At 36.7% G+C, this 72,089-nt stretch overlaps 2 protein-coding genes and 1 non-coding gene across 3 annotated transcripts; all 3 read right to left on the reverse strand.

The window, feature by feature from the left end:
• Positions 1-27,394: 27,394 nt before the first annotated feature.
• Positions 27,395-38,096, reverse strand: LOC141641147 (uncharacterized). The gene is made up of 3 exons (XM_074449820.1): positions 37,531-38,096; positions 27,931-28,320; positions 27,395-27,476 (listed from the first exon to the last, which is right to left on the reverse strand). The coding sequence occupies exons 1-3, from the start codon at positions 38,094-38,096 to the stop codon at positions 27,395-27,397; spliced, it is 1,038 nt and encodes a 345-aa protein (XP_074305921.1).
• Positions 38,093-38,905, reverse strand: LOC141641148 (protein FAR1-RELATED SEQUENCE 5-like). The gene has a single exon (XM_074449821.1). The coding sequence runs from the start codon at positions 38,903-38,905 to the stop codon at positions 38,093-38,095; it is 813 nt and encodes a 270-aa protein (XP_074305922.1).
• An 8,803-nt stretch (positions 38,906-47,708) lies between these two features.
• Positions 47,709-47,815, reverse strand: LOC141645528 (small nucleolar RNA R71). Its single transcript, XR_012545008.1, has one exon. It is a non-coding gene; the product is annotated as a small nucleolar RNA R71 (small nucleolar RNA).
• Positions 47,816-72,089: the final 24,274 nt, after the last annotated feature.

The raw sequence follows: 72,089 nt of genomic DNA on the forward strand, positions 1-72,089 counted from the left end.
GAGTTAACCCTTGTGAAGTATTAACTAAGAATTTATATGAAGAGAAGTTTTCATCAAGTAGAAATTCTTGAAGTTAGTGGGAGTAATATGAAGTAAGTACCTATCTTAATCGTTAAGGATAGAACTAGGATCGAAAGAGAAGATGTTAGACACTAAAATAGATACAAACTCCAATAAGTAAAAATCAAGGAAGTTGGTCGTGTGACTCCAACATATTCCTTCTTGAATATCTATGACATTGACATTGCATTCTTGCTAATCACCACATCATAAGTATTTGATACAAATTTGTGAATCATGTTAGAAATTGCCAGATTTCATGATTATGAAATATGGCAAAAGGATGTCAAAACCACCTTTCTAAATGGGTATTTAGAGGAGGATGTGTTCATAACACAATCCGAGGGTTTTGTAAATCCTTAGAATCCTAACATTGAATAATCGTATGACCACAAGCAAGAATAAGTTCAGAAATTTCCATGAATGGAACTAGAGCAGTTGCCATTTCATCCATGAAATATGAATGTTGTAGCATACTCATTTTAGTTTTGTATTTAGAAATGTACCTCAATAATCGTTATGATGTGCAATATGTCTAAATAAGAGTATAATTCAAGTTTTTGTATAAAACGCAAAGGATTTCTCAATTATGCAATTAAAACAAGCGTTGTGCCCTAACATACCACGATTAACTTTATGGTGAGACCATACAAATAAAAGTAATTATATTCAAACTAAAAATAAAATGTCATATATATACAAGACTCGAGTTGGTGACCCCAAATTATTTCTCATTTCTCGATTGAAAATCGCATTAAAACTAGTTTTGACTAATATCCCACACTATTTGATTGTGAATCTCATGAAATGTGCGAATCTTGTATTCAAAGCAAGATGGTTCGTGACTTTTCTTGAAAAGTATAGCGAATAGAATAAGTTATTCTCCTAATTACACTTCATTGTATGGTTGAATACAATTTCAATCAGAGAAGGTTGTTACTTCTTCATCTCTTTTACCAACGAATTAAGTAGATACTTGGTATCCACTTAATGAGGTGAGAAGAGAAACTCTTGAATATGTTCAATGAATGTTTAAAAGGTATCAAAACCTACAGATTATAAAACCAAAGTATTAGTACTTTGTTAAAATGGGGAACAATAAAGTGATGACTTTTATCTGCACCAAAAAGAGAGTGATATGGTATCACAAGTTCACTTTCATTACGATATGATTGAATCTTTACTATAAAGTTGGAAGTAGTTTCTATCACAATTTGTCTAGTATTTATTTATTCCACTAAAACAAAACATAGTTAAAGCAATCAAGTACAATTCATATATGATATGATTAGGCATGGTACCTAAGTTGTAGCTTGTTTCGGAAGAAAGCATATGGCTTTGTAACCCAACTATCACAAGAACAACAGGTTTTTGGCTCGTGATGCTGTCTTTTGAGAAAAGAGGATTATTTCTTAAAGACAGAGTGGGAGAAAATGTTCAAGAGCCACAAACTGAGAATAAGACGTAGGAATATGTTCCTTCTTGGTCAAAATCAGTTATTATTTCTTTGAAACCTAAAGTAGACTTATTAAGATGTTTTATCTAGTTTAAACTCCACAAGAGTCGGAAGTGAGCATAAACATGAACATGTTCATTTAGCTTGGTTAATTTATTGCAAAGAGTTTTGCACGCTACAACAAAGTTTCATTGAATTCGGATTCCGTAATGGTTGGATTTTAAAATCATCTTGCATGAGTTTTGAAAATTGCAACTATCCTAAGGTAGGATGAAAACTTAAGAAGAAGTCTTAAGTAGATGTTAAGGAGTTAAAGTGTGTATTTTGATCATGTGATAAACCTTTCTTGAGTTGTCGATTAGTTTTGTTTATACATGGAGTTTAGTGGGAGTAATGTGGTGTTACTAGTCTTATATGTAAGCGACATATTGATCATTGTGAATGATGAAAGAATTAGGAGAAGAATAATACATTTCTTAGGTATCCAGAGCTATAAAGATAGATCTAAGAGGATATTAGCGTTAAAGTTAATATTCTTATGTTAATAAGAATCTTGACAAGTTCAAAAGTATTGAACATGTAGAAATTGAATCCACATACTTTCGCTGCGGGATTAATTCATTACGCTCAGATGTCTCACCATTCTTAAACTTCGTATACTTGGAGTATGACGAGAAGTTACAAATCGAATCCTTGAGAGAAGTATCTATATAGCCACATAGTTCATTAGTTAGTACTCAGGAAGTACTAAAGATATGAAGCCAAGCATTTAGAAATGAGATGGATTTATGTGCAAGGAGTTACACAAAAACCATATTCTAAACATTTAAGGATGGTTAGAGAACCATCTTGGCTATATTATTTAAGGAGGATATCTGCTAGAAACGTCCTAGGCAGTAGAACAATGAGATATACACAACGGAAATTGAGTACTCTTGCAATAATGAGATATGCAAGAAGAAAGGGATGATATTAAGAATCGCTATTTTGTGAATTGGAGGAACTATTGTAGTTCGTTCCAATAACCGAAGGTCCTATCCCTACACACTGTGTGGACAATGGGAGTTATTCAAAGGCAAGAAAGCCTATGTCCAGATTGGATCTAGACACGTACTCAAAGAAGTTCTTATAATACAAGATTATACACAAGAATGGGAAATAGTATATAGTAAGGTTAGGGAAAGTGCAAAGTGTTACTAAAACTTGCTAACCAAGGCCTTTTAATAGGCTAAGCATGATAAGTCATGCCATTTCAATTAAGTTGAGATATATAGTTATATACAAGGTTAAGTATGGATTATAGATTATGTAGTAATTGATATGGTATCAATTTTACATATGTAATAATACATTCATCGTTTGAGTTTTATTAAAAACTCTTTTTATATAATACTTTGTTTTCCAAATAGGTTGTCGAGACAATATTGAACACTATTTAAGTGAACTGGATTAACATGGTAATGGCCCCTAGTCACTTAAATGAGGTGACGTCTCCAAGTGACTAGAGTGTGACGCGATTGATGGCAAGTTCAAGTGTCATAGAGTCATAAGAGATGACTAGTAGATCACATAGGTAGACTGTATGAGGCACTCTGTCGGGCAGTAACCGCTTATAGAGTTCTAGTAATTCATATAGCCTTGGTCGTGGCGAGAGCTACTATTGTATTCTTTTAAGTCAATTCTTTGACTAGAGACTATTCACCCAAGTTGGCACAGTTTCTGAGTGACTTTACATTATGCTCTACGACTTTCGTAAGTGAGGTCAAATGGGCATCTTTTGGGTCATGATGAGCTGTGGCTAGACAAAGGGAACAGTGCGATAGGAATTGTCCACCCCCTTTTCAGGGTTATTTTGAATCTCAGGGCCACTCTCGGAAGGTATCTATGGTAGATAATTAAAGTCAGACAGTTACTCTCAACATTGAGGAAACCACTCTTGATATGATCACTTGCAAGAACGACCTCCAAGACACCTTGCATTGAGTGGGAGATTGTAATAGGACAAGAGTGTAACACCCTCATTAATTCAGTAGCCTTTAACTAGACATTACCAAATAAATAAGGCTGTTACCATCTCGGTTTCCCGAGGTAAATGATACAAATTAAAACAAACCAAAGTACTTTAATAACTTTAACTAAAATAATGGTTTTATTACATTGCCAATTAATTAAATTTAAACCGTAACGTTACAATATACTACGCAGCGGAAATTACATAAACAAAGTCGTATAAGTCAACTAAGTGAACTAGACAGCAACTATGGTCCAAGTCGAGCTCACGTCCCAATGCTCCCAAGTCAGCTAATCTTTAGTATCTGTCAAATCTGCTCCTCATTATGGTTCATCACAAAATTCACGAATACACTCAAACCACGAGGTTGAGTAGGATAATCACACAACATTAAATATACAAACTTAATAGATGTAAACACGTGGAATAAATACCACCACCAATTTCCATCATATCCACACTAGTCGTCCCGGTCCCTGACCGAGGCTCCACCACACCGTCGTCCCGCCAACTCCCGGCCCGGGGATAAACACAAATGTCGTCCCAGTCCGAGACTGAGGATATCTCATAACTCATCGTCGTCCCAGTCCGAGACTGAGGATAACCTCATAACAATCTCATATCCCGCAATATAAACACAAACGTCGTCTCAGTCCAAGACTGAGCATAACCGATAAAATAGTATGCCAATACGAATAATTCAATCCAATAATAAACAACCACAATAATCCAAAAATAATATTTTACGCATCCATTCAATCCCACAAAAGAAAGCGAGTTGAGTAAATCAACAAATAAAGTTCCTCAATAAAACCGTCACCTAATACAAATAATAATTATAATTACTAATTATATACTTTATTCAAATAATTTCATTAATTATAAATTAATTAATTAATTACGTTAATTATAATCTCATATAACATAATTCAAAAACCTGTTTCAATAAACCAAAACCCGATTACCCATTAAAACCCGTATTAACCCGTCTTGATAAATAAATACAAAATCACTCACCCAACCCATTCACGTGTGATACACGTGAAAGCAACCCACAAACACCAACCCCATACTCACGGCAAAAACCGTGTTCAACACCCCATTAAAACCCGTCCTTCACGACTCATCTAGCCACCATCAGCTCCACGCAAGCCTGCCATCTCCTAGCCCGCACCACGGCACATCCTGACGACCACTAACCACCAGCCTAGCCACCCCATCCTCCCTTTAACCCGACGCAAACAACAACACAAACAACGTCTTTACCCTTAATAACCCTCACGGCCACCAGAGACCACCACCTGCAACTACCCCTGACCCGACACAACCAGTCATGGCCAACCACCATGCCCTAACTACTCTACCCACGACACCCACAACAACAACACCTACGACCACATACAACAACAGCCAAGCTTTCGAACTTCCGGCAACCACCACGCAAAACAACTCCTTTAACCACCCACGACCACCCTCTGTGGCCGACTCACCTTCCACAACCCAGCCAAACCCAATTCGAGTCCAACAAACCAAAGCAACCGTGTATAACACAGTTCCAACGTGTTTAGCAATACCCAAACCTATCGCGTGTTTTCGGCGAGACACCACCCAGACCACCGCCCTTGGCCACCAGAACACCACCACAAAGGTCGAATAACCACCAGGGACTCATCCAACCCAGGTCCAGGTCAGAACGAAGCAAGGTAAAGGGTCAATTACCCATGTTATACCCACGGTTCATCCCCACAACACCCACGTACAACCCAGCAAAACACCCCTCCCTTGTCGGTCAACGGCGGTCAATTGTGGGTCCGGTCACACCATGGGGCTCCACGGTCATGGTGACGGTCTTAGTTCGTCATATGGTGGTCTAGTTTACGAGTTATTGTAATTATAAGATGCATACATTATATTGTGAGACGGTTGTATAAACTTATCTTGAGACGATCTCCTAGCTAGTTCTTCTTCCTCTTTTCTCTTATGTGAATTCTTCAGATTTATTATGAATTATAAGGTCTATAGTTTCATCTATTTATATAGCTAGGTTAAGGTTATAAGAAATTAATTAGGAAATAAGTAATTTGTCATATTATTAATATTATACAATTACTCTTATTATTACTATTATACAATTACATACATATACTATTATTATTATTATCTTTATTTGACTACACGAGTAACTAGCACACGGTCCAATTAACAAATCCCGAATCATTCATTATTTTTATCATTAATTATCGTCTTATTTGCAATTATTAAAATAAATACCTTTTTAATTAATTATTCGAATTACATAAATTATTCCTATAAATAATTATCAATTTACGGGGTATTACAAAGAGAATTGATGACGCACACTTGTCTCGGACAAGTGGGAGATCGTTGGAATTTGTGTCCTCAACAATAGTGGGATCACATTATTGAAACTCATGATAAAAATACGTAAAGGATGATTCAATATATATATATATATATATATATATATATATATATATATATATATATATATATATATATATATATAGAAGGGTTCTTCTAAGTCCATGACATCTTAGAAGTCCTTAAGTCCTTATATAGACCTTTGGATGAAGGAAAAGGAGGGATAGGATTAGATCTAAATGGAGGGCCATAAATTCACCTCCACTAATTACCTCCTTAATCATTCAACCCCCCCTCTTATTCTAACATCCTACATCATTAATCATTCACCCTTCCCCTCTCTATCTCACTTATCTCACTTCTCTCTCAATAAACAAAACCAAAATAAATCTGAGAAAAAAAAATCCTCCTCCGTCCTTCCGCCGACTGCCGCCCAACTACCACCCTTATGCCGCCAACAACCACCATCGCCTCCTTCTCCGTCCTCATATCCCCTTCATCATGCTGCCTCCTTCTCCGTCATCATATCCCGACAACAACCAAGCCCGACCCGAAGAACCGACAACCACCACCGTCTCCTTCTCCTATCCCGACAAAAAAATCCTCGTCCTTCCTTCCGCCTCTCGCCTCCGACTACAACCCTCCTGCCGCCAACCACCACTGCCTCCGACTACCACCCTCCTGCCGACAAGCCTTTCTCCTTTTTCTTTTTCTTTTTCAGATCTGAAAAGTTAAAAGTGGTTTTTTTTTTAAAAAAAAAATTTGCAGATTTGTTTTGTTTTTTTTTTCTTTTTTTTTTCAGAATTTTTGTGTTGATATTGGTATCTATTTGTTGCATTTTTCCAGATTTTGTGTGTTTTCCAGATTTTTCGTGGTCCGTTTGTGTCATGTTTTGATTTTGTTATTGTTATTGTTTCCTTTTGTTTGTTTGTTGTTGTTCTTGATAGATCTCGTTTTTTTTAATTGAATTGTTTTATGTTTTTTGTGTTTATTGTCTTTCTCCTTTTTCCTTTCCCCCTCCCTGCTCTTTTTTTCGTTCTTTTTTTAGTCCATTTTTCTTTTTTTTTTTCGTTTGGTTTTATGTTGTTTTTCTGTGATTGTTTTTTTTTTGTTGGTGTTGTTTTTTTTATTGTTATTTGGTTTTTTGTTTTGTTATTGTTATTATTGTTATTTGGTTTTTATTATTGGTATTTGGAATTTGGTATTTGGTTATTGTTATTATTGTTATTATTTTTTTTTCAGATCTACTTTTTTCAGTCCACTATATTTTTTTGTTAGATTATTTATTATTGTATTGTATTTTCTAATTTTTGTTCTTTGTTGTTTTTAATTTCTAATTTATTATTTTTCAAGTTTCATATTTTGGGCTGAAGTTATACAATAATCAAAATAAAGTTATACTATTAACTACTAAAGTTATACATTGTATAAATTGAAGTTACACAAATTTTGGACTAAAGTTCTACATCTTGTCTATTAAAGTTATACACTGCGTGCATTAAAGTTATACATCTTGTATATTAAAGTTATACACTGCGTGCATTAAAGTTATACTTCTTTTTTCAGATTTGTTGATTTTTCTTTTTTAGAACTAGATGGTTTTTATTTTTTATATCTATTTGGTTTTTATGTTTTCAGTTTTGTTGGTTTTTTATTTTTGGACTAAAGTTATACAATTTTGGACTACAGTTATACAATTTTGGACTAAAGTTATACAATTTTGAACTAAAGTTATACGTTTGGACAAAAGTTATAAGTTTGTTGGATTAAAGTTATAGGATTTTGGACTAAAGTTACACGCTTTTGGACTAAAGTTATACATATGAAGGACTAAAGTTATACATATGAAGGACTAAAGTTATACAAATAAGGACTAGAGTTATACAAAAATTGACTAAAGTTATACAAATATGGACAAAAGTTATACAAAAAAGGACTAAAGTTATACAAATATGGACTAAAGTTATACAAAAATGGACTAAAGTTATACAAAGATGGACTAAAGTCATACAAAAAGAACTTGTACAAAAATGGACTGAAGATATACAAATAAGGACAAAAGTGGACTGAAGTTATACAAATAAGGACTAAAGTTATACAAAAATGGACTAAAGTTATACAAAAATGGACTGAAGTTATACAAATAAGGACTAAAGTTATACAAAAATGGACTAAAGTTATACCAAAATGGACAAAAGTTATACAAAAATGGACAAAAGTTATACAAAAATTGATAACTTTAGTCAATTTTTGTATAACTTTAGTCCATATTTGTATAACTTTAGTCAATTTTTGTATAACTTTAACCATTTTTGTATAACTTTAGTCCTTATTTGTATAACTTTAGTCCATATTTGTATAACTTTAGTCAATTTTTGTATAACTTCAGTCCTTTTTTGTATAATTTCAGTCCATTTTTGTATAACTTTAGTCTATTTTTGTATAACTTTAGTCAATTTTTTGTATAACTTTAGTCAATTTTTATATAACTTTAGTCCTTATTTGTATAACTTTAGTCCATATTCGTATAACTTTAGTCAGTTTTTTTATAACTTTAGTCCTTATTTGTATAACTTCAGTCCATATTTGTATAACTTTAGGCAATTTTTGTATAACTTTAGTCTATTTTTGTGTAACTTTAGTCCATAACAGTATAACTTTAGGCAATTTTTGTATAACTTTAGACCATTTTTGTATAACTTTAGTCCATAAAAGTATAACTTTTGCCCATAACTGAAAAATTTATAATAACTTTAAAAAAACGACATTTGTAAAAATTTAAAAAAAAAACAAGACGAATTCTAAAGAAACAAAGGGCAAAATGGGGAAGAAAAATTTTACAACCCCATGTACCAAAAACCGGTCCCTCCCCCTCTCTATAATGTAGAAGTTGTTCTCATTTTTAGATGATGAGAAATATACTCAAGTATGCTTATATCTCTAAACTTTCTCACATAAATTAGTTTATGTAATAAAAATTTGTTCTTAGATCTAATATTACTAAGTGTGTAGTAATTTTATTAGATCAAAAAATTAAGGTTCACTACTCTTATTATCTAGTTAATAATACTTGTAATATTGAGGGATAGTCTTGGTGCAACTAAGAGGAGGTATTCTATAATAAATACTTGAAGATTTTGGAGGATCATCCTTTTACTAATAGCTCAAGATCTACAAGAGAAGGAGTCTCTTGTGGTGCCCTATTTCGAACCATACAATAATGTAAGGAGAATTATTTTTCTTCTTAATCTTTTTATTTTGTTTAAAATCATCTTGCATTCTTCTAGATCCAAGAGATAAATTAATGAGTAATTTATAAAATCTATTAAATAAGTTTAATAGGGGTTTAAGAAACTTTTAGTCACAAATTGGGTTTGAGATGAGATGTGGTCTAAACTAATCAACAAGATGAATGTAAATTAAGTAAAGCAAATAAAGGGATTGTAAACAATTAATTAAAAGCACTAGGGTGTCATGGGCTCATAGAGGATTCATGGAAATAAATTTTACAAACATGATCTCAAATAGATGCAAGTACTTATTGTTGTGATGGGATCGAGTTAAGGTATATCCTACAATCCTTAGGAGAATTTAGGTCCCGGAGCCGAGTCGTCTAGGCTGTACAACACCTATAAGTCGACTTAGTCTCCCCCTATTCAACTCTATGCATGGTCTAATGAGGCTCGAGTTGGTTTATGTCTTACAAGCTTCATTTAAAAGGTAAGAGATGGGTAAAAAATACAAGGATTCATAGGCTCGCATTTCATCAATCATAACATGTGCATAGGTTGAAATCACAACAAGCAAGCAAATTAATTATGAAAACATATTAGATTAAGCATAGATCAATTTCCATGTTTGTTTCCCTTAATTTCCCATTAACCCTAGCTAAAGAACTACTCACTCATGATCAAGTTTAGCATACTAATAAGGTTGTCAATCATACTAACAAAGCAAAACATGATGAATAAATGATGTGATTAACAATAATTAAACAAGGGTAAAAAGGAATTATACCTATGAAGATGATCCAAATAATAAAGCAAAGAATAATAGAAGTACTTGATGATTGATGGAAGGTTGTCAATCCTCCAATAAACCCCAATAATCTTCTAATTACCCAAATAAAACTAAGAATAATTGAGAGAATTAAGAAAATATTATGATGTGATTAATATTGAAATGTGTATTACAACTAAATTAAGAGATGATTAAGGATTGATTAAGAATTGATGATAATCTAGGTAGTAAAAAGGGGTATTTATACTAAAATTAAGTACATGGATTAGGGTTACGAAGGGCTTAATTGACTATTAAGACCTTAAGAGAAGCTTGAGGAAATGCAACTCCCAAGGGACATGCGCGGATCATGCTTGCAACTCCCACCAGGATCCGCTCATACTCACCTGAAGCACGGGCTGTCCTGTAAGGAGATCCGCTCAGGCTGGCAGTCAGGACGCTCGACTCAAGCTTTGGTACGCTCGGATTCTGCTCAGGGACGCTCGGATTGTTACTCTGATCCGCTCGTCCTGAGCTCGGGCCGCTCGGATCGTTGGACAGGATTCCTCTCTTGTTTGGCTCCTTGTCAATCCGCGGGGATTGTGTTGGGGATGCAAGGATCTTTTCATCATTGTCCATTTCACTCTATTTATTTGCTTAGGCCTCTAGTGTCGGTCTCCTCTTCGATGCTTGGTCATTAGATGCAATCCATTTAGCTCCATTTAGCTCCATAAATGCAAGGTTAGCAATCCTCTCCTACCAAGGACACAAAACCTCAAAGAATATGCAAAATGGGAAACTAAAGATAAGAAATGACCCTAATATATGCTAGAAAGCATGGGAACGAGGTTAATTCGGGGATTAAATGTGCTCAAATATGAGTCACATCACCGAGCATGAAGAAACCAACTTTTGTTGATGTACAACTGAAGGAATGAAGCCCAAATGAAGTTAAGAGCAAGCTTAGGATTCTCTATTGCAATTAGTCGAGGATATTAAGAAGCATTAAGAGGGGTTCTTAGGATTCCGTATGCTAATTAATCGAGACTTTAAGGAGAAAAATCGGCTTCGTACGACCCCGATCGGGGTTGGGTGTCGCCGATCAGGGTGGCCCCTATTTATGGCGTTTACGTTTTGCTCCTATAAATCTTATTTAACGGGTGTTGAATCCGTCATTTAGGGGACACTTCAGACACTTTTACACTTTAGACACTTTTACACTTCACGACACAATTTTCAGTTATTAGAATAGTTTGAGATCTCATTTTTAGCTTTCTTTAGTTGTTACAAACATTTTCGTTAAGCATTTGAAGTTATAATACAAGTTGCATTTCAAGTTATTTGGGTTTTATCTTGTTCTTCATCTCCACGTTGCATTTCCATTGTTTTGGGAATCTTATTTCTAGTACTCGTTTTGTTAATTTTCCTTGTTATTTTCATTGCTAGTTAGTTCGTTATTTCATCATTTGCTAATCGTTATTTCGCCTATTTCATTATTTCGTTATTATCATTATCATCATGTTTATTATATCATATGTTATTAGCTTAGTTTTTTTATATGTGTGAGTATTTCATTAGTCTAGGGATTAGGGGAGCCATGCATATATAGAAATTGCAATCGTTGAAATAGGATGCTATAATATAGTATAATTGTTTCTATCTCATGCTTGAATTGTATTGTTAGTCTTTGAATATTGATCACAATCCTAGATTAAATTTGTTAATTCGTTTCTAAAAGTCAAGTGTAACACCCTCATCTACCAAGGAGCCTTAACAAGAACCTCCCTAACAGATACGGCCTTTACCATCTCGGTTGCCCGAGGAATAGTATCTCTCATAACGTCAATAGAAGAATTATTTAAGTTTATTACAAGTTTAACTTAACAAAAGAGAAGATACAACTGATATCAAACACTATCAACTATGGTGAGACTATTCCATGCCAAGACTCGGTGAAAGACTCGTCCCTCCAACGCACCCAGATAAGCTCTGCATATCAACACCTGCTAAGACTGACTGCTCACCATAATGAATCACGGCAAACACATATTAAGAAAGAAAGACAAACAAAACATCACAAGGTCAGTAACCGAAGAACTATACACAACACAAGGTACAACATACACACACACCCATCTCCAACTCCAATCATCCATCAATCATCTGACTAACCCGAAGGTAAAGTCCAAGCCAGAATATGTGCAACTTCAATCTCGTCTTCTTATTGTGTTGGTTTCAAATTTGAATTTAAATTTGGACTAAAGTTACACGTTTTGGACTAAAGTTACACAATTTTAGACAAAAGTTAGACAATTTTGGACTTAAATTATATAAAAAGAACTAAAATTACAGTATGACAAATTATATAAACTTGACTTAAAATTAAATAAACTCCAAGTAATTTCTTACTAAAGTTACACAAATTTGGACTAAAGTTATACAATTTTGAACAAAAGTTATTCAAAAATGACTAAAAATACAATCGGACTAAATTATATAAACTTGACTTAAGTTACACACTAAAAAAATACTAATATGTCGTAAACTTCTTAAAAATAAAAAAAGTTAAAAAAATATCCGGAAAAAAAACTTTAAAATCACTTTTTGGTATAAAGTTGCACTATTTTGGATTAAAGTTATACTTGTAAAACACTGAAGTTATACTCCAAAAACTACTGAAATGTCGTAAACTTATCTTAAAATTACAAAAAGTCAAAAAAATATATTTCAAAATCACTTTTTAATATAAAGTTGCACTATTTTAGATTAAAGTTATACTTATAAAACACTGAAGTTATACTTTAAAAACTACAGAAATGTCGTAAAATTGTCTTAAAATTACAAAAAGTAAAAAAATATACGTCAAAATCACTTTTTAGTATAAAGTTGCACTATTTTGGATTAAAGTTATACTCGTAAAACACAGGAGTTGCACTCTAAAAAATATTGAAATGTCGTAAACTTGTCTTAAAATACAAAAAGTAAAAAAAATATATTTCAAAATCACTTTTTAGTATAACGTTGCACTATTTTGGATTAAAGTTATACTTGTATAACACTGAAGTTACACGATTGAGTATTAAAGTTACACTCGTAAAAACACAGATGTTATACTCGTTAAAAGTTACAATATTTTGACTAAAGTTACACTCACTAATTATGGTGGATTAGTGAAGGAGTAGAAAGTGTGTTAAACTATGCCCTTAACCACCCTTTTTGGAGGTTCATCTTAGCCATCCATCTTCAACATCTAAGGGCCTAGATGAGAACTTATGGACTTATAAGGATATGGTGGACTCACAAGATCTCTTATATATATATATATATATATATAGAATCAGGATCTCGTGCGAACCAAATTATGGTGCGAACTGTACGAACTCTATTTCAGCCCTTGATCAAATTAGATCAAAGGTTTAAAAAAAAACTTACTCCACTAGTTACTACCACTCTCCTCTATTTCTCCTAAACTAATCCCCAGACCCCTAACCTCCCTCAACCTTATCCACCAGTCCACCACAACTTGTTGTCAACTTCGGCCACCATTGTCGTCGAAGTTCCGCCGTAAAATTCACCGATGCACCACTATTACTCCACCATCGCGAGCCATTTCATTTTGTTTCCCTACTCCACCTCGTCGTCCTGCTGGCCACACCACCACCTCATTTTTCAAGTCGGCAAAGTCGACTATATCCGCCACCGCCCTCGTCTTTTCCGACCACCGAATTCACAGATCTGGTCGACTACTAAGATGAACACTCAAACCAAATCGAGACAATACTTCGGTCCGCCACTTTCAAAACTTCTCTTACCAGATCTCGCACAACAACACAAACATCTAAAAACATTTTTTATCGTATTAAACATCATGAACAACCTTTTTATGAGATTGAAACAACCAGCCAAAACCCATGTAAGGCATCTCAAAATGGCAGCTCAGTTGGTGACATAAATTAATGAGCTCTGATACAAGTGGTATAATTAAATTAGATCAAAGGTCATAAATCGAGGCAATACTTTGGTCCTAATTCACATAAATCCATACTTTGGTCTGCCACATCCACCATAAGTGTGACGGTCTTTGTTTTTCTTGTGTTTTTCCATTCTTTTTTCTATATTTGGTGATTTAAATCGTAGATCTAGTCAAATTGAAGTGGAATTTCAAAAAAATAATCAGATTCCCGATCAAGTTGGAATATTTAGTCATAAAGTGTGCTCGTCGGCTGGAAACGACTCGGGTGGACAGCCAAAATGTTTGCTGGTCGATGATAACATGGTGGTCGGCGATTGACGGATGGTGTACTGGTGGTTCGTGGGTTAGGTTGTGGGCGCGGTGTTAGTGACGGCTGGTGGTGGTGGTAGTCGCAATTGTTATATTTTGGGTCCGGTGGTGGTGAGGGGAGCTGGGGTTGTTGTGTGATTGCTGGTCAACGGCGACATGTAATGATGGATGAAGAAGATGGCGGTCGTGGTGTTAGTGGTGTGATGTTAGTTGGGATCAGCTTGGTGATGACGGTGACTGAGGTGGTGGTGGTGGGGGCATTGGGGATGGTGGTAGGCGCCAGTGGTGGTGGTTGTGGTAATAGTGGATACACAATATACCAGTTCGGATACGTATGATATTACAACCGGATACGCATGGTAATGGTGGTGACGGTGGTGGCAGCGGTGGTGGGGATGATGGGGTAGTGCTGATGGCGATAGGGGTGGTGGGGCAGTGCCGACGGCGGTGGGGCAGTGCTGATGGCGGTGGGGGTGGTGGCAGCGGCGGCGGTAGGTGGTGGTGGGCTGTGGTAGTATGGTAGGAGGGTGGATATACAAAATACCACCCCAGATACACACGGTATTAAGACGGGATACATGTGTATCCGGCAGTATAACCATGTGTATCTGGTATTAATATGGTGCGTATCCGGAAGTATAAACTTGTGTATCCAGAAATATTATAATGTGTATCTGGCTTTAATGTCATGTGTATCCGCAAAAAATATAAAATGTATCCGCAAAAAAAATTAGTTTAAAAAAGTGTAAAAGTGCATCTATAATTTTAGTGTTGAAAAAGTGTATCTAGTTATGTTATAAAATGTATCTAATAAGAAGTGTATCTCATAAGGTAGTAAAATGTATCTGAAAAAAAAAAAAACAAAAAAACAAAAAAAAAAAGTTATAAATAAGCTAGTTCGTACGGTTCGCACCGTAACTCAGTTCGTACCTGAACCCGCCCCTATATGTATATGTATATATATATATATATATATATATATATATATATATATATATATATATATATATATATATATATATATATATATATGTTGGAGCTGGTGTCTTCCACAAATTAGTGTGATAACATTTGTAAATCTCTTACAGGTTCACAAGGGTATACTTCGTATATTTAATCATGAGATTAACGTTTACCTAATAACGGTTGGCTTGCTAGAAAGTTTGACGTTATTATCATACAGATGGCGGTGATCAACTGGTCCCTAAAGGTCACACCTATAGGACGTATTTGAGAAATGTGGTTATAGAAATATAATCACATTGATGCCCAAAATGACTAAAAAGTTAGTCAATGTGTTGATGAGATAATTATTTAATGAAAATTAAATAATATTAAGTTGGGACGAATTAACTGTCAATTCGTAAAATAAATATAATAAGTTATATTTAATTAAATATATATAAGGTTAGTTTGGACGAATTAATCTGTTAATTCGTAGTTAAATATAATCAGTTGTATTTAATATGGCACGTGTGAATCATGTCTCATTGGCAAGATGACTCGAATTTCCTTCAAAGGTGTTGAAATGCGCGCTAGTGACCTATTAGGACTCATACATACGGACGTATGTGGACCTATTAGGACTCATACATACGGACGTATGTGGACCTATGTCAATTACCGCTAGAGATGGCTATAGATATTTTATCACTTTCACGGACGATTTGAGTAGATACGGATATGTCTACTTAATGAAGCATAAAAGTGAGTCCTTTGAGAAATTCAAGGAATACCAGAATAGGGTACATAACCAACTGGGTAGAAAGATTAAAGCACTCCGTTCAGATCGGGGTGGCGAATATCTTTCAAATGAGTTTGATCAACACCGAAAGATCGTGGAATCGCTCTACAGTTAACTCCACCTGGAACACCTCAATTAAATGGTGTGTCCGAACGCAGAAATCGAACCTTACTTGATATGGTTCGATCCATGATGAGTCACACTGTCGTGCCTGATTCATTATGGGGTTATACGCTTTTGTCAGCTGCTCTTATACTTAACCGAAGTCCGTCTAAAGCTGTCGACAAGACTCCATATGAAATGTGAAAGGGAACGGTACCTAACTTGTCCTTTATTCGGGTTTGGGGCTGCGAGGCTTATGTCAAGTGGAGACACGAGGATAAGCTCGGCCCGCGATCGGTCAAGACATACTTTATAGGTTATCCAAAAGGAACATTTGGTCATTACTTCTATTCGCCTACTGAACAACGAGTATTTGTTGCGGCTAGTGCGACGTTCTTAGAGAAAGAATTTCTCGAGAACAAGTCGAGTAATAGAACCTTCGAGCTGTCGGAGATTCCAGAACCAACAACCGAGGAACGGATGGAGGAAGTTGTTCCTCCAACTGATGACACGGCTAATATTCCTGAGGAACCTAGGAGGTCGGGTAGAGTCTCTAATCCTCTGGACAGATACATTGGTATGGTCGAGGAGAATGACGTTTTACTCCTGGAGAGTAATAAACCCGCTACCAATAAAGGTGCCATGACCTTTTCCGACTCAAAGATATGGCTCGAAGCCATGCAATCCGAGATGGACTCCATGTATGAGAATAACGTATGGAATCTAGTTGATTTACCTAATAAGGTAAAACCTCTACAGTGCAAATGGCTTTACAAAATAAAGCGTTCTGTAGACGCGCAACCAGATACCTATAAGGCACGACTAGTGGCAAAAGGTGTTACTCAAGTGCACGGATTTTATTATGATGAGATTTTTGCACCTGTAGTCATGCTACGTTCCATTCGGACAATCTTAGCGATTGCCGCCTTTCATGACTATGAAATTTGGCAAATGGATGTAAAAACCGCCTTCTTAAACGGTTACTTGGAGGAAGAGTTGTACATGGTGCAACCCGAAGGTTTCATAGATCCTGAATATCCTAAGAAAGTATGCAAGCTTAAGCGTTCCATTTATGGACTTAAGCAAGCTTCTCGGAGTTGGAATCATCGTTTCGACCAGGTGATAAAAGAGTATGGTTTTACTCGATCGGTCGAGGAACCATGCTTATATACCAAGTCGAGTGGGAGTAAGATTGTATTCTTGATATTGTATGTCAATGACATACTCTTGAGTGGGAATGACATTCCTCTCATATCTTCGGTTAAAGGATGGTTGAAGAACCATTTCCAGATGAAAGATCTGGGTGAGGCACAACACATTTTGGGAATCCGTATCTACCGAGATAGATCACGACAGACGTTATCACTTAGTCAGGAATCTTATCTAGATAAGGTTCTTGAGAGGTTCAGCATGACCAACTCCAAGAAAGGAAACCTTCCTATGACGACTGGGATGCAGTTGAGCAAGTCTCAGTCACCCACGACGCCTGAAGGTATTGAGCGCATGAGTCGTGTTCCTTATGCTTCTGCAATAGGATCGATCATATATGCCATGATATGCACACGTCCAGACGTGGCATATGCATTGAGTATGACGAGTCGGTACCAAAAGACTCCAGGTGAGACACACTGGATACCAGTCAAAAATATCCTCAAGTACCTACGAAGGACTAAGGATTGGGTACTGACTTATGGAGGCGATACTAAGCTATGCGCAACCGGTTACGCAGATGCTAGCTTCCAAACGGATCGAGATGATTCAAAATCTCAGTCCGGGTTCGTCTTCACTCTTAATGGTGCTGCGGTCAGCTGGAAGAGTTCCAAACAGAGTGTTGTAGCAGATTCTACTACTGAATCCGAGTACTATGCCGCTTCGGAGGCGGCAAAGGAAGCGATATGGATGCGTCAATTCTTACAAGGGCTTTCCGTAGTTCCTAGTTCGAATGACCCGATCACCATTTATTGTGACAATAGAGGTGCCATCTTCCAGGCTAAGGAGCCAAAGTCTAGCAACAAATCTAGACATGTACTTCGGAAGGCTCACCTGATCCGTGATTACGTGGAGCAAGAAGAGATAGTGATTGACAAGATTGCGACGGATGTTATCGCAGATCCTCTCACCAAACCGTTGAATTATGATAAGCATGTAGGGCATGTTAATTCCATGGGAATTAAACATGTTCCTAAGTTGTAGTACTTGATTATGGATTTGATACATTATCTTTTTCATATATTATTTACAACTTCATCGTATTATATATAATATTTTGTTTTTCATGTGGATTGTACTGACAACATTGAACGCCATAAAGTGAACTGAATTACATTATATTTGTTTAGGTCCGTAATCGCCAATGTGAGCTGATAACTCCGGCTATTATATTGTGCAGTCGATTGATGGTGGGTTCAACGAGCCATAAGTTAAACGGTTGACTAATCAATCACAGATACGAGATTATGACGATACCTCGTAGGACAATTTTTATTTTGTGACAACGTAATGGAGTCCTAAATGTTTTATAACATTCGGTGCCAGGTCGTGGATAGGACATCTATTGTGTACCTAGAGTCGATTCTTTTGACTATCAACTGTCTCTTGAGATTAAGGCAGTCTTTGGGTGACTTTGGTTTCTTTCTCACAGATCTCCGTAATCGGGGCTAAGTAGATTTTTTCTGGGTCATTTCATACCGTGCTTACATCTGCAAGATTTGAGTTGAGGAAAATATCCATCCCTTATCGGTATAGTTATTTCTCGGGGCCACTCGAGCGATTTGTAATCGAAATGCATGGCCATGCTCGAATGTTGATTCGTTTATCAGTTAAGTTACTCTCTAGTCGGGAAAACCACTCTTGATACTGATCGCTTGTAAAATACGACCTTTGTGAATTCGGATTTGCAATTTTTTTTACATTGAGTGGGAGAAATTTTAAAGGATATGAGAATCGGTTATCGCACATACACTTGTGAGGACAAGTGGGAGTTTGTTGGAGCTGGTGTCCTCCACAAATTAGTGTGATAACATTTGTAAATCTCTTACAGGTTCACAAGGGTATACTTCGTATATTTAATCAGTTGATTAACGTTTACCTAATAACGGTTGGCTTGCTAGAAAGTTTGACGTTATTATCATACAGATGGCGGTGATCAACTGATCTCTAAAGGTCACACCTATAGGACGTATTTGAGAAATGTGGTTATAGAAATATAATCACATTGATGCCCAAAATGGCTAAAAAGTTAGTCAATGTGTTGATGAGATAATTATTTAATGAAAATTAAATAATATTAAGTTGAGACGAATTAACTGTCAATTCGTAAAATAAATATAATAAGTTATATTTATTTAAATATATATAAAGTTAGTTTGGACGAATTAATCTGTTAATTCGTAGTTAAATATAATCAGTTGTATTTAATATCAACAAGCTGAATGTGTCATAGTGGTAATAGTGAGGGTACACAAGCCAAGAGGTCATGGGTTCGATCCTCACTAGATGAAAATTTAACACACTTTATATATTTTTGGAAAGACCAAAAATAAGGAAATTTTTATTCATTATTTTGGTCATTATTGGCCGAAAATTAGGAGAATAATATATTTCCTAATTGAATTGGTAATTCGGTCTATATAAGAGAAAATGGGAGAATTATTTCTACCCTAATGCTTTTTCTTGACCTTGCCTCCTCTTTCTCATCACAAGAACAAAAACACAATAAAATTTTACAGAAAATTTTAGATTGATTTCTAGCATAATCAAAGGGCATATCTCAGATCGTCTTGGGTGCAACTAATAGGCGAATATCAATTTTGATATTGTTCTTAGGCCATATTTGCTAGGACCAAAGGTTATTTCTGAATCCTTTACTTTTGTTTATGTATTTTATTTTATGACCATTGATCATCTGCATTAAATCGTTATAATCCTTCTAGTTTAAGGGAAGTATACGAGACTTATTTCCCACAATATATATATATATATATATATATATATATATATATATATATATATATATATATATATATATATATATATATATATATATATATATATATATATATATATATATATATATATATATATAGGATCCTATGAGAACGAACACTCGGTGCAAACGGTGAGAACGAACTACAACCACTAGATCAACTAAAATCGTACGGCGTTAATATTAGGAGTTATTAATATTATTTCACAGAATTATAACACGTATATATCGTGATTTTTTAGATCACTCTTTCTCTTTCCTCTCATTTTTTCCAGTCTGCTTTCTCTCTCCATTCAAAAGCATCAGAACACTCATTTTTTCCCCAATTTCAGCAGTTCGTTAAATTACGGTGGATCGATCGACGATGATAATGGACAATGATTAATCTTCTGCATCTATGTCATTCTATCATCTTCAATCGCCATATTTCTTTCAAATTTGTAAGTATTTTTGGTGTAATTTGATCATAATTTTCAGTTGTATTCATCGATTTCTTCGATTATTTTGTAATTGAGCTTAATTATTTTCCGTATTTTTACTTCCTTGTGCTTGAAATCAATAATGCAGGTTCAGTTGTCTTTGTTCTGATTGTCGAGCGTTTTTGCGATTAGGTAATATTCTCGCTATTTTGCGATTAATTGATTTTTTAATTTTGTTTCTGTTTGTGTTATATTTTGATTTCATTTGTGTATGAATTACGTTCTGGTGATTGCAGGTTGCTTTTCCGTTTCAATTAAGGTTCATCGTTGCCTATATTTCTTCAGTTAGGTATTGTATTAACCCTATTTTTTTACCATTTGATTTTGTCTTTGTGCTGTTATATTCATCCAATTTGTGCATGCCAGCAGTTATTTTACCTTTTTTGCTTGAAAATCGTCTTGCATGTAACCTTCGTTATGTTGATTTCACAGCAGTACAGTTTTGACTTTCATTTTATGTGAGATTTCATGGGTTACTGTAGTGTATTGTTAGTTGTATATTCGTGAGTTTTCACTGATTTTTTATACACCCAAGGGCTCCGTATCAACTAGGTACGTCCTAAGGGGTTGTAGTCATGTTAAATTTTCTGCTAGGTACGTCCTTATTTTGTGTGTTTCGTGGTGATATGTATTGATGTTGTATGAAACTACCTTTCATCAGTATTCAGTTGGTGGTGTTTTTGTGGGTTCCACTTGTGTTAGACACTTAGGGAGTTATTCATGCTCTAGATGCACTATATTAGGTGTTAGCTACATTAATTTAGCTTACAGGTACTGTTTTCTGTGTGACCGTGGATTGATACCTAGTTTTGATTAATAAAGTTGTATGTTGCGGATGCCTGAATTATTTTTTTTTCATACTAGGCTTGTTAAGGATGGTGATGATGTCCTATGATTGCATACAATTATTTCTGGTGTCCTAAAAAAACAAAAAACAAAAAAAAGACACTCCGTTTTTTATTTGTATCATCGTATACGTTGCTGCATTTTAGTGATTAATGGGTACGTCATAATTATTTCCAGTTACATCTTCCATGAATGTAGGTGTAATAATGAAGCGATCTAGGCCAGAACCATCTACGTTAGATGTAGGTGGCCCAAGTAATCATCAAGAAGCCCCTAGTACAAGTATACAATAGGCTGGTTCTGATTCTACCGATCCGATGATTTCTCAGTATTAAAGACAAGAATGAGTCCCAAACTTCTCCTACAATTCATCAATAGTGGCCTGTCTGATAATCAGATTTCAGATATTCAGGATATGGGATTTGGAGACATCTTGTGTCTTAAGACTGACATGCTCCCTGGGCAGCTGGCGTACTGGCTTGTTTCCAGCTTTGATCCATTCACGTCTTCTCTCTTAAACATGCAACTCCCTATTCATGACGAAGATGTTCATCTAGCCACAGGGTTACCCATGGGTGAGATAGCAATCTCACAAGCGACCCAATTTGAGCAGATTGAAGTGTTTGTAGAGCTGGTTAGTGAATGGAAATCCCAATATGAGGGTGTTGACAAAGTGACCAATAGCCATATCTTGTCTAAGATGGCTGAACAAAGACAAGGTGGGGCAGATTTTAAGAGAAATTTTATTGTGTTTATCGTGTCTGTTTTACTTATGGGAGTTAAGGGTAACGTCCCAAGTATTCGGATACTCAAGTGTTTGAGGGATGTCTCTCTTATACCACATATGAACTGGTGTGACTTCACTCGAAGAAACTTAATTGCAAGAGTCCAACAGTGGTGGGCTGATAAAGAAAAGGAAGACAATGGGGGCTGCAAGAAGATTTATAGAGGACCTATACTGGTTCTAATCTTCATTTATCTGGATAGGTCGGTTTTCAAAGCTAGAACAGTTGACCGCGTGTTCCCAACGTTATGCACATGGACAAAGGATGCGATATCTTTTCGTATATCTAAAGCAAAAAAGGAAGCTCGTCGGTTTGGTTCTGGGTTCGTTGATAACCAGTTGGTAAAGCATCCCGGGTGCTTTGGGTCTAGGTTTGTGGAACGCAGTACCAGACCAAAACCTGATGTTGTGATGGAGCAAGATGTCGTCGAGAATGATAATGATGTGCCCAACAACAATGAGCCCAACAATCATGATGATAACATAACACGTGTCAGTACTTGTATTGTAAGGATGGCAACCACAGCGAAAGCCCTTGCTACTGCATTTTACAACTTTGAAGATGCAATCAACAGTGCTAAACTTATAATGTCAAATTCTGTAGTTGTCGGCCAGTTTTCTGCCATGGTAGATTCTTTACTAGGCGGGTTTCAGTTGACACCACCTGTTATCCCTGAGGCAGGGGTTGGGGCAAATGTAGACTGCGGTAAAGTTGACCCCACTGTTGGTTGTAATGACATTCGCAACAATGATCCCGGTACTGCCAAGAATTCAGATGTACACCCTACAGTCCATGTTGCTCATGAGACGGCCGCTACAGTTGGTAGGTCAGACTCTGAGAAACACGGTGTTCGGGCCACATCTTCAGCAGAGGGTACTAATGATGACCCATGTTGAAATGACCCTGTTTTTGTGGCAGCGGCTATCGGGTTAAGTAACACGTTCAATGAACCTACTGCACCAAAGAGAAGACGTGGTGCTCCTGAGTGTCCGACATTCAACCTTTTTCAGTCTCAAGACATATTAGATTCCTATGCTTCACAAGGACCTCCCAACAAACCTGTTGCTTCTCCTCGAACAGAACCTACTCATGGATTCCCGTTAAACTATTCTAAGTCAGTTCATAATGTGGCGAAACCAGATAATAAGAGGGATATCATTGTTCCACATATATTCAAGTCACCTTATATTCAACGGAATATATCCATGCTTGCTGACTTGAGCCAATCTGAGAGGGATGTTTCTGACTTGGTGTTTAGGGATGGATCTGATGAGAGGTACAACTCATATTGGTTCCTTGATCTGTATTTGCATCTCATATTGTTACCTTGATTTGACGTCTAAGTTGTGTTAATTGTCAAGCGTACCTATAACCTCTTATATCGTATATACAACTCTGACTAGTGTACCTACCTGTTATCTTTTTGTTTCAGTGAGGTACTGTTCCGGAATCACCGTTTCCAGCTAAGACGATGTGATTTAACGACCTTTATTGCCAACACAAAGACAGTTGCAAATGTAATCAATGTATGGGCAAGTATTTTGAATAAGAGAGAGGAAATAAGAGTTGCCTCCTCCTCTTTACAATTGTACGCGTTCTTTACTCACAATGTAAGTTGTCTTATGCTCTGCTTTTAGATTGATTAAAGACGTGTTTGCTTTTTCCTGTGTTTAAATTTTTACGTTTTTGTTTTTTAAATAGGGAATTATATGTGAAGATATCACCGAGTATGATAAAGTGAAACTGGTGAGCTTCCAAGATATTTATTGCATCTAAAGTTAAATTAGCATGTTTGGCCATTTTTTGTGTGTTCACTAAGGTACATATATGGTTTTTCAAATTCAGATGATGTTTTCTTTCACACTACGTGAGCCGCTACTGATCTGTGTCAACTTTATTGCCCGTAAGATTGAGGTCATCCACCCAATGCAACCTAAATCAGTAGATCGACTTCGCTGAATATGTCCATATGGTGGTGAGCATTTGATTTTGTTGACCCTTTTAAGTGTTCAAACGATGATGCCTAATTAGTTCTCCAAACATGTTTGCTAATTTTTGTTTGGCTTTTTTTTAGAGGGACTTTATTCGTTGCGTCCTGATCCCTCGTTCGAGCAGATTCAAGACAGTACAGTTTTTCAAATGTGAAGAGTTCGTACCCAAGTCACATGTGCTTAATATTGTGGATGATGGCATTTACCTGATGTGTTACATGGAGATATATACAGGCTGTCGTCAAATGCTCAAGACCCAAGTCATAAACGTAAGTTACATCTTTTTGTTGCCTAAATACGCTATATACTTCAGTAGTTACATTAACCACAATAAAAACGTAATATATCTTGCACTTTACAGGTTAGGCCAGCAGCTGCAGTTGGCAAGATCCTTTTTAGGCAGAAGTAGAAATATTGTTTTGCTCTCCTTTCATGTGCCCAGAATGATTTGTCACAACAACTTTCGATAGCTGCAAGGCGTCTTAACGTCAAGACTGGGTAAGCGAACATTTAAAATTAGTATAAATGTTCATGATCTGTTAGTGTTTTTCGATATCAACCAATTATGTGTTTTCATCCATCTTATAAAGGAAGCAAGCGGTTGAACAACAAGTGGTATATTCTGATACGCAGCTCTTGGATTGCGTGTTCCTTCCATCAGAGGGAGATGCAACTAAATAGTAATAATATGCTTACAATATCAGCTTGAATTTTTGACTTTTTTGTTAATTCCACATACTGACTTTTTTGTATATACCGTATATTTGATTTTGTAGTGATGTAGTAGTTGTGGCAAACTTTGGGCAAGTAACAAAAGAAGGCATGTCCTCTTTGAGGCCTCGGAAATGGGTCGCTGATATGGTATATTTTCATTTTATTAAGACCATATTTGTCTCTTAGTATTTTTATTTAGTATAAAACAACATTTCATTTTTTTTCATTTTAGGTAATTGATATGTTCGGGATCTATTCAACTTTACTCAAGCTAGAATTGTTGTATATCCCAACAACCGCACGAGTTAGTATAATCTTTTTAGCTGTTTCTCAATTAACAATTTTTTAACGAATAATGTGTCATAGGAATATGATGGGGTTTTTTGTTCATTGCAGCACCTTAATCCACAGCGAGATAGAACACTTAGTCGCAATTACATTAAAACATCCTATATGTCAAACGATGGGACGTGTGTTAAAGCTGTAAGTACACCATCTGTTTTCTTTGGATATCTAATAACTGCATTTTGTCTATTTGAATATAACCCTAAATTTGGTCATCTTACACAAATTTTTAATTTGGCTTACAGATGTTTATACCCATTATAGAAGATAACCACTGGTTTCTCGTCGTGTGTGATATGGAGGAGAAGACGAACTATATCTTAAACTCACTACGTACCAAGGATATTCTGCCTGATACAGAGATCGCTGCGGACGTGGTACATATCATTAGTTACTATCTTTTTGACTATATAATTTTGTTATGTTATCTCCATATCTAGTAGGTTCATTTTTATTCTCCTTGGTTAGGTTAGCAATGTCACTACGATTTTATGCCATTCCAAAGGGTACAAACACTTTGTAGGTGTTCCCCTCTTTTCATTTGAGACTCTTAATGTTCCTCAACAGTCAAACCTGTAAGTTCATCATTCTTAATCCTTTCCACTATCGTTATCATCGGTTATTTCCATTCAGTCAGCCTTTAATGTTAATTATTGTCGCTATGCTTTTGAAGACACGATTGCTGTGTCTATGTATTGAAGTGGTTAGAGGCTGGCCGTGACCGATCCCTGTGGACAGCTGCGAGCAATTTCAAGGGTTTGCCTTCATTCCGAAGGACAATTGCGTTAAGCTTGTTACGATGGCAAGAGAATCATAGAGAGGTCTTATATTTTATTCCTTTATTTCTTCCCCCTATTTCCAGTTTTACCTTAATACAACCATTTAAATCATGGATTATCAAATTTTAATTATTGTGTTTGATATGCAGATTTTTTAATGGACGACAAGTGTTTGTTTGGAAGATGCGTGGCTACTAGCAATCAACCAAGGAGTACGTGTGGTTCATTTTCTGGAAGGCATAATGGTCTAAAATAAGACTTATTATTGGTGTGTCATGTAAAGGCAAACTGAGCCTATTCAACCGCTATGTCCATTAAACACCAGTTTATGTCATTTTGCTGCATGGCATAATTGTCTAGAATATATTTTCACGAATGCTCAGATGTTCTTAACTCAGCAATGTGTAATGGTAGGGCATGGTCCCTCATTTTGACCGACTTTTTCATGTTTGTGGTTTGTCTAGAGGTGTAATGAAAAATGTAATCTGATCTTGTTCAAGAGTTATGTCAATTGGACCGACTTTTATGCCAATTTGCTAGACATCATTTTGGATAATCCAACTTACTTGGAGTTGGCAATGTGCAAGAATGGTTACACATTCCGGTTTTTTGGTTGACGGTTTTGTTTTAAATACTTTTTGGAGATAATAAAGGTGTAACTCTGGCCTTGGTTCATTGTCGAATGTTGGCTTATAACTGGTATGCAGGAATTATGTTACTAGTTACGCCATCTTAAAACTGACACACACCAATTATATTTCCAGATACGTCAAAATCATTTACATACTAAAGTATGATATTTACTCTCAATTGAATAACCGAATGTTCATTAGTTAAAGGATTCCACAATTTCAACTTTGAATCATCGTTTATTAATATTTACGCTATTTATTTACTCAGAATACTACTAGGTACGCTTTTCACGTAAATCATGTGCAACAATCATGTTAATATACACGCTTTTTTTATTTTCACATAAACTCACAAACAAGTGTATCCGTGTTAATCTAAGCAACCTCTAGGCGCTACGTGTGTAAATATATTTATTATGTGTAGACAACCCAGTAAATATATTTACACAACTCTCCAACAAGTGAACACGTTTTTTTCGTTGTTTGAAAATGAAATCGTCAGTTAATGAAAATAGCAGACAGTACACTTTTACACATTCACATAGCAATAATAAGAAAATTCAATAACTCTTTATAGCAGCACCTATGAATGATCATCCATGTATTGTATAGGTTAACATGCATAAACAAGTGTTTACATTAACTATCCTGGCAGTTACACTTTGCGCCTTGACAGATGCACATATAATCCATGAAGATACGCCAGTAGTTTGTGATATAAGAAGAATAAAAAATAAATATAAAAATTAAAAAGGAAATATAAAAAAAATAAAAAAATTGATGAAAAATCAAATAAAACAGATCAAAAAATGAAGTCTCCAATCCTTCTGCCATTAATCATTATCTTTGTGTCTGTAATCCGCAGCTCTTTTCGTTGTTCAATCCTGAAACGAATAAAGGCTATCAAAAATTAAAGGTTACAAATTTTATTAGATACAACAATATTATTCCTTATTCAAATACCATACAACAAATTATTCCTAAGGCTGACGAGGAGGGCAATTCACCTGTAAGTCGACTAGATAGCAGTAATATGCCATTCAACAGTGATGTCAATAACAATTCAAAATCTCTGTGAGCCTTGCTAATATTTTCATTTGTGAATAAGCTGCTTGTACCAAGTGAAATTGTCAAAGGCAAGTTCTAGACTTGGATAACTAGAGAGTAAGGGTTATGTGCTATACCAATAGGACTATCCATATTCTCTAATAACGAATGCACCAAAATTAATAGCGTACCTGTTCGATGGAATCATACTCTCCCAGGACAATTCCGACTATTGTGGAATCCTAATTCTCCACAAGCATTACATTTTCTGGGTCTTTGTTGTGTTCTTACATAGCCTTTTCCTTTTGGGACATCATTCGTTTTCCAGACCCTTTTGTCTTTGACTGAATAGGAGGTAAGACAACCACTTCTGCTGGTATTTTTGTTCCTAAAAGCATCTCAAGCTCCCTATTCTTATTTCTCAGTCTATCACCCGTGTTACTACTACTGCTACATTCAGACGTACTGTTTTGTGCGTTTATCTTGTCTTTGAAACCTTTCAGAATGCCCAATAATTCATCCACATACTCAGGCTTCTGTTCAGCGAGTGTCACACATGAAAACACCTCGGACCATAGGGTACCAATTTTGTGTCGTCTAACATCTAATGCGTTACAATCTTCAATTAAAGTGTGTGGCACATTATTACAAATCGGCTGACATGTTGCCAATTTGCTCCACCTACTTAACAGATACTGATCTGGTACATTGTCGATGCCTTGTTCTTTCAACACATAAAGCGCATGACGGCACAAAATTCCATGTCTCTCGAACTTTTTGCAGGAGCAGTTCAATTTCTGTGGGTTAATATCCGTATACTACCCCTTAAATTGCAGGACTATAACGTAAAATTTACATGCAATTTATGGTCATAAAACGATAAAACAAAACATAGAAACGATAAGGAATTAGAATCAACCTCGGGTCCTTATAGTGCGGCGTAAAGACAGAAATCAAGCAAGATTCCCTCCTAATTGTTGCACCCAAGACTTTGTCCGAGATATGCCCTTGTGCTAGAACAGTGTTCTCCGATTGCCTTGCAATATAGGGAGAACTGTTGTGAGTTTTGTCGAGATGAGAGATCTCAGGTTTCAGAGAAAAGCTTGATCTCCAAAACCCTAGTTTTGTTGTATATGAAATTGTCTAGGTTACAAAAGAGAGGGATGCTCTCTTTTGTTAGCTCGGCCAGCCGTGGGTTTTTAGGGGGAAGTGGGCTTTCCACTTTCTCCTAATATTTTAACCTGTGGTCCGATCAATTCCGCTAAAATGTATATGACGGGTTTGATTATAAATCATATCGGTTATCGGAAATTAAGGCATCGGCTAATAATACGGGTTAGCTGAATTATTAATTCGTGTCCGACAAAAACAGTATTGTATAATTATTTTAATATACATTTAATTAAATATAAATCACGTATATTTAATTTCACGAATTAACTGGTTAATTCGCCTTAGCCCATGATATTTAATCCGTATTAAATATAATATCTCAACATCACGTATTTGACTAATTATTAGTCAAATAACTCGGACTAACTGGTTAGTCAATTTTTGGCATCTATATGACAGTATTTTCATACCGTCACATCTCTCGAACGTATCCTATAGGTGTGACTTTTAGGGACCAGTTGATCACCGCCATCTGTATGACAATAACGTCAAACTTATCTAGCAAGCCAACCGTTATTGATAAACGTGGATCAACTGATAATAATACCAAAGTATGCCCTTTGATCCTTTTAGAGGTTTACAAGTCCTTGCACTAACTGTTAAGGACACCAACCCCAACAAGCTCCCACTTGTCCGTACAAGTGTATGTGCAATGACGTTATCCGCACTAACTGGAGGACACAAGCTCCAACAAACTCCCACTTGTCCGAACAAGTGTAGGTGCGATAACCGATTCTCATATTCATTTAAAATCTCTCCCACTCAATGTAAAACAATTTGCAGATCTGGATCCACAAAGGTCGTATTTTACAATCGATCTGTATCTAGAGTGGTTTCCCCGACTAGAGAGTAACTTAACCGATAAAACGAATCCGTATCCGAGCATGGCCATGCATTTCGATTCTGACTCCTCGAGTGGCCCCGAGAAATATCGAGTACCTGATAAAGGCTGAATATTTCCTTCAACTCGACTCCTTCCGATCTAAGCAAAGCATGAAATGACCCAGAAAAAAATCTACTTGGCCCCCTGTTACGGATGACCGTGAGAAAGAAACCAAAGTCACCCAAAATCTGCCGTAGTCTCAAGAGACAATCGATAGTCAAAGAATCGACTCTTAGGATCACCATGGAAGTCCTATCCACGACCGGGCAACGAATGTTATAAAACATTTAGGACTCCACGTCGATGTCACATAGGTGTCCTACGAAATATCCGTATAAATCGCCTCGTGATTGGTCGACCAACTTTGTTGACTTATGGCTCGTTGAACCCACCATCAACCAACGTCACGAATAATTGCCGAGTTATCGGCTCATTTGGGCAATTAAGGACTAACAAGATATGATGTTTGTTCAATTCACTTTGTGGTGTTCAAAATTGTCGTACAATTCCACATGAAAAACAAAATATATATATAAAATATCAAAACGATGATGTCGTATAGAGTACAAAGGAGAATGAATCTGATCCATAAAAGAGTACTACAACTCAGGAACACGTTTGATTCCCATGGAATTTACGTGCCCTTCATGCTTATCTTGTCGTAATGCTTTAGTGAGAGGATCCGCTATGTTATCATCTGTAGCAATCTTTTCTATCACTACTATCTTTTGCTCCACGTAATCCCGGATTAGATGAGCTTTCCGTTGTACATGTCTAGACTTGTTGCTAGACTTTGGCTCCTTAGCTTGGAAGATGGCACCACTATTGTCACAATAGATGGTGATCGGGTCATTCGAACTAGGCACTACAGAGAGCCCATGTAAGAATTGACGCATCCATATCGCTTCCTTTGTTGCTTCGAGACGCGGCATAGTACTCGGACTCGATCGTAGAATCTGTAACGTTTTGTTTCGAACTCTTCCACCGTGATCATGCAGCGCCATTAAGAGTAAAAACGAATCCAGACCGAGATTTCGAGTCATCTCGATCCGTTTGGAAGCTAGCATCTCACAGAATCGGTTGCGCATAGCTTTTGATCGCCTCCATAAGTCAATGCCCAATCTTTAGTCCTCCGGAGGTACTTAAGAATGTTCTTGACAGCCAACCAATGTGGTTCACCTGGTTCTTTGTTGGAATCGACTTGTCATACTCAATGCATATGCCACGTCCGGACGTGTGCATATCATGGCATACATGATTGATCCTATTGCCGAAGCATAAGGAATCCGTGTCATGCGCTCTTTCTCTTCCGGTGTCTCTGGTGCCTGAGACTTGCTCAAATGCACCCCTGGGGACATAGGAAGGAACCCCTTCTTGGAGTTAGTCATACTGAATCTCTCTAGGACTTTGTCTATGTAAGACTCCTGACTGAGAGATAACATCCGTCGTGATCTATCTCGATAGATACGGATGCCTAGAATTCTTTGTGCCTCTCCCAGATCTTTCATCTGGAAATGGTTTTTCAACCATACTTTCACCGAAGTTAAGAGAGGTATGTCATTCCCAATCAGGAGTATGTCGTCAACATACAATATTAGGAAGACAATCTTGCTCCCACTCGACTTGATATATAGACATGGTTCCTCGACCGATCGAGTGAATCCATTGTCTTTTATCACTTGGTCGAAGCGATGATTCCAACTCCTTGATGCTTGCTTAAGTCCATAAATGGAACGCTTAAGCTTGCACACTTTCTTAGGATTTTTAGGATCGATGAAACCTTCGGGTTGTACCATGTACAACTCTTCCTCCAAAAAGCCGTTTAAGAAGGCGGTTTTCACGTCCATTTGCCAAATTTCATAGTCATGAAAAGCGGCGATCGCTAAGATAATCCGAATGGAACGCAAAGATAACTACGGGTGCAAAAATCTCATCGTAGTGCAAACCTGGCACTTGGGTGAAACCTTTTGCAACTAGTCGTGCTTTATAGATATCTTGTTGACCTTCCACGAAATGCTTTATCTTGTAAAGCCATTTGCATTGAAGGGGACGAACCTTAGCAGGTAAGTCAACAAGATCCCACACGTTGTTCTCATACATGGAGTCCATCTCGGATTGCATGGCCTCAAGCCATAGCTTTGAGTCAGAACTCGTCATGGCACCTTTATAGGTTGCGGGTTCACTACTCGTTAAGAGTAGAACGTCATCTATGTCATGTTCCTCGACCATACCGATGTATCTGTCCGGAGGAATAGAGACTCTTCCCGACCTCCTAGGTTCCTCAGGAATATTCACCGCAGCCGGGATTGTAGGAATTGGTTCCTCCAATAATTGCTCGGTGTTTGGTTCTGGAATCTCCGACAGGTCGAAGGTTCTATCACTCTTTGCATTCTCGAGAAATTCCTTCTCTAAGAATGTCGCACTAGCCGCAACAAAAACGCGTTGTTCGGTTGGCGAATAAAAGTAATGACCACGTGATCCTTTAGGATAACCTATAAAGTATGTCTTGACCGATCGCGGGCCGAGCTTATCCTCGTGTCTCCACTTGACATAAGCCTCGCAGCCCCAAACCCGTATAAAGGACAAGTTAGGGACCGTTCCCTTCCATAGTTCATATGGAGTCTTGTCAACATGACTTTAGACGGACTTGGTTAAGTATTAGAGCGGCTGACAAAAGAGCATAACCCCATAATGAATCGGGTAAAACCGTGTGACTCATCATGGATCGAACCATATCAAGTAGTGTTCGATTTCTCCGTTCGGACACACCGTTCAACCGAGGTGTTCCGGTGGAGTTAACTCGTAGGGCAATCCCACGGTCCTTCGGTGTTGATCAAACTCGTGAGAAAGATACTCGCCACCACGATCCGAACGCAGTGTTTTAATCTTTCTACCTAATAGGTTCTGCACCCTATTTTGGTATTCCTTGAATTTCTCAAAGGATTCACTTTTGTGCTTCATTAAGTAGACATAGCCATATCTACTCAAATCGTCCGTGAAAGTGATGAAATACCTATAGCCTTCTCGTGCGGTGATTGACATAGGACCACATACATCCGTGTGTATGAGCCCTAATAGGTCGGCAGCGCGCATTCCAACACCTTTGAAGGAAATCCGAGTCATCTTACCGATGAGACATGATTCACACGTGCCAAATGATTGAAAATCAAAGGCCGAGATAGCTCCATGTTTGATGAGCTGTTTTACGCGTTTCTCATTAATGTGTCCCATACGGCAGTGCCATAGATACGTTTGATCTTTGTCACCAACCTTTAACTTTTTATTCATTACGTGTAATATTTCATTGGTCTGATCTAAAACATAAATTCCATTCATGGAAACTGCCTTGCCGTAAATCATATCGTGTAATGAGAAAATGCAAGCATTGTTTTCTATTACAAATGAAAAACCAAGTTTATCAAGCGCAGAAACAGAAATAATGTTTTTAGAAAGACTGGGTACATAATAGCAATCATATAATGATAACTCAAATCCGCTAGGAAGCTGGATCACATATGTCCCCTTGGAGATGGCAAACTACTCTTGCTCCATTCCCAACACGCAGTCCACCTCACCCTTTACGAGGGGTTCGATGTTTCGGAGCCCCCGCACATGATTACACAGATGAGAACCACAACCAATATCAAGTACCCAAGTTCCGTAACTTGCGTGGTTAATCTCAATCATATGAATAAAAGTAGAAGAGAGAGAAGACATACCAACAAAGTTTAACACGACCGCCTTTAAGTCCTCATGATAAACAGGACATGTGCGTCTCCAATGCCCAGTCTTGTGGCAATGATGGCATTCCATGTTATCACTCTTGCTCTTTGTCATGCCTGATGAGTTACTCGCCTCACCAGGACCACTCTTCCCTGAACCCGACTTCTTGAACTTCGCCTTACCTACTGTTAGGTTTGCCGGAGCTTTGCCCTTACCCTTTCCTTTATTTGACACAACGAGAACATCCTGTTTCGAGCTCCCACTGCACTTCATGTCCTTCTCGGTCTGTACGAGAAGGGAGTGCAGTTCATGGGGAGTTTTCTTCAAATCATTCATATAGTAATTCGCTCTGAATTGCGAATAACCATCGTGGAGTGAATGAAGAATACGGTCGATAACAATATTCTCGCTGATGTTACAGTTAAAGGTCTCCAGTTTCTCGACATTCTCAATCATGCTGAGAATGTGTGGGCTAACCGGTTGGCCCTTCTGGAGTCTCGCATCAAAGAAGCGAGTGGTATGCTCATAGGTCACGATTCTCGGTGCTTTCGAGAATTCCTTGGTGAGCGTGGTGAAAATCTTGTTTGCACCTTGGGCTATGAAGCGTTTCTGCAAATTGGGTTCCATTGCAAAAATGAGCACGTTTTTAATCGCACCCGCTTCCATGACGAAATCGTTATAAGTAGCGATCTCGTTAGCTCCCGCCGTGGGAACTGGGTGTGGCGGCATGGGCTCAAGTAGATATTTGAGCTTTCCGTCGGCAGCGGCAAGATTCCGTAATCTTTGCCGCCTCCCGATCCGCGGTTGGATCCATCATTCTTCGATCGAGTAGACCGATTCATCCGATTCATGAAGATCCTAAGCCCGGACTCACGGTCCAATGTGGCACTTGGCATTGGGTTATCACTTGAACCAGCCATTTGATGTTTAGCGATTTAAAACGTGATCTACACTCGAAAAAGAAAGAAAAACAAAACGAAATAAGCAACTCATCGAGGTGATTTAAGTCTATTTTAAAATTCATTTTAAACATGTAGACTCTCGCACTTGCATAATTGATCTCCCTCAAGAATGATACAAGTGATCCCAAGACTCAATTTCCGTAAATTGATAAGCCAACTGTTTAGCTAATTCTTCCTTAAGAACTCTTGGTCGATAGATTTCCGTAAATCCTATCTATAGTCCACCATGATCACAGGGATCGTTTAGTGACCATAGTGTTGAGATAAAATAGGTCAATCGGTTCCAACTTACCCGACGTAGAAGGGGTCATAGTATGCCTACCGACGAAGAAGGGACTCATTGGAGTTTGACCTATAAAGACCGTTCTCAATTTTGGTTTATACGAGGAAGATCCCATCAACTAAATTATAATTCATTTTTAAGTGAACGAATAACTAGCGTCTGTCGTGAATGAATTAATTTAGATGATGGCTTAAAACGTGTGACATGAGAATGTCAATGAAAACTAACTCGTGACCTCTATATGTGTCAGTTTTCATGCAATAAATTAGGTGGTTTGGTTTTTAGGCGGAATATGATGCATATTATCGTTGCGAAAAATAAATAAATGAATGCAAAAACGTAAATAAAAAAGTCCTAGTGTGGCCTATCCTAGTAAAAGAACATAATACAACTTTGGAATCCACCGTTGGACCCGAAAAGCTTGTCTTGATGTTCCATCTTGATCCAAGTAGCGGGAGTGAGCATCTGGTCTCCATCTTTGGTCTTCTCAAAAATTACAATTAAAATTACAAAATATAAACCTATTTACATTCTAATTAAAACTGTAATTACAAGCGAAAAAACCAAAACGGAGATACAAGATCTCAAAATACAACCAAGACCGTGTTCCATCATTACGGTAACACGTTCTACTAAGGCCACACTAAGTTACAATCGCTTGTAAAAATAAATACGTAATTAAAATGGCATTCACGGCATTCATAAATTAACGATAAATAAAAATGCATCAACTAAAACAAATTCATTCGTGACATAATTCTGTAATTATGTTAAATTTATCCAAACCACCTTTTAATGATTAAAATTCGTGTGATAAAACCGCTTCTATCATTTAATTTTAATCTATTATAATCCGTCATTTTAAAGACACTTTAAAACAACTATATGGTACGTGAGTGAACCGATTCACTATTAAGCGAGTGTACTATATCCGGATAAAGTACATATTTAAGCCAAAAGAAAATTTAAATCAAAAGAAACAAATTTTCAAAGCTGTTAAAGACGAAATCCCTCGATCCAGGGACATAAGTGCTCGATCGAGGGACAGGGGAGCTCGATCGACTGAACTGCAAGTTGATCGAGAGGAATGCTAATCAGGAGGTGCTCGATCGACTAAACTGATGGTCGATCGAGTACCTATATCAGCAACACTACTCGATCGAGTACGAGGACAACTCGATCGAGCAGAGGGGTTTTGAAAAGGGGTCGATCGAGTACAACAGGGACTCGATCGAGAAAAGGTTTTAGACACAGGGTCGATCGAGTACATCAGGGACTCGATCGAACAAAACAAGCAGAAAAAACCACTCGATCGATTGAAACTTTATTCGATCAAGTACAAAAATTTCTGAAAAATCCCAAACCCTCGTGAAAACTGATTTTCGAGGAAAAATCAATTAAAATTTTGATCAAAACGCATCAAAACAAATTTGATAATTGATAAAACATGACATATTGTTATAATCTCTGTATAAAACAACAATATGCATAAAACCAAATCGAGAAAGATGATAAAACCGTGTAATACATGACACGGTTTCAACAAAACAAAACGAAAAAGATGAAATTGCCGTGTAATACATGACACGGTTTCAAGCAAATTCTGCCGTGTATACTGGGCACGGGTTTTTAAGCACAAAAACATCGAGAGCAACCGTGTAAACAAGACACGGTTCCCAAAGCAACCATAAAAAAACGCAGCAAATTTAAAAAAAAAATCTGCCGAGTGAAAAATAGGCTGCCGAGACAAATTTTTAGCCAAAACAAAATCGCTTCAAGATCGTTTTATGAAAAACACATGAAAAAATTCACGTGGCCTCTCTCTGATACCACTTGTGGGTTAATATCCGTATACTACCCCTTAAATTGCAGGACTATAACGTAAAATTTACATGCAATTTATGGTCATAAAACGATAAAACAAAACATAGAAACGATAAGGAATTAGAATCAACCTCGGGTCCTTATAGTGCGGCGTAAAGACAGAAATCAAGCAAGATTCCCTCCTAATTGTTGCACCCAAGACTTTGTCCGAGATATGCCCTTGTGCTAGAACAGTGTTCTCCGATTGCCTTGCAATATAGGGAGAACTGTTGTGAGTTTTGTCGAGATGAGAGATCTCAGGTTTCAGAGAAAAGCTTGATCTCCAAAACCCTAGTTTTGTTGTATATGAAATTGTCTAGGTTACAAAAGAGAGGGATGCTCTCTTTTGTTAGCTCGGCCAGCCGTGGGTTTTTAGGGGGAAGTGGGCTTTCCACTTTCTCCTAATATTTTAACCTGTGGTCCGATCAATTCCGCTAAAATGTATATGACGGGTTTGATTATAAACTGTTATCGGTTATCGGAAATTAAGGCATCGGCTAATAATACGGGTTAGCTGAATTATTAATTCGTGTCCGACAAAAACAGTATTGTATAATTATTTTAATATACATTTAATTAAATATAAATCACGTATATTTAATTTCACGAATTAACTGGTTAATTCGCCTTAGCCCATGATATTTAATCCGTATTAAATATAATATCTCAACATCACGTATTTGACTAATTATTAGTCAAATAACTCGGACTAACTGGTTAGTCAATTTTTGGCATCTATATGACAGTATTTTCATACCGTCACATCTCTCGAACGTATCCTATAGGTGTGACTTTTAGGGACCAGTTGATCACCGCCATCTGTATGACAATAACGTCAAACTTATCTAGCAAGCCAACCGTTATTGATAAACGTGGATCAACTGATAATAATACCAAAGTATGCCCTTTGATCCTTTTAGAGGTTTACAAGTCCTTGCACTAACTGTTAAGGACACCAACCCCAACAATTTCATCTTGTCAGAAGTAAAGTTAACATAGTAAACCTTATCTTTTTCACGATCATAATGGGAATGTTGTCACTGGTAGTACTCTCTACAATTTTAACACCACAGGTGAAACAGGCAGCTTTCCATTCATTTTTGAATTCAAAAAACATCACTGGAGTGTAGAACTCAGAAGCGTGCTTTTCTAAAGAGTGAGGTGTTTCTAGATCAGGGAAGGAGTTTTTTGACTCGGCTATTAATTTGGACTGTTTCCATCGTTGAGCGTCCATATCGCTTTCAAACCTCATAAGAAACTCAACCAATGTTAAGTTTGGGTTCATGAAATTTCCGAAAAAGCTATTCTCGGACTCAGATCTGGACGTGGTTCTCATTAGTCCACCCCTAAATAAATCCCTGAAATATGCTGGGATCCAAGAAGCCCTTTTGTCAAACATCGTATCTAACCATTCATTGCCGGACAGCCCGTCTGAGGATACAACTGAGCACCACCGTTCCTCAAACTCAGACGGTTCGATGTCTTCTGCCCAAACACAGGAGTACAACTCTTTTATGAAGTTAGTATCTCTATAGAGTGTAGATCCGATCTTGTCAGGCAGTTTTTTCATGATATACCACATGCAATATCTGTGCTGATTTTGTCCCCGAACACTGTTTTAACTCCTGCTTTTATGCCTCTATCTTGGTCAGTAATTATGCACACAGGATACTTATTGATCATTGCGCTCAGAAAATTCCGAAACAACCATACGAAATCTTCATCAGTCTCTTTTCTTATAAGTCCCGCTCCAAATGTCACACATTTCTTCTGATGGTCAACTCCCGTGAAAGGTGTAAATATCATTTTATATGTGTTCATATTAAATGTCGTGTCAAAAGATGTCATATCACCGAAGAGACTGTAATTCTTTATAGCTATAGGGTCAAACCAACAAACCCTAGATAGTCGTCCACGATCATCAACATCAAAATCAAAGTAGTAAGAACTACACATGGCTTTCTTGTGCATGAAATTCTCAATCATCATTTGAGCATCGTACCCTTTAATAAAAATTTTCACATCCCTCCAAAATTTTTTGAAATCCTCGAGTGATGCCCCTATATTTTGATATCCTTTCACGTACTCTTTAAACATCCTAAAGCTTTGCACAGGCCCCTTATTTACTTTAGAATTTTCAACAATCATAGTTTTATGTATAAGGGTTAATTCTTGTGACTCAGTCAAATGCACCACTGTGTTTGGAGTTGAGAGAAGGTGGGTGTGACCTTCATGAAAGTCAGCAATCACATATTGTCCTTTTTCATTTCTCCGAAGAAAAATCTTTGCACTACATGAAATTCTAGTCCTCAGTCTCTTTTTTACCTTCCCTCTAGGTTTACTTTCACTAGCCTTACTACACTCACAATATTTAGTCATCACAACCCCATCTATGTTTCGTTATGTCGACTTCCTCATTTTAAATCCAGAATTAGCAGCATAAGTCTTATAGAATTCTAGCCCATCCTCTAGTTTATCAAAAACCATACCCAAAACAGGTTTCAATTCTGGCGCACATACAGGTATTCTTTTCTTAGAGGTTTTCTCGATGATTGGTGAGCCTGTATGCACGCTATATAGTAGAATAATATGGGTATAAGCAGAGAGTTCAAATAACTGATATGCAACAAATATAATTTCAGGTACACTAATTACTTCAGAAGCACAAAATCATTTAGAAAACAAAAAACCACAGAACTTAACACAGAAATTTGTGCCAGGTCGCTGACATATCGTATTTTTATAACTGACTACTTAATGTAGACGTCCATCAGGCTGGTAATTCTAGATACGCTGCTGAAAAACACAACCGCATCAATTATACTAATGGATACGCTAATCATATATGCAACACCGTCTAACTATACATTGGTTAAATAAGGGTTGTTTCGTTATCCTACCAGGTACGCTTTTCATATAAGACAGTTGCATCAATTATACTATTATACTTGATATTGAACTACACAGAATACTCTAGGATATCCATTAGTTTAACCAACTCTCAAACAATTTGCAGCCCACATACACTAACCAGACTGGTAAGACAACTGTTCTTATCCTTCAGACTCATCGATTTATAATACCAAACAGGCTAAAGAAACATGATCAGCAAGCGTAATAATCTGTCTTCCTATGCTTAAATTAGTATGAATACGCATCGAATATATCAATAGATACATCAATCAGACGATTTTAATGAAACAATTTATAAAAAAGGTTATATCAATTGATTTGCATATGTACATACCTAGATGAGATGATGATTGTGCGATATCATTGCTAATAGCTGGAACAATCGCATCAGTATGTTCCCCCAATTCGCTAGAACCCTCATCCATAATTTTCTACTATTAGAATAATACTGGAACGCCAGTCGAAATCACAAATCGTGTGTGCATGCATCAATCACACAAAATCAATGAGAAAAATATCATAATCGTACATCCATTAGATGATCAACGCCATTGATTATGATCAATTTCGTCAATTTTGGCCGCTGTAGTTTGATGATTTTCGCGGAATTTTCGTTGTTTTTCGCGGAATTCTTTTTTTTTTTTGATTTGGGGGAAAAAATTTGGAAGTAGAGAGAGAAAAAGATGTTTTTGATTTTTTTGTCAAGTTAATCACGTAGGTGAGCCCGTGTTATTTTTTGTTTACAATCCTATTATTGTAGGTCGTTCTCACCGTTTACACCGAATGGTTGTTCTCACCGGATCCCACCTCTCTCTCTCTCTCTCTCTCTCTCTCTCTCTCTCTATATATATATATATATATATATATATATATATATATATATATATATATATATATATATAGAGAGAGAGAGAGAGAGATAAAGAGTAGAGATCATGTAAGTTCACATATATATATATATTAAGTCCATAAGTCTTATAGAGAGCCATTGGATGGAGGGAAATGAAGGGATAAGATGAACTCACCCAAAGGTGATTAAAAGCCTAATAAACACTACTCACTAATCCACCTCATTAATCACTAATTTACTATATATTTGTTTTCCACTCACCCATTTCTCTCTCATCTCACACATTTCACCCATCTCCTCTCTCAAACCCCAAAAAAAAACACAAAAAAACCAAATAAATAAAAAACCCAAAAAAACCAAATAAATAAAAAAAAACCCAAAAAATCCAAATAAATCAAAAACCCAAAAAATCCAAATAAATCAAAAAACCCAAAAAAATAAAAAATCCAATTATATCAAAATCTCTCTTCCTCATACACCACTACCTCACCCAACACCACCCACCCACCGCCCACCGTCTCACCACCACGATCTCGTTTCACACTCAGGTTAACGTTTTTTTTTCCTCCAGATCTTGTGTTAAATTTGTTGTTTGAAGTTGTTTTATTTCTATTTGTTAATATTAATCTTAGATATATTAAAGTTATTATAATTCATATTTTGACATTTCAAATATCGTCTTGTTTTTTATTTTTTTAAATCTCATCTCGTTAAAATTCGTCTTGTTATATAAATTTTTCAGTTTTTGCATTTAAATTTCAGTGTATATTTATTTATTTTTTCAAATTTCAATGTTTGACTTTAACATCTTCTTTTATAAATTATTGAAAATCTCGTCTTGTTAAATTTCGTATTGTTATATAAAATTTTCAGATTTAGTATTAAAACTTCAATGTGTATAACTTCAACGACATTATGTATAACTTCAATCCACATTATGTATAACTTCACTGGCATTACGTATAACTTCAATCCCCATTATGTACAACTTCAATGACATTGTGTGCAACTTCAGTGACATTATGTGCAACTTCAGTTGGCATTAGTGACAATGTGACATTAACTTCAATCTCATCTTGTTATTGTGTTGGTTTCAAATCTGAATTTATATTTGGACTAAAGTTATACAATTTTGGACTAAAGTTACATGATTTTGGACTAAAGTTACACAATTTTAGACTAAAGTTATACAAAAAAGGACTAAAGTTACACTATTATGGACTAAAGTTACACTATCAATGAACTAAAGTTACACACACAAAAAACTAGAGGTACATAAACTCAAGTTATTGTGTTGGTTTCAAATCTGAATTTATATTTGGACTAAAGTTATACAATTTTGGACTAAAGTTACACGATTTTGGACTAAAGTTACACAATTTTGTACGAAAGTTATACAAAAAAGGACTAAAGGTACACTATTATACACTAAAGTTATAATATTAAGGACTAAAGTTACACTCTTAAAGCACTAGACTTACATGATTTTGAATATATATAAATTTAATTTGTATAATTTTAAGTCAATGTTGTGTAACTTTAGTCCATATTTGTATAACTTTAGTTCAAATTTGTATAACTTTTGTAATTTACAGGTAAAACTTTATTTCTTGAGAGTGAATTTATTAAATTTTAAACAAGTTTATATAAATTGTCGTACTGTAACTTTAATCCTTATTTGTATAACTTTAGTCCAAAATTGTGTAACTTTAGTCCAAAATTATGCAACTTTAGACTCCGTTTGGCATGACACTTCAGGTAGCTTATTTGACCAAAATTTCAGCTACCTAATTTTTTTGCAAGTGTTTGGCAAGTAGCTTATTTGGTCAAATAAGGTACCTGAAATGAAATGCTACCTCAGGTAGCATTTGAGAAATCAGGTACCTGAAATGACTTATTTCCATTTTTCACCCCTTTATTCTATAATATTAAATAATTTTCATATCCTTTTACGTCATTTCACCAAAATCAGCTACCCTTTCAGCTAGTTTGCCAAACACAATTTATATAATCAGTTACCCTATCAGCTCCTAATTTTCAGCTACCTTATCAGTTACCTTTTCAGGTTTCAGTTAGCTTTTCAGTTTTCTGCTACCTTTTCAGGTAGTTTTGCCAAACAGAGCCTTAGTCCAAAATTGTGTAACTTTAGTCCTTTTTTGTATAACTTTAGTCCAAATTTGTGTAACTTTAGTCCAAAATCATGTCACTTTAGTCCAAATTTAAATTCAGATTTGAAATCAACGCAATAACAAGACGAGATTAAAGTTGCACTTATAGCCATTGAAATTGCAAATAATACCACTGAAGTTGCACATAATGAGCATTGAAGTTGCGCATAATGAGCATTGAAGTTACACAAAATGTGTAATAAAGTTTCAATAATGGCCATTGAAGTTAGACAGATTGAAGTTTGAATGGTGTAACTTTAATGTTTATCTAACTTTAAAATAAACAAAAAACTAACCAACACAATAACAAGACGATATTTGAAAAAAATTCTTCAACACTGAAAATTGCAAAAATTAGAATTAATATATCCAAATTCACATTGTATAACTCCAATATTTGTGTAACTTCAATTTATACAATGTATAACTTTAAATGTTAATAGTATAACTTTATTTTGATTATTCTATAACTTTAGCACAAAATATGGAAATTTAGAAAAAACGGAAATAAAAAAACGGAAATACTAAAAACTAATTCTAGATCTGAAAGTATTGTAACACTTCAAATTGTAAGAAAAAAAACAACAATAATATTGCAAAAAAAAAAACGATTACAATCCGAAAAAACCAACAATACTAACTTTAAACCAGCAATTCTAGATTTGAAAAAAGAACATAATCTTAAAAAAAAAATATGTAACACTAAAAAAATAACATTACCAACAATAAAAAAATGGAACTTTAAAAAACGTAATTTCTAAACAAAAATTAATCAATAAGTCAGAAAAGTAGATTCCATTTTATTTATTATGTTGAATTTATGTAAATTTAATATTTTAATACAAAGTATATGTAACTTTAATTTTACAATGGTGTAACTTTAGGCGTAAATAGAATAACTATAGTCATAAATAGTATAACTTTAGTCGTAAATTGTATAACTTTAGTCTCATAGCCTAAAAATGTCATTGAAGGACCAAATTTTGTAGATCTTAGATAATGTTTAAAATTTACTAAATCTATTCAGTTGAACATTAGATCTGAAAATACATATAACAAGACATATTTAAACAATACGAGATTAAAAAATTGAACCAATAAAATAAATCTTAAAAACAAAACCAATAAAATAAATCTGAAAAATAAAAAAACCGTAATTTCTCAACAAAATCAACAAAACGTAAAGTAAATCTGAAAAAAAAAAACGAACACCAACAGCAACAACATCTACATCACCAACCATCATCACTTAATTTAACAATAACAAAAAAAATAACAAATAACAATAACAACAACAAAAATCAAAAATCAAAACATAACACAAATCATACTACAATAACAATAATAAATAAGATTTGGAAAAAAAAAGAGATGTAAGTATAAGAAAAAGGGGCGGTGGTGGAGTAGAAGAGGGAGGCCGCCTGGTGGAGGAGAGGAGGTTGTGCAGTGGTGGTGTTATTGTTGTTGTCATGGGGCGGCAGGAGGCGGTGGTGGCAATGGTGGTGTTGGTGTTAGATCTGGGCAGGGGGGAGGTGAAGGAGAGGAGGTTGTGCAGTGGTGGTGTTATAATATTCTTTTCTCTTCAGGAATTTTTGTCCACAGTAAAGGCAACCCCTCTAATAGAGGTGGTAGAGGTCGTGGTAACTCTTCATATAGAGGAGGAAGGAGTTCTGGTTATACCATAACTCAATATGGTAATAAAAGGCTTATAGCAGCAGACTTATCTGGAGGCAGTCAAACTGAGCTCGAGGAGTTCATAAAGTGGAAGCAGCTTCAAAAAAAAAGGAAAGGATGTTCCCAGCTCTTCTTCTAACCCCTCACTTTCCTCAGCTGTTCAAAATACTGCTCAAAAAGAAGATGAAATGCTTCAAAATGAAGATGGAAGAGTAATACTCTTACTTAATGAATCTGATAAGAAATGAGAAGATAAGCCATGGATACTCTATGACAGATATCTAGGAGGACATGGTTATACCATGGAAACATACAAACCTCAGCATTTCTATGAGACAATAGTCTCTAGTAATGGCTGCTTTTTTACCCATTTTACTGGGACAAATAAGGAAATTTATAATTTCTCTAAAATAATTATTGGACAAGTAATATCCATGAACGACTAGGGAATATCTCCATTAACAGAAAAAATTGTTGTAATAAAAAGTACACCAGTTAAATATAACTATTGGGATTATATCCAGGGCTTTGATAAGGTATTTCTTTATGAAAATGATAAACGAAGTCATACTTGGTTTATCAAAATTAGTTCTGAGATTTATAATCATGATCTTCCAATATGGTTGATTAATTGGTGGCGCTTTTATGGCACAGATTATATTCTCCCATCCATTCTAAAAGAATATTTTGATAAATGGAGGATGGTAATACCGTCAGCCTAGGATAATAATATTGTTCCTGAAAATATGAGATTTTTCATAGAATTATCTATTCCTTGGATATGGAAAACCAGACCCGTAACAGGTTATAGCCAAAGTTTCTTTTTCCTCAAACGAAGATCATATTCTCGGTTTTGGGAGATGATGATAAGTGTTGGAATATGTGTCCTCCGACAATAATGCGATCACAACTGTCGATCATGATGATCACATGTTTAAGTCTCGTTTTAAGAATACATGTGGGAAGTATTTTTACAGTCAACTAGTCCACACATATCGGTAATGATTGGCTGACAAGAGTTTGACATTACTGTCGTGCGACGGTGGTGATCAGTTGATCCCCTTAGGTCATACCTAAAGGATAACACTCTTAATTGATTATTTAATTGATCGTATGACGATACGGGTGATGTGACCATAATTTGAGCACATTTAGTCCCCGAATTAGCCTTGTTCCCATGCTTTTTAGTGCATATATGGGTCATTTATTGTCTTTAGACCTTTGTTTTGCATATTCTTTGAGGTTTTGTTTCCTTGGTAGGAAAGGAGTGCAAACTTGCATTTTCATGGCAAAATGAAGCTAAATTCATTGAATTCAATGACCAAGCATCAAAGAGAAGACAAGACTAGAAGGCCTTTGTACATACTATAGTAGATGGGCAATGATGAGAAAAGATCCTTGCATCCCCGAGGAAATCCTCAAGGATTTTATGAAGAGAAAGGAAGAAAAGAAGAAAGGAAGAAGCTGTAAGACAATCCGAGCGGATTTCCAACAATCCGCCCGTCCAGCAAAGGCAATCCGAGCGTCTTCCCCAGCTGGACGCCCGTCCAGAACCACCATAATCCGCCCGTCCACCCCAAGAATCCGCTCGGCCAGAACCTCCAAAATCCGCCCGTCCCGTGCCCGGGACGCTCGGATTGTGTGTCAGCCATTTCGTCTTTTACATGTTTTATGAAGGATGCGCATATTTTTCCAAAAACCGGCAAAAAGGAGACCGGAGTCTCTCTTGAGACCGGCGATTCCTCAAGGATTTAATCGTCATTTAAGCTCTTAGTAAACCCTAATTTATGTAACTAATCCCCACTATAAATACCCCATTAGTCTAATTAGATTAGCATGTTCTTCTTAGGAATCTTTAGTGTAGTTAATATCAATCAAATCTCTCTTTAATCTTGTAATCAACATTTAATCAAGTTTTAATACAAATCTCATTTCCATAATCTCTCTTTTGTTCATCTTTCATTTTGGGTAATTGAAGATTATTTGGGTCATTATTGGGAGATTGACAACCTTCCAATCAATCATCAAGTACTTCTATTATTCTTTGCTTTATTATTGGAATCATTAGTAGGTATAATTCTCTTAATCCCTTTTTAATTATTGTTAATTATCTTCATTTATTCATCATGTTTTACTTTGTTAGTATGATTGACAACCTTGCTAGCATGTTCAACATGATAATGAGTGAGTAATTTTCTTAGCTAGGGTTAATGGGTAATTAGGGGAAACCAACATGGGGGATGATTCATGCTTAAATTAATATGTTTTCATAGTTTATTTGCTTGCTTGTAGTGATCTCAACTTATGCACATGTTATGTTTGATGAAATGCGAGCATATGAATCCTTGCATTTTTTACCCATCACCTATCTTTTCAATGAGACTTGTAAGGCATAAACCAACTCGAGTCTCATTAGACCATGCATATAGTTGAGTAGGGAAGATTAAGTCGACTTGTAGGTGTTGTACAATCTAATCGATTCGGCTCCGGGACCCAAACTTTCCTAGGATTGTAAGATATAAACCAACTCGATCCATCACAACAATAATTGCTTGCTTATAATTTGAGAATATGTTTGTATGATCAATTCCCATGAATCCCCTATGACCCCATGACACCCTAGTGCCTTTTATCAATTGTTTACATCCCTTTTTAATCATCTTGCTTGTTTACTTTCATTGCTATTTTAGTTTAGTGATCTTCTACTTCAAACCCCAAATTGTGACACCCTTGGGATCCGACCTTTACTTGCCTCTTTACTAATTGTAGAGTTGTTTGTGAAGTTATAAGTTGTGTTTTGGTCTAGGTGCTCCTAACGACAAGTACCGAAAACTAAACCTCACAAGAGATTACGACCAAAAATGGCGCCGTTGCCGGGGACGGTGTTAACTTGATTTAGATTTTCTTATATTGTTATTATTTATGTCTTTCTTTGCCTTGGGGAAGTAAAAATCTTCAAAGTTTGTTCTAATTATTTTCGAGTTGTTTGATATTTTGCATGTCTAGAAGATCACAAGGTAACTTGTTACCCTTTGATCACGAAATTGAAAGGACTTTGACAAACAATAGAAGACTTGCTAGGAAAACTTTGAGAGGTATTGGTGAGGTTGTAGATATTCAACCAAACACTATTGAGTTCATCAACCCTTTTGTAAGAGAAGGTGAGGAGAACCCAACACAAAATCCAACACAAAATCAACCCACAATGCCTAAATTTTCATCACATTCCGTACCAACCGAGGAGAACCTACCTAATGGTACTCCCACACCACAACACTTAACCGGAAACTTTATTGCCAAATCCGCATTTATCCAACTAGTCGAAAGAAGCTAATTTGGGGGGATGCCTAGTGAAGACCCTCACTCTCACATGGAGACTTTTTGTGACTATTGTGTTGCGATTTCTCAAAACGGTGTAACTCAAGACCAAATTCGATGGGTCTTATTTCCTTTTTCTCTAATTGGCACCGCGAAACAATGGTTGAAAGGCCTTAATAAGGCTACTCTCGGAATTGATTCTTGGAAGAAGTTGGCTCTAGCTTTCTACAAAAAGTTCTACCCACCGGAAAAGACTAACATGCTAAGAGCTCAAATTACGGGCTTTAAGCAAAGAGATGAAGAATCTTTGTATGAAGCTTGGGAGCGATTCAAGGGAATTTGTCGCTCATGTCCTCATCATGGACTTAGCGAGTGGTTCTTGGTACAACAATTTTGGAATGGTCTTTATGAAGACCCAAGAAACATCCTCAACATGGGATCAAATGGTATGTTCACCGAAGTTGACGACAATCAAACTTGGAACAAGATTGAGGAAATGGCGGTCCATAACTCACAATATAGTAGACCTCGCAAGGCTACTAGAGGAGGAAAGCATGAAGTGGACTCTATTACTCAATTGGGTGCTCAACTTAGTGCTCACATTGATACCATCAACTTGAAGTTTGAAAAAGCTATGGCCAGACTCGAAGAACCCTAAAAATCACCAAAGCATCATGTTAATGCCATGACGGCATCTTCATCAATCCCAAGTGGGATATGTGAGAATTGTGGAACTTTGGGATATGACCAAAATGAATGTAGGGGAACAAATGAACAAGTGAATGCTTTTCAAGCATACAAGAGTGGTACCCCTTATTCAAATTATTACAATAAAAACACCAAATTCCACCCAAATCTCTCATACAATAGCCAAAATGTTCAAAACCCTAAACCAACATACACCCCACCTCCCGTGAGAAACCAAAATCAAATACCCTTTTACAACCAAAACCAAGGTTACCAAAATCAAACTCCATACAATCAACAAAATGACCAAGGTTTTGATGTTCAAAAAGCGGTCCTCCAAATGCAAAAGAATCAACAAGAGTTTTTCATTCAAATGCAAAAGGATAGTCAAGCAAAGGAAATCACCATTAACAACATCCTAGCCCACACCAAAATGTTGGAAACCCAATTGACTCAACTAGCATCTTCAAGCTCACAAAGACAAAAGGGGCAATTACCACCTCAAAGTAATCCCCCGAGACATGAAACGGTTAGTGCCATTCACTTGAGGAGTGGTACGAGGTATGAAGCACCAAAGAAGCAAGTTGAGGATGAAGTTGTGGAAGCTAGTGACAAAGAAGAAGTTATGCAAAACTCCAAGGATGGAGAACCATCAAAAGAACAAGTTTCAAAGAAAAGTGAAGACAAGGCCAAGGAGAAGGAGCCCATTGTGATTAGACTTCCTTTTCCAAGTCGTCAAGCCAAGCCCAAATTTGATGACCAACTTGGGAAATTTATGGATATTGTGAAGAATTTGGAAGTCTTGATTCCTTTCACGGAATTAATTAATCACGTGCCGGCCTATGCAAAATACATGAAAGACATCCTTACGAAGAAGAAGTCAATCCAGAAGCTTGAAACTATCGCCTTCACTAAGGTGAGTAGTGCAATACTTCAAGGGAGTTCACCTCCAAAACTTAAAGATCCGGGAAGCTTCTCAATACCGTGTACCATTGGCGACACCACGATCAACAAAGCCTTATGTGATCTAGGGGCTAGTGTGAGTGTTATGCCGTACTCGGTGAGTAAATGGCCGATAGATCGACGAAGACACCATTAGGGATATGGGAAGATGTTCCCGTAAGAGTTGGGAAATTTTTCATCCCGGTGGACTTTGTCATTGTTGACATGGAAGAAGACTTCAATATTCCGATCATTCTAGGAAGACCTTTCTTGCACACCGCGGGTGCGGTGATAGATGTGAAGCATGGAGAGCTCACTCTAGAAGTGGGAGATGAGAGCATAACTTTTAATCTTGACAAGACCATGAGAGCTCTTTGTTTACATGAACCATGTTTTATGGTTGATCATTATAGCCGGAAGGATGATAGGAAGAAGTCGGAATTCCAATGGAAGAAGAAAGTCGATGATGCTCCATTCAAAGAGCAAGTGAATTGTAACAAAGAGAGCTTGAAAAGCTCACCAAAGTCAAGCAATGAAGAAGATGGCCTCATTGGCCAAGACAAGAAAGTGGGAGAGTTGTCTCTATCAACTCAAGAGATCTTTAGTGACCAAGTAGATGAAGTTTGTGGTCTATGGGACGATGAGTTTGAAGGGATTTTCAACCCCTATATTGGTAATTCTATCGATCAAGACCAACATGAAGGACAACAAGTGCAAAGATCTATTGAGGATCTTTATCATGACAATGAACAAGCTTTTGACTACTTTTTCAAGGTGTTGAGTAACATCAACAACATCTTGGACATGCCCCCATGACATCTCACTAAGGATGAGAGTTTGGTGGAGTCCTCTCCAAACCACCATTTGTAAATATTTCTAACTCTCTAACTTGCATTTTAATTTTTACATTGCATTTTTGTCATTTTCGGATTTTTATGCCTTGATCAAGATATTTATCATTTTTGAGAGAAGTGAGGGAGGGACTAATGATTTTATTGATGTGTAGTGCTTTAGCTTAGTGTGGGGATAGCAATTGCCTAGGCTACTTATGCCTTTGTAGTGCCCCTACAATGAAGAACACGGGATTTGAAGAAAGAAAATGACAAGGGATATGCAAGTGCACGGACGGAACTGAATCCGGGTAGACCAGATGGAATTCGAGCATCCCTATGGGTAATCCGCTCGTCTTATGGGAATCCGGGCGTCTGTTGAAGAATCCGTCCGTCCAAATGAGCTGCAAAGTTGAAAATTTTGCTCTGTTAGAGAATCCGTCCGTCCAAATGAGCTGCATAGTTGAAAATTTTGGTCTGTTAGAGAATCTGTGCGTCCCAGCTGAGAAGACGCTCGTCTGAAAGAATCCGCTCGTCTTTGCAAGAAGACGCTCGTCTTTTTGCCAGTGCAGAACAACCAAATTCGCTGTAACAGAATCCGCTCGTCTTTAAGGGAATCCGCTCGTCCTGAACTGCAAGAATCCGCTCGTCTTCACTGAAAGACGCTCGTCTTTAGACGAGATTTCCTGAAGCCAAATAGAGCAGAATCCGAGCGTCCCGAAGGGAATTCGCTCGTCTTCCCCCTGCAGTTTTGAAATTTCGAGTGTTTTAAATACCCTTTTCCACATTCATTCATTCATTCATACATTTAAACACTACCCAAAAACCCCAAAACCCCAAAAACCTCATCCTCTCCATCACCAAAAACAAGATTTCCTCAACCAAATTCAACAAAATCAAATTCAAACTTCCTTACAACAACAATTAATCACTCCTTTTACAATAATAATCAATCCAAGCACCAAAATCTTCAACCTTTGAGTCGATTTTTGAAATACAAAGGCAAATCCTTTCATCTTAAAATCGATTTGGGTATAATTGAAAATTGAAGATTTTCAATCTTTTCTTGGTATAATCATTATTGGCAAGAACAAAAGGATCAACAAAGGCACTCAAGGCAAAGGCACTCTCAAAGAGGCAACAATGCCTTCAAGCAAAGAAAGCTTCAATGGCTATGGTGGTTGCTAGTGCAAACTTGGAAGTTCAACAACAACAAAATCCTCCCTTGGAAGCAACAACAACAACAACTCCGGAAATTGCTCAATTATCAAACTATCCGGAGGTAATTTTAATTTCTAACTCCCATAGGGATACATTTGCCAAGAATGCTAAGAAAGCCATTCTACCCACCAAATTCATATGTAAAGATGCCTTGAACAAATTGGGTGTCCTTGAATAAACAAAAGCCTTATTTGAAGCCATGGGGTTAGGAAAATTGTTTACTACAAGAGAATTGACATACCCCTCCCTTACCTTGGAATTCTTAAGTTCATTGAAAGTGACTAAGGTAGAGACTAGAACATACATCGAGTTTCGCCTTGCCAATGTGAATAGGCGCATCACCTTTGATGTTTTGAGTAAAGCATTAGGTCTTAGTGATACACCTTATTATCATAAGATGCCCGAAAAATATGACCTCGCTTCTCTTTGGGAGGCGATTTCCGGGAAGAAATTTGAGAACTTGCATGCTTGTCGCGCTCTATTAGTCCACCATCCGGGCATTAGAGTGTGGCACAAGGTCATCGGGAATACCATAATTGTAAGAAAAGACACTAATCACTTTACAAAGCTCGATTGTGTTCTACTTGAGTCGGCCTTAAATGTTATAAGGGAATTCACCAAGCCTTACAATGCTCTAAGGCTTTTGGTGGAAAGATGGCTCAATGTTGATTGTGGTAAGGATGGCACCACTTTTATCGTAAATGGAGGTCTAGTTACTCTCTTGGCCAAGTACTTTGATCCAAATTTCAACAAGGATAACACCTACGTGGCGGTCAAAGGGGGTCATCTCATTGACATGGATGCCATGATTAACAAGTACAAATGGGCCAAACATAACTCTCTTGACACCAACTATGGGTGGCTCACCAATGATGCTAGATCTTTCACTTTGCCTTCCAAGATATGCCGATTAAGTGTTCATCGAACAAACTACCTACTTCCACTCTCAAAAGGCGCCGAATACATCATCCGTCAACAAAGGGGCGAGATGGAAGAGCCCTCCTCCTCCATTGTCACACCACCCTATCCATTCAAATATCAAGAGTTCAAACCCGAAGGTGTTGAAGTGGGCAATGACTACATGACTCTACTTATTCAAGAGATGCATAAACAAGCTTATAATGATCGAGTAGATGCATACTTAGCCCAATATCCACCCCTCTTTCATTTAACTAGGCAAGGACTACTTGACCCTTCATGTCCTTTGCCTATTTGGGCGGATAGGGAAGTCTTCTTTCCAAGTACATCTAGGGGTGAAATACCGGGTGAAGATGAGAATGTCAATGATGAGGTTGTTGATGATGAGGGCATTGATGAAGAGGTAGATGATGAGGAAGAAGAGGCTAATGAAGATGATGAAGGAAGTGAGCAAGGAAGTGAAGAGGGGAGTGGAGATGAGTCCACTTCTATGGAGGAAAATGATGACAATGATGATATGGTGGGGGACTAGCAAGCTTTGGAGGCTCCTACCCTCTTGAGGTTTGTCTACTTCTTTCTTTGTTTTATTTATTTTTATCTTTATCATAGTTTGGAGAGTCCTAGCAACATAGAGGACTAACACCTCGGCCCCATTGAGGTGTTCTTATTTTATTGTTCCCATTTGGAAAAATCCAAAATGACAACATTTAGTTTCATGCATTGCATCTTGTGTGCATGAACTACCCCATAATTTAAGACATTATAAATAATGTCTATCTCGGTTTGGGGAAGTACATGCATACGCAACGGGAGGTAATCTAAATTATGCTCTCCGTCATAAATAAAAACCCTTGCATCGTGTAGTGTAGATTAGTATAGCTTGCATTTAGTATAGAATTCATGCATCATCCTTGCATAATTTTCTATCATTTTGGCCATTGAGGACAATGCCCATATTAGTGTGGGGATGGGAAATTCTAACTTAACTTTTATTCAAAAAATCCAAAAAATCAAAAAATTTCGAAAAATCAAAAAAAATTGAAAAACCAAAAACAAGTTCATTTCCTTTGTAGTGTAGTCTTGTAAATATTGTTGTATATATTGTGTTTGTTCTATCCTTGTTCACATTGATCGACTACGCCACATCCGAGACATGAGGATATTGAAGACTGCATGGTATAATCTTTCCAATCTCCTTTTTCCTCTTTATGTTAATGACTATGTGGCTTTATTTTGATTGATGCAGTATAAACAATCACTACTACAAATACAGGCAACCACAACGGCCCTTTAACAACGCTTATTCACGAAAATCATCAAAACACGTTGTAGAATTGATTCCGCGAATTTTACCAAACTTAATTACAACGGTTCTGTGTTGTTAACCGTTGTTATTAGTTTTAACAACGGGTCATACTTGAAAAACCGTTGTTAATGAAAAAACTAATAACAACGGTTAAATTTTAACCGTTGTTAATAATTTGGCGCCAAATTAGTGAAAAGTAATCACAACGGTTATATTAGAACCCGTTTTTAATACTTTTTAACAACAGTTGTAGACTCAATAACCGTTGTTATTAATGTTATGAAAATATTAAGAACAACAGATTGCTTTATTCTGCTATACGCTACAAAACACAAACACAAGCTAATACTGCTACTATATCATCCTCCATTCCTCCCTGATCGTCTCTCTGTCTTCATCTCCGTCACTCTTGTCACCGTCTTCTCTCCCTCATCGTGTTTATCAATCAGGTATATATATGTTTCTTAGCAACGCTTATAGATATAGGATTTTTTGGGTTATTTTCTAATTTGTTGATAATTTAGCTTAATTGCTTCCTGAATTTCGTTTATTTGTTTGCCTATTATTGTATTTTCTGAATTAGTTGCCTATTATTACGAATGTAGAATAATGACTTGAACTTGGATGATTGATGCAAATATGAGTGACCGCACCTACAAGGATGGTTTAGCTGAATTTTATGAATTCGTTTCGAACAATTTGAAAGGTTCTTCTAGTATTGCATGTCCTTGTGAAAGATGTGGTAATATTAGCTATATGGCTTTTCCGGACGTTAAAATACACCTAGAAAAGTGGAGATTTAGTCGATCCTATACACGTTGGATTTTTCATGGGAAATCATTAGAGGAAGAGAATAACTCTGAAGAAGATGATGTTGAGGTACACAAAAGGCTAACTGATGATCCTGAGTTTGCCGAGTTTTTTGAGTTGGAAGAGTTGGAAGTAGAGAAGTTGAATGTTGGGTCTATAGATAATGAAGAGAATGATGATGAGTCCATTGCTTTTGAAGATGTAGGTGATGACACTAGTAATTGGGATGACCTTAACAACATGTATGAGAAGTTGTGTGAGTCTGAAGCACCTCTGTATCCTGGTTGTAAGTTCACAAAAATGTCGGCTGTGGTGAAGTTGTATAATATCAAGGGGGCAAATGGGGTGAGTGACACGTGTTTCGCTAGTTTTTGAGCCTTGATAAAGGAGTTGCTTCCTGATGGTAATGTTCAACCTGTTAAGACATATGAGGCGAAAAAACTAATAAGAGGAGTGGGTATGAAATATGAGAAAATACATGCATGTCCAAATGATTGCATATTGTATCGGAAATTATATCAAAACTTAACCAATTGCCCTAAATGTTTGGAGTGGCGTTATAAGGATAAGGAAGGGATCCCGGCTAAGGTGTTGTGGTATTTTCCATTGATACCAAGAGTCATAAGGATTTATGCGAATCCCGATGATGCAAAAATGTTAACTTGGCATGAAACAGGAAGAATAATTGATGGAAAGCTAAGACACCCGGCAGATGGTAAGCAATGGAAATCGTTCGACGCTAAGTATCTCGAGTTCGGCAATGAACCTAGAAACTTACGTCTAGCGCTCCACGATGGAATGAACCCACACGGAAACATGAGTAGCCAACATAGTACTTGGCCAGTAGTGTTGGCTATTTATAACTTACCTCCATATGTGTGCATGAAAATAAAGTATTTGATGTTGTCGTTGTTAATTTCCGGCCCTAAACAACCTGGAAATGATATAGATGTATATTTGGAACCTCTTCTAGATGATTTGCGATTGTTGTGGGATAGTGGGATAGAAGTATTTGATGCATATAAGAACGAAACTTTCAATTTGAGAGCGATGTTATTGTGTACAATAACTGACTATCCGGCTTATGGCGACCTTTCTGGGCACACAGTTCATGGGAAAGAGGCTTGTCCATTGTGTGGGGAGGATATCGAGTCTGAATACTTGAAGTCTTCTCGTAAGTATGTGTATATGGGAAATAGGAGGTTCTTGTATCATGACCATTGTTATCGCAAGATGCAGAAAGCATTCAATGGAAGACAAGAACTTCGTCAACCTCCTAGAATTTTGAGTGGGCATGAAGTTTATCAGAAAGTAAAGCATATTGAGATAGATTATGGGAGGAAGAGCGGCTCTAAATTGTCTACTCGTGGGTATAAGAAAAGATCCATATTTTTTGATAAACTTCCATATTGGCCTGACCTGGAGGTCAGGCATTGCCTCGATTTCATGCACATTGAGAAAAATGTCTGTGATAATATTATTAATACCCTTCTGAATGTTCATGGTAAAATAAAGGATAACGCCGTAGCTAGGGAAGATATGAAAATGATGGGTATTAGGCTAGAGTTGGCACCACAGAAGAGAGGTAATCGTACATTTTTACCGCCAGCAGCTTATACCCTTTCACGGAATGAGAAAAAAGAGTTTTGTGCATGCTTGAAGGGAATTAAAGTGCCACATGGTTATTCGTCGAACATCAGAAGCCTAGTGTCGATGCAAGACCTAAAACTCACTGGGTTAAAGTCACATGATTGTCACACTTTGATGCAACAATTACTACCTGTGGCTATTCGTTCCATTTTACCTGAAAAGGTAAGATATGCTATAACTAGATTCTGTTTCTTCTTCCAGTCCATATGCGAGAAAGTCATCGATCCCGATGACGCGGATTCATTGCAGGACCTCGTTGTAACCTCTCTTTGTCAGTTGGAAATGTATTTTCCACCCTCTTTCTTCACTATCATGATTCATCTGACCATTCACTTGGTTAGGGAGATTTTGTACCTTGGGCCCGTGTACTTGAGATACCAGTATCCTTTCGAAAGATTGATGAAAGTCTACAAGGACTATACATCTAATCGGTATCGTCCGGAAGGTTGTATTGCTGAACGCGCTATTTTAGACGAAGCTCTTTCATATTGTTACGCTCATCTCTCCCCTGAGGAGTTGATTGGCGTTCCTAAGAATCGTCATAGTGACTGGATGACCGGAAAAGGTATTAGGGGCCGGGTTGAAAAAATTGTGACACGTGAAATGTTGCATTTAGCACACACGTATGTGCTAAACAACGAAGATGAGGTGCAACCTTATATTCAACAACACAAAGATGAGCTCAAATACGATCACCCAAACAAGACCGAGAAGTGGATTGCGAACGAGCAAACGAAGACGTTTGCAGAGTGGTTTAGGAATATTGTCTTAGAGTGTATTGATCAAACTGGTGATGACATCTCTCCTAGGTTACTACGTCTTGGTTTAGGTCCAAATGCCAGGGTCACCTTTTACAACAGATTTGCCATTAATGGATATACTTTTTACACCCGCGAGCAAGATGAGTTGAGCACAATGCAAAATAGTGGTGTGAGTTAAAATTTGAGGCAATGCACTTTGCTACTTCAAAAGATAAAAAGCCTATTTGGGGAAAATGCCTTTATTATGGTGTTATTCAAGAAATATTGGTACTAGATTACATTGATTTCACAATGCCTTTGTTTCGAGGTAACTGGGTTGATAACAACATCCATTGTGTCCGAAAGGATAAGATGGGATTTACGTTGGTCAATTTGGGTAAGGTTGGCAATAATAAGGATGATCCTTTCGTAATGGCATCCCAAGCTAAACAAGTGTTCTATGTCACCGATCCTATGGATAAGAAGTGGTCCGCGTTGTCTTGTCTATAAGGAGTAGAAGGAGTAGTCCATCCGATAATGGTGATGATGATCAGGATGTCGTTTTTGAGGGAATGGATCAGTCTACCACTGTATCTTATTTCGACGATGTTGACACTGATCATGAGGATAATGAACGCATCTATATGCATGATGACCATGGTGAAGGTATTTGGGTTAATGAAGAAACTATGACATCCAAGAAACGTCCCCGATCCTGAGATAGTTCATCAGGACACAGTGATATGGACGACCAACATTTTGAGTCACTTTCAGACCAATAATTTGATGGTTTAATTTATTGGTAAATCAATAATGGTCATTATATTGTTAAATAAAAATTCCCAAATTTGCATGGCATGGTAAATCCTGTAGCTTAGATATGCAGTATGCATGTATGCTGGTGTTGTCTTATTTTCTTGATCTTATTATTAGATGTGGATCTTTGGTGTTGAAATTCTTTGAATAATGTTGCAAAGATATGGTGCTTCTGCTGTTACAGTATGTATTGTTACAGGTTTGGACTGTAATGGAATTACAGTAATTTTTTAAAAAAAAAGGTTCAAAAATAACAACGGTTATATTTAAATTACCCGTTGTTAATACTTTCAACAACGGGTTTAGTACCATTACCCGTTGTCAATGATTTTTTTGACATATTTCATTTTGGCGCAAATTTGGTGAAAATATATCACAACGGGTATATTTTAACCGTTGTAATAAAGTTTTGACAACGGTTGACTTTTATTGACCCGTTGTTATTAACATATAACAACGGTTTTTCTTTGAGCACCCGTTGTCAATAGTTTGTCTTAATAAAAAACTAATTTACAAACCCATACAGCATACCATACACAAACACACACAACATTAGTTCAACCGTTGGTATCCTGAGTTAATTCTTCTCTCCTCCTCGCTTTCTACATTCTCGTTGCCGGCCGTCGCCCAATTTCCGACGCCCAGATTCCGTTGCCTTCCCTTATCATCCTGCTCGTTCTCTTTATCATCATCATCATCATCAGGTATGTTCACTTTAATTTTGTGTTTCGTCATTAGGATTTTAAGACGATCATCTTTTTTCTTTTTCATGCATCTGTTTGTTTTTCGTCTTCTTTGTTATCTTTATCTTCCCGCATCATCTACTTCACTCCTCTTATTAGGGTTTAGAATTTTAGAAGCTCAATCTGTTGTTTTAAATTTTCATTCCTATTAGGGTTTAGGGTTTTAGATAATACTCTGCATGTACGTTGTTAAGTTGTTCATTTCCTATATCATTCATATTTGGGTTTTAGGATTATCATGGGTGAAAAACGTAAAAGAAGTCAAAAGAATAATAAGCCTGAGGATAATAAGCCTGGTGAGAGGGGTGCTACGAAGTGCAAGAAAGTCCTTGCGACTATAGCCGCTAAACAAATAGTTGGAAATAACATGGAGTGAGATGGGTTTCCCTCTGTTCCAAATGCGGGTTATTTCTCCAGTTGGATTGGTACTTGCACAAGACAGTTTGTGCCTATCCATTTAGATGATGTTAGAACTTTGAATCCAAAATTGGCGGAGTTATACTTGGCTCGTGTAAAGGAAGGCTTTATTATACCCGATGAAAGCCATGATAAGTATTTAATGCACAAGGCGGATGATGGCCACGGGCGGTGGAGGTGTGACGTTGCTAGGGATTGGTTGTATGTGGACAAGGCAACGGGGGAGATGCGTAAGAGCCCACCAGAAAACAAGTGTCCCACCATCAGTCAGGAACAATGGGATCTTTTCAAAAAGATGAGAACTACTGAGAAGTTTCAGGTTAAATATCCTCGCCTTTTAACGATTTACCTATCATTTTTTTAATTAATGAGTCCTTTATATAATCTTTTTATTATCTCATCTACTTGCGCTTTTATATAATTATTTGAAGGCCGTTAGCAGAAGAAATCGTGCTAACATTTCATGCAAGAAGGGGAAATGGTATGGTTCTCGACGCGGTTCTGAAAAGATAGAAGAGAACCTCGTAAGTAGCATGCATTATTCCCCTGTGAGACTTTATTTTTTAATCACACTTGGACTTGCATTGATACACATTTACGTGTATAAATGTTACCATGTTAATGTGTAGGTGACAAAGGGAGTGAAAGAGGTGGATCGGCATGTAACTTATAAAGAAGGGCACACGCCTAAAGGATCCCGGTCGCGTGACAAATATGATGAGGAAGTGTTGGCCAACATAGTAAGCATTATTTTATTAAGACGAGTTCATTACTAACTTTATTATTTTAGTCACAAATATAATTTGAAGTTTATTTAATATATTATAGGACAACGTATTGAAAGAGGTAGAAGAAGGGAAATTCACTCCCAGTGGTCATAATGACGTTCTTGCTAGAGCGATCGGCCGACCCGAACATCCAGGTCGTTTGAGGGGCGTCCGTTACGGTTTGAGTAACGAAATATTATGGGACAACCGCCCGATAAAGAAGAAAAGGAAGACTATGTCCGAGAAGGCCGACATGGTAACATTTATTCTATTATTTTCATTTAAGTTCAATTCACATGTTATTGTTGGGATAAAAATTGCCGACACATTACATTCTTGGCACGACTTGATTAATGGCATCCGTACTACTAAAGCTGAATCTTTGGAGGCAAGCTTTCCGAAGAAGAAGTGAAGATGATGGAGGATGTCATTTCTAAAGGGGGTAATAATAAGGTACAACAGATTGGTCAAGAGGCCGCTACTACCTTGGCAATACATGAGAAGGAAGTATCGGTCAATGATATTCGAAAGACCAGGTACCTAATAATGCTTCAAGTTGTAACTAAAAAAGCCGATCAGTACCTAATACTTCCTTATTTTTCTTTTCTTTTTTTTGGGTAAGATCGGGGGTGTGTTCCCTGCCAGCTCTAATGCTATAACTTCTGACTTGGTGCCATTGATTAATTTTATTAGGTAAATAATGGGTCCGAAAAGGAGATGCAACTTGAGAAGACGGCTGATGGAAAACAAAGATACATCCCCTTCAAGTCGGTTCCTGTTTTCGATAAGGTATGCATGAAGTGTTTAATTAGTTAAATTTATATGAATTCTATTAAATTTTGGGATATAATAATGTATGTGTATATTCTTCAGGCCGTAAACAAGAGGCCGATTATTCTTGCGACCCTAAAACCGAAAAGCCACATGTGCGTGTTGGCCGGGGTCTCGTAGAAATGCACACCAAATCTGCAGCAGCGGAAACTGTAGTTCATGGCGAAAAACTTTTGCCGAATCATACCAAAGTAGAGATAACTACAGTCTTTCCAGGCCATGAAAACTTTCAACTGCCTATCCCAGTTCGTGACGACATTACCATTCTGGGAGATGCGGTTGGAAGTTTCATCCAATGGCCTGAAACTCACATCTACTTGGCTCGGCCGTCTCCGCCTAAGCGGCGGAAAGCAGTTGGGGTGAAATACCTTTATATATATGTTAAATTTTTAATTGTTGAATGTTTTTATATGTTAAATTTATATGTTATTTTTTTTTTGTAGGGAACAAAAAAGCCGGCTTTGGCGGATAAGCCTAAGTCCACAGACATGCCAACGACCTCGTCGAGACGACAACTTGATGAGGTATTTAATTAACTTCTCCATTTTTTTAAAAATCTCGCTCCCTTTATTTATATTTTGTCTGTATTTATAAAAAGCATGGTTATTTTGTGTAGGGGACAAAAAAGACTGATAAGCCTAAGTCCCCAGTCTTACTCGCTACTACTACCTCATCATTGAAAGAAGCAGTTGACGAGGTATTTAATTAAGTACGCTTTTATTTTTATTACTCCAACTAGGATATGTTACCTTTGCATTTTTTATTATTTTAATTATCTACTACATGTGTAGGCTGGTGGTAGTAGCACAAAATCAAAGACTCATTCTTTCCCCGACCTGAAAGAAGTTAGGAGTTTAAACGACTCACAATATTCTGGGAAGGATTACATGCAAAAAGTAAGAACGATGACGATGAGGAAACTGCATGAGGAGGCTGGCCGTCGCATAGCCACCGAGCAATTGATAGTTATTCCGCTCGAGGAGGATATTCTAGGGGTTGAGCGTCAAGCACTTCTATCATGGGATATGCTAGCCATTTGGGCTGGCCTAGACCAGATTGATGTCCAACACCTATTTGTTTGGATGAAGTAAGTTTCTTAATAAATAATTTCATATTTTAATATTCGTTCTGACTACTAGATAGTGTTTTAAATACCGGAATTAATACCGTAATAATGTAGGATATTGAAATTGAGAGTGATCCCCGAGAAGAATATTCCATCTGATCAATACGGATTCCTGTGCCCCTATGTTTTATCTTTATTTATTCCGGATTTCTCGTTCGAAGAACGGGTAGATTATATTGCTCAGCAATTGGCGACAACCAAGAAGCTGATTTTTGGCGCTTATAATGAAAAAAGGGTAATAAACACATTAATATTACGTTTCCCCCTACAATTGCATTTTCATAACTAATATATGTACTTGTTAATAATGATGATGTCTCTTGATGTAGGACTCATTGGGTGCTAGCAGCCATCATGCCGACAAGGAATAAAGTTTTCTGGTTGGACTCTATACATCATCAACCAAGCGAGACTTTTAAGCGCTTGATTAATAAGTAAGTTTATAATACTGATTTATTTATAATAACATTAAGTTTCAATTTTTATTTATAGAAAAAAGCTCATTTTTGCCCCTAAAAAAATGAGTTTACGCTCCTTTTTATTTTTTAAAAAAAGGGCCTTTGAGAAGAGAAGAGCAAACGAGCGGGATCAACCCACGAAAGATTCGATGTTGGCCCCGATTTTATTACGATAACAGGGGTACGTGCTCAAATACAATACATTAAGTGCAAAAATCTGTGTTTAATACTAATACAATACCTAAAGTTCAAGATTCTGATGTGAGCCTTCTCTCGTCTGTTTGTTTTTATGTAATAATAGGCCCCTCGCCAGCCAGATAGCATACAATGTGGATACTACGTTTGTCGGTTCATGTTGGAGATTATTAGGCGAAGATATATCATTATTCCAGAAAAGGTTAGTAATTTAATAATGTATTTATTACTTTTTTTAAATTAGAGCTAATGTTGTCTTGCTTGCTGCTATATATACCATGATGTTGCTATGCAGTAATTGATGTTGTTACAATAATGTCTTCTCTTTGTTTTTTTCGCAGTATGTAATCAACCCGTCACAACAGATTGAGCAGTACTCAAGTATAGATATAGACGAGGTAAGGGACATGTTGGGCAAATACGTCTTAGAAAATAGAAATGCATGATACTCAGAGTTTAGATCAACTTATTAGTAAATTTTTTGTTGAAGTTAGGGAATGATTAGTTCATGTAAATTCAACTCCTTGTAAGTATATATATATATATATATATATATATATATATATATATATATATATATATATATATATATATATATATATATGATCTTCTTTGTTGTGGTTGAATTGAATCTATTGAGTTACGATGAACCCAAATGTGATTTATCTTTGTCTTTGGTATATGGTCTTTGATATATGCAGGTTTTTGAATGGCATGAAACAAATTTAATTTTTCAAAACATTAAAAACGGTTACTAAAAAAACCGTTGTGAAGACCTTTCACAACGGTTAATAAAAAGAACACTGTTGTGAATGACTTTAACAAATACCGCGCATAATATTCAACAACAGGTTTTAAACGAAGAACCGTTGTTAAAAGTCTTCACAATTTTGGAGGTAAAGTTACAACAACGGGTTTTAAAATAAGAACCGTTGTTACTAACAATTTCAACAACGGGTATGTAGCATAAACCCGTTGTCAAAAGACTTCACAATTTTGGAGGGAAAGTTATATGTAGGTTATACATATGACAACCGTTGTTATATTATTCCCTCCAAATTTTTGAAACACTTTTCACAATGGAAAATACCCAACAACAACGGCTTTTAACCGTGGTGAATACTTTCGACAACGGTTTCATTAAATAACCAAACCGTTGTAAATACCTTCTACAACGGCCGCTTTAACAACGTCCGCTTTTTGTTTTTATAACGGTTTTTACCCGTTGTTATAGCCTGTATCTGTAGTAGTGATAATTGGTAAAATATTTTGGTACAAGTAATTATGAATTACTAAGTCGATTTTGTATATGATGTATTTTTATTAATGCGTTGATTTTAATATGTTAAAATACATAACATTTTTATATGACATGTTAAATGTGACAAATTGACAAAATAATGTGTAAAATGGATTTTCCATTTTACACTAAATGGACCGAAATAATGGGGAGTATTAGGTATATATTATGTTAATTATGTTAGTGGTAAACATAATGATGTTAGCCTAATACTAGCCATGCATACCAACACAATCTTGTGAAGACCACCTTGTGCATGCATTGGCCATTCTCTCCCACCCATACCCGGTTTTTCCACCCTCCATGCAAAGAGTTTTTGTCTTATTTTTGCATATAGACTACTCTTGGAAAAACATTATTCATTCATTCATTTTTCACATCTAAAATAAGAATTTTAGAGAGATAAAAAGCTTTCCTTCTCATCCTTCTCTCAACCGAATTAGAGAGCACAAGATAAAGATTTTTGGTCAATTTTATACTAAATTAATATTGTTCTAGTAATAATAATATTAATTTGATTAAGTTGTTGCTTTGGGTATAAAACCTTGGGAGGGATTCTACACTTGAATCCTTGTTCATCCAATTAAGGAAAGCTCAAGAACAAGAGAGTAGGAGAACTCTCTTGTGCCCTTTTGATCCGAAATATCAATGTAAGAATGAAGATTTCTTCCTTATTTTACTTATAGTTTGCATGCATAAGATCATTTTAATTTCATGACTAAAAATTAAAATCATAACATATATGAGTATGTTGAGTAAAGAGATATAGATTTCCAACACAAACTACATGCCATGATACAACTAACATATATACATCCTAATGCATATGATTCTACCAAGTAATATGCCATATAATCTAAATTCAAGTCCTAAATTCACATTCACTACTACAGATACAGGCTATAACAACGGGTAAAAACCGTTGTAAAAACAAAAAGTGGACGTTGTTAAAGCGGCCGTTGTAGAAGGTATTTACAACGGTTTGGTTATTTAATGAGACCGTTGTCGAAAGTATTCACCACGGTTAAAAGCCGTTGTTGTTGGGTGTTCTCCGTTGTGGAAAGTGTTTCAAAAATTTGGAGGGAATAATATAACAACGGTTGTCATATGTATAACCGTTGTTGTAACTTTCCCTCCAAAATTGTGAAGTCTTTTGACAACGGGTTTATGCTACATACCCGTTGTTGAAATTGTTAGTAACAACGGTTCTTATTTTAAAATCCGTTGTTGTAACTTTACCTCCAAAATTGTGAAGACTTTTAACAACGGTTCTTCGTTTAAAGCCTGTTGTTGAATATTATGCGCGGTATTTGTGAAAGTCATTCACAACGGTGTTCTTTTTATTAACCGTTGTGAAAGGTCTTCACAAAGGGTTTTTTTAGTAACCGTTTTTATTGCGAACTCCTAATGTTTTGAAAAATTAAATTTGTTTCATGCCATTCAAAAACTTGCATATATCAGCAGCACCATATACCAAAGACTAAAGATAAATCACAAATTGGTTCATCTAAACTCAATAGATTCAATTCAACCACAACAAATATATATATATATATATATATATATATATATATATATATATATATATATATATATATATATATATATATATATATACTTACAACATTAGCTCTAATTTAAAAAAAGTAATAAACACATTATTAAATTACTAACCTTTTCTAGAATAATGATATATCTTCGCCTAATAATCTCCAACATGAACCGACAAACGTAGTATTCACATTGTATGCTATCCGGGTCAAGGCGAGGGCCTATTATTACATAAAAACAAACAGACGAGAGAAGGCTCACATCAGAATCTTGAACTTTAGGTATTGTATTAGTATTAAACACAGATTTTTGCACTTAATGTATTGTATTTGAGCACGTACCCCTGTTATCGTAATAAAATCAGGGCCAACATCAGAATCTTTCGTGGGTTGATCCTGCTCGTTTGCTCTTCTCTTCTCAAAGGCCCTTTTTTAAAAATAAAAAGGAGGAGGCGAAACTCATTTTTTTAGGGGCAAAAATGAGCTTTTTTCTATAAATAAAAATTGAAACTTAATGTTATTATAAATAAATCAGTATTATAAACTTACTTATTAATCAAGCGCTTAAAAGTCTCGCTTGGTTGATGATGTATAGAGTCCAACCAGAAAACTTTATTCCTTGTCGGCATGATGGCTGCTAGCACCCAATGAGTCCTACATCAAGAGACATCATCATTATTAACAAGTACATATATTAGTTATGAAAATGCAATTGTAGGGGAAAACGTAATATTAATTTGTTTATTACCCTTTTTCATTATAAGCGCCAAAAATCAGCTTCTTGGTTGTCGCCAATTTCTGAGCAATATAATCTACCCGTTCTTCGAACGAGAAATCCGGAATAAATAAAGATAAAACATAGGGGCACAGGAATCCGTATTGATCAGATGGAATATTCTTCTCGGGGATCACTCTCAATTTCAATATCTTACATTATTACGGTATTAATTCCGGTATTTAAAACACTATCTAGTAGTCAGAACGAATATTAGAATATGAAATTATTTATTAAGAAACTTACTTCATCCAAACAAATAGGTGTTGGACATCAATCTGGTCTAGGCCAGCCCAAATGGCTAGCATATCCCATGATAGAAGTGCTTGGCGCTCAACCCCTAGAATATCCTCCTCGAGCGGAATAACTATCAATTGTTCGGTGGCTATGCGACGGCCAGCCTCCTCATGCAGTTTCCTCATCGTCACCGTCCTAACTTTTTGCATGTAATCCTTCCCTTCTTCTACCTCTTTCAATACGTTGTCCTATAATATATTAAATAAACTTCAAATTATATTTGTGACTAAAATAATAAAGTTAGTAATGAACTCGTCTTAATAAAATAATGCTTACTATGTTGGCCAACACTTCCTCATCATATTTGTCACGCGACCGAGATCCTTTAGGCGTGCGCCCTTCTTTATAAGTTACATGCCGATCCACCTCTTTCACTCCCTTTGCCACCTACACATTAACATGGTAACATTTATACACGTAAATGTGTATCAATGCAAGTCCAAGTGTGATTAAAAAAATAAAGTCTCACAGGGGAATAATGCATGCTACTTACGAGGTTCTCTTCTATCTTTCTGTAACCGCGTCGAGAACCATACCATTTCCCCTTCTTGCATGAAATGTTAGCACGATTTCTTCTGCTAACGACCTTCAAATAATTATATAAAAGCGCAAGTAGATGAGATAATAAAAATATTATATAAAGGACTCATTAATTAAAAAAATGATAGGTAAATCGTTAAAAGGCGAGGATATTTAACCCGAAACTTCTCGCAGTTCTCATCTTTTGAAAAGATCCCATTGTTCCTGACTGATGGTGGGACACTTGTTTTCCGGTGTGCTCTTACGCATCTCCCCCGTTGCCTTGTCCACATACAACCAATCCCTAGCAACGTAACACCTCCACTGCCTGTGGCCATCCGCTGCCTTGTGCATTAAATACTTATCATGGCTTTCATCGGGTATAATAAAGCCTTCCTTTACACGAGCCAAGTATAACTCCGCCAATTTTGGATTCAAAGTTCTAACATCATCTAAATGGATAGGCACAAACTGTCTTGTGCAAGTACCAATCCAACGGAGAAATAACCCGCATTTGGACCAAAGAGGGAAACCCATCTCACTCCATGTTATTTCCAACTACTGTTTTAGCGGCTATAGCTGCAAGGACTTTCTTGCACTTCGTAGCACCCCTCTCACCAGGCTTATTATCCTCAGGCTTATTATTCTTTTGACTTCTTTTACGTTTTTCACCCATGATAATCCTAAAACCCAAATATGAATGATATAGGAAATGAACAACTTAACAACGTACATGCAGAGTATTATCTAAAACCCTAAACCCTAATAGGAATGAAAATTTAAAACAATAGATTGAGCTTCTAAAATCCTAAACCCTAATAAGAGGAGTGAAGTAGATGATGCGGGATGATAAAGATAACAAAGAAGACGAAAAACAAACAGATGCATGAAAAAGAAAAAAGATGATCGTCTTAAAATCCTAATGACGAAACACAAAATTAAAGTGAACATACCTGATGATGATGATGATGATGATAAAGAGAACGAGCAGGATGATAAGGGAAGGCAACGGAATCTGGGCGTCGGAAATTGGGCGACGGCCGGCAACGAGAATGTAGAAAGCGAGGAGGAGAGAAGAATTAACTCAGGATACCAACGGTTGAACTAATGTTGTGTGTGTTTGTGTATGGTATGTTGTATGGGTTTGTAAATTAGTTTTTTATTAAGACAAACTATTGACAACGGGTGCTCAAAGAAAAACCGTTGTTATATGTTAATAACAACGGGTCAATAAAAGTCAACCGTTGTCAAAACTTTATTACAACGGTTAAAATATACCCGTTGTAATATATTTTCACCAAATTTGCGCCAAAATGAAATATGTCAAAAAAATCATTGACAACGGGTAATGGTACTACACCCGTTGTTGAAAGTATTAACAACGGGTAATTTAAATATAACCGTTGTTATTTTTGAAACTTTTTTTTTTTTTTAAATTATCAGTAATTCCATTACAGGTCAAACCAGAACAATACATACTTTGTAACAACGAAGCACCATATACCTTTGCAACATTATTCAAAATTTCAACACCAAAGATCCACATCTAATAATAAGATCAAGAAAATAAGACAACACCAAAGATGCATGCATACTGCATATCTTTGCTACAGGATTTACCATGCCATGCAAATTTGGGAATTTTTATTTAACAATATAATGACCATTATTGATTTACCAATAAATTAAACCATCAAATTATTGGTCTGAAAATGACTCAAAATGTTGGTCGTCCATATCACTGTGTCCTGATGAACTATCTCAGGATCGGGGACGTTTCTTGGATGTCATAGTTTCTTCGTTAACCCAAATACCTTCACCATGGTCATCATGCATATAGATGCGTTCATTATTCTCATGATCAGTGTCAACATCGTCGAAATAAGATACAGTGGTAGACTGATCCATTCCCTCAAAAACGACATCCTGATCATCATCACCATTATCGGATGGACTACTCCTTCTACTCCTTATAGACAGTACAACAGACCACTTCTTATCCATAGGATCGGTGACATAGAACACTTGTTTAGCTTGGGATGCCATTATGAAAGGATCATCCTTATTATTGCCAACCTTACCCAAATTGACCAACGTAAATCCCATCTTATCCTTTCGGACACAATGGATGTTGTTATCAACCCAGTTACATCGAAACAAAGGCATTGTGAAATCAATGTAATCTAGTACCAATATTTCTTGAATAACACCATAATAAAGGCATTTTCCCCAAATAGGCTTTTTATCTTTTGAAGTAGCAAAGTGCATTGCCTCAAATTCAGAACTCACACCACTATTTTGCATTGTGCTCAACTCATCTTGCTCGCGGGTGTAAAAAGTATATCCATTAATGGCAAAACTGTTGTAAAAGGTGACCCTGGCATTTGGACCTAAACCAAGACGTAGTAACCTAGGAGAGATGTCATCACCAGTTTGATCAATACACTCTAAGACAATATTCCTAAACCACTCTGCAAACGTCTTCGTATGCTCGTTCGCAATCCACTTCTCGGTCTTGTTTGGGTGATCGTATTTGAGCTCATCTTTGTGTTGTTGAATATAAGGTTGCACCTCATCTTCGTTGTTTAGCACATACGTGTGTGCTAAATGCAACATTTCACGTGTCACAATTTTTTCAACCCGGCCCTAATACCTTTTCCGGTCATCCAGTCACTATGACGATTCTTAGGAACGCCAATCAACTCCTTCGGGGAGAGATGAGCGTAACAATATGAAAGAGCTTCGTCTAAAATAGCGCGTTCAGCAATACAACCTTCCGGGCGATACCGATTAGATGTATAGTCCTTGTAGACTTTCATCAATCTTTCGAAAGGATACTGGTATCTCAAGTACACGGGCCCAAGGTACAAAATCTCCCTAACCAAGTGAATGGTCAGATGAATCATGATAGTGAAGAAAGAGGGTGGAAAATACATTTCCAACTGACAAAGAGAGGTTACAACGAGGTCCTGCAATGAATCCGCGTCATCGGGATCGATGACTTTCTCGCATATGGACTGGAAGAAGAGATAGAATCTAGTTATATCATATCTTACCTTTTCAGGTAAAATGGAACGAATAGCCACAGGTAGTAATTGTTGCATCAAAGTGTGACAATCATGTGACTTTAACCCGGTGAGTTTTAGGTCTTGCATCGACACTAGGCTTTTGATGTTCGACGAATAACCATGTGGCACTTTAATTCCATTCAAGCATGCACATGACTCTTTTTTCTCATTCCGTGAAAGGGTATAAGCTGATGGTGGTAAAAATGTACGATTACCTCTCTTCTGTGGTGCCAACTCTAGCCTAATACCCATCATTTTCATATCTTCCCTAGCTGCGGCGTTATCCTTTGTTTTACCAGGAACATTCAGAAGGGTATTGATAATATTATCACAGACATTTTTCTCAATGTGCAAGAAATCGAGGCAATGCCTGACCTCCAGGTCAGGCCAATATGGAAGTTTATCAAAAAAATATGGATCTTCTCTTATACCCACGAGTAGACAATTTAGATCCGATCTTCTTCCTATAATCTATCTCAATATGCTTTACTTTCTGATAAACTTCATGGCCACTCAAAATTCTAGGAGGTTGACGAAGTTCTTGTCTTCTATTGAATGCTTTCTGCATCTTGCGATAACAATGGTCATGATACAAGAACCTCCTATTTCCCATATACACATACTTACGAGAAGACTTCAAGTATTCAGACTCGATATCCTCCCCAGACAATGGACAAGCCTCTTTCCCATGAACTGTGTGCCCGAGAAAGGTCGCCATAAGTTGGATAGTCGGTTATTGTACACAATAACATCGCTCTCAAATTGAAAGTTTCGTTCTTATATGCATCAAATACTTCTATCCCACTATCCCACAACAATCGCAAATCATCTAGAAGAGGTTCCAAATATACATCTATATCATTTCCAGGTTATTTAGGGCCGAAAATTAACAACGACAACATCAAATACTTTCTTTTCATGCACACATATGGAGGTAAGTTATAAATAGCCAACATTACTGGCCAAGTACTATGTTGGCTACTCATGTTTCCGTGTGAGTTCATTCCATCAGTGCACAGCGCTAGACGTAAGTTTCTAGGTTCATTGCCGAACTCGGGATACTTAGCGTCGAACGATTTCCATTGCTTACCATCTGCCGGGTGTCTTAGCTTTCCATCATTTATTCTTCCTGTTTCATGCCAAGTTAACATTTTTGCATTATCAGGATTCGCATAAATCCTTATGACTCTTGGTATCAATGGAAAATACCACAACACCTTAGCCGGGATCCCTTCCTTATCCTTATAACGCCACTCCAAACATTTAGGGCAATTGGTTAAGTTTTGATATAATTTCCGATACAATATGCAATCATTTGGACATGCATGTATTTTCTCATATTTCATACCCACTCCTCTTATTAGTTTTTTCGCCTCATATGTCTTAACAGGTAGAACATTACCATCAGGAAGCAACTCCTTTATCAAGGCTAAAAAACTAGTGAAACACGTGTCACTCACCCCATTTGCCCCCTTGATATTATACAACTTCACCACAGCCGACATTTTTGTGAACTTAGAACCAGGATACGAGGGTGCTTCGGACTCACACAACTTCTCATACATGTTGTTAAGGTCATCCCAATTACTAGTGTCATCACCTACATCTTCAAAACCAATGGACTCATCATCATTCTCTTCATTATCTATAGACCCAACATTCAACTTCTCTACTTCCAACTCTTCCAACTCAAAAACTCGGCAAACTCGGGATCATCGATTAGCCTTTCGTGTACCTCAACATCATCTTCTTCAGAGTTATTCTCTTCCTCTAATGATTCCCCATGAAAAATCCAACGTGTATAGGATCGACTAAATCTCCACTTTTCTAGGTGTATTTTAACGTCCGGAAAAGCCATATAGCTAATATTACCACATCTTTCACAAGGACATGCAATACTAGAAGAACCTTTCAAATTGTTCGAAACGAATTCATAAAATTCAGCTAAACCATCCTTGTAGGTGCGGTCACTCATATTTGCATCAATCATCCAAGTTCGAGTCATTATTCTACATTCGTAATAATAGGCAACTAATTCAGAAAATACAATAATAGGCAAACAAATAAACGAAATTCAGGAAAGCAATTAAGCTAAATTATCAACAAATTAGATAATAACCCAAAAAATCCTATATCTATAAGCGTTGCTAAGAAACATATATATACCTGATTGATAAACACGATGAGGGAGAGAAGACGGTGACAACAGTGACGGAGATGAAGACAAAGAGACGATCAGGGAGGAATGGAGGATGATATAGTAGCAGTATTAGCTTGTGTTTGTGTTTTGTAGCGTATAGCAGAATAAAGCAATCTGTTGTTCTTAAGATTTTCATAACATTAATAACAACGGTTATTGAGTCTACAACCGTTGTTAAAAAGTATTAAAAACGGGTTCTAATATAACCGTTGTGATTACTTTTCACTAATTTGGCGCCAAATTATTAACAACGGTTAAAATTTAACCGTTGTTATTAGTTTTTTCATTAACAACTGTTTTTCAAGTATGACCCGTTGTTAAAACTAATAACAATGGTTAACAACACAGAACCGTTGTAATTAAGTTTGGTAAAATTCGCGGAATCAATTCTACAACGTGTTTTGATGATTTTCGTGAATAAGCGTTGTTAAAGGGCCGTTGTGGTTGCCTGTATTTGTAGTAGTGTATAAATCA

This window comes from Silene latifolia, chromosome 2 (genome assembly GCF_048544455.1).
Source record: "Silene latifolia isolate original U9 population chromosome 2, ASM4854445v1, whole genome shotgun sequence".
In the NCBI taxonomy this organism is placed as follows: Eukaryota; Viridiplantae; Streptophyta; class Magnoliopsida; order Caryophyllales; family Caryophyllaceae; genus Silene; species Silene latifolia.

What these genes read in the sequence shown, in the direction of transcription:
- LOC141641148 (XM_074449821.1), bottom strand. Translation starts at nt 38,905, where the DNA reads ATGACTAAATATTGTGAGTGTAGTAAGGCTAGTGAAAGTAAACCTAGA.
- LOC141641147 (XM_074449820.1), bottom strand. Translation starts at nt 38,096, where the DNA reads ATGAAAAAACTGCCTGACAAGATCGGATCTACACTCTATAGAGATACT. An exon ending in ATGATCGTGAAAAAGATAAG is followed by an intron (nt 28,321 to 37,530) that starts GTTTACTATGTT and finishes TCTGTTAAGTAG; the next exon opens with GTGGAGCAAATTGGCAACAT. An exon ending in TCCCAAAAGGAAAAGGCTAT is followed by an intron (nt 27,477 to 27,930) that starts GTAAGAACACAA and finishes TATTCGTTTCAG; the next exon opens with GATTGAACAACGAAAAGAGC.